The sequence below is a fragment of the Hydra vulgaris genome, chromosome 13, assembly GCF_038396675.1.
Source record: "Hydra vulgaris chromosome 13, alternate assembly HydraT2T_AEP".
In the NCBI taxonomy this organism is placed as follows: Eukaryota; Metazoa; Cnidaria; class Hydrozoa; order Anthoathecata; family Hydridae; genus Hydra; species Hydra vulgaris.
This window is the reverse complement of record NC_088932.1, coordinates 32,185,179-32,257,267: the sequence shown is the minus strand read 5'-3', so window position 1 is coordinate 32,257,267 and position 72,089 is coordinate 32,185,179. Positions and strand designations below refer to the sequence as shown.

The following is a 72,089-nucleotide window of genomic DNA, read 5'->3' as shown; positions in this document are numbered from 1 at the left end:
ATTGACCTGGATGTAGCAAAATATTCATATACATAAAAAAATTACAAGAGAGTGACATTTCTGACATTTCTTTGACGTGAAATTTTGATGTTGGTGTTATGTGGCAGTTGTACATTGAACATATATGCATAACTCTCCTTTATAGGATGGCATCGATGTAGTCCATGTATAGCTATAAAGCATTAAAACCACACTAAACTGAAAAGAACGCTACTCTATATTCGTATCCATAAGTTTCAAGTGCATAAATTACATCTTTTTAATCTTTTTTCATCTTTTATTTGGCAAGTGTTTTTTATTTTTAACAATGTTATAAAAGTATTAAGCAATTAAAAAATTTAAAATTATCTTTTAATGAAGCATTAATATGGTTTAAATTGTTGGCATCTACATAAGTTTTTCATATAACTTTAAGTGTGAGCTGAAAAACTTTTTTCATTGTAAAGTGGAATAACCCTCATAGCTTTAAAGGTACAAGTTAAGTTATCTATTTTACTACATGTTTGCATAAGCCTGGAAAATGCTTAATTTGTTCCCCTCTGAAGGTGATTTTCAAGTTATAGTTATTTTTTGAGGAACATAGTGGGCTGGTCAGGTATTTGAGACATTTTAGTCGAGTGAACTTTAGCTTTGTGGAGCTTTAAATTTAATGTTTATATCTTTAATTATTTATATGTTCATACTTATGTCAAATAAGGATGCTTTGCAAAAAATTTCGACGATTGAAACGTCAAATGGTTAAATAATATCTAGTTTCAGACTGCGCAAACAAGCAACGTCGAACGGCTGAGTAATATAGATGCTATTACGGAATTTTGTGTAAATTTTGTGTAGTTTACCACACTTAAAAGCCAAATTAAAATATTGACATGCTGTATTATCATCTGTTTATTTGTAGTTATTCATTTTATATTAATATAGGTGCTTCTTTTATACTTATAAACAGGTCCAAGAAACTTTTTTGGGTGTTTACTAACTGATAACTTCTAAAAAAGATTAGGGGAAAGGCGCCCATGATGGCATACCGGTCATATTTCCATTAAAATTGGTTTTGGTAAAAAAATGATTAGACCTACATGACTATACTGACTTTACATTAGTTTTAGTGAAAAAACGTCCCTTGTGCACAAATATTGTTTTTATAATCAACAAAAATCGATTTTGGGATGTGCTGTTGTAGTTTTATTTCCTTCATATATTTAAGATTGTGATTTTACTATTAACTGTGCAGAAATGAAATTTTCATGCATTTTATATTCAAGTTTTGTGCATTTAGTGGAAGAGTTACTTTAATTTTATCTTTTGAACAAAGCAGACACAGCTTGTTTTAATGAAAATGATGACTTTTACCCATGATAGGATACTGACGAGTCGGGGGTGTTGAAATATTGACGAGTTGGGAAAACCTTTTTTTTTAATAAGAAAAACTTATTTTTAAGTAAAGTTAAAAGAAAGCGATGCTCCAACATTTTTTTTTTGGTCAAAAAAATACGTAAAACGCAATATATCCAATGCGCATGCGCAAAATTTTACAATGCTGGTGTGTAGCATGAAATGGTAAATTAGGATGGTTTCGAGTAATTTCTGACTTTTCTGAGGGAAGACTCTAAGGTTAAATGAAATTATTAAGTTACCCTCGATCCTAACTAGCCCCATCCTCCCCTAAAAAAAAAGCACAAGTATGCCATCATAGGCAACCACTGCTCCTATGATGGCATACTTGTGCTTTTTTTTACAATAAGAATAACTTATAAAAAAAATAAAACTGATGAAAACTCCCAGGGTAATTATTGTTCTAGATGTAACAAGGAATGTATCCATATCAAAACTTTTATTATTGGTCTTCAGGATACTGAATAATGAAGCTTCAAAGTTAAGTATGCCATCATAGGCGCCTTTCCCCTACAGTTCTTGTGTTCTTTTATATCAAAAAGATGTATTTAGCGGCAAAATTTGATTTTGATTGGTTGAAAAAATTATCCGTTTATTTAAAAAAAAAGTGTTCAAAAGAAGAAATGCAAACATCTTGCATTTTTTTAAATAAAAATCTTAGAACATGTGGAATTCCTAGCTAAACGAATATTTTTTGGGCCCAATCAAGAATTGCCCAAAAAAATGTTCGTTTAGCTGGGAATTCCACATGTTATAAAATGTAAAATGATAACAAAACTACTAAAAGAAAATCTGAAAACGGTTGAAAAAAAGAAATAGTATCAACAAAATTGGTATTAAAAGTAAAGGAAGCACTCAAAAGAAATCCAGAACAATCACTACAAAATTTAGCTAAAAATCTCAACACAAGTAACACTAGGAGGAAAAAAACTATAAAACCGCAAGGTTATCGATAAAAAAGCCATAAAAAAAAAAAATCCCAAGACTCTTCAAAAATCAAAAAACAAAAGCAGTTTTTCGTTCAAAGCTGCTTTATAAAATTGTTGGCAAAAAATAAATATGCGTTGTAATGGACCATGAAACTTACTACGCTAGTTTTCTAAAAGCATTTCCAAGACAACAGTTCCTTTCTGCATTTAATTGAGCTAATATTCACTCAAAATTTATAACATTAGGTCAAGAAAAATTTGTTAAAAAGTACTTTATTTGGCAAGCTATTTATAGCTGTGGTCAAACAAGTAAACATTTTTTTACAACAGTCACTGCAAATACAAAAATTTACATAGAATAGTGCCTACAAAAGAGACTTTTGTCTTTTTTTAAAATCTACAAAAAACTCTATTTTTGTCTAGCAACTTCCCATTATTACAATACAATACATTACAATTTATACGACACAATTTTATAGTACCAACAATACGATGCAACAATTTTATATACAATTTTATACAATTTTATGGTACCAACAGAATGGGGTCAATTTTGGAGCCAAGGATATAAATCCACCAAATTATTCAAAGCAAGTTACACCTTAACAAACGATTGGGTAATTTTCAAAGGGATTGTGAAAAAAACATTGCAAGAAGGTAATAGCATTAATGATTTCTAAAAAAAAGCGTTGATGGCAAAACTCACTTGTTTTAACTTCAACATATATATTCATATATATATATATATATATATATATATATATATATATATATATATATATATATATATATATATATATATATATATATATATATATCACGTTTGTGTGCTTTGCTTAGCTAATTTTGAATAAATAGCTTAATCTCATCAGGCGTGGTAATAATAGAACTCCATTATTACTAGCATCTGGTGAAGTTTCGCCTCATGACGAGCAAATTTAGTTTAATTTGTTTTAATTGTTTTGGTTATTATAACTTTTGGACAAGAGTATAGTTCAAAGCAGATAGTAAATACATTAGAAAAGAGCACCTTAACCATAATGTGTCTATATTTAGGTCACAGCTTTGTTCTACTGATTCTGTTTACAAGCTTCTACAAAGTTACTGATGTTTAGGGTAGTAGTGCGGAACACATTTTAATAATATTTGATTGATAACACTTATCAAAAACTGAAGCTGTCTGTAAACATTATTAACTTATTGCAGGAAAACTTAGTAACTTATTTATTTCATCAGCAAGCAAAGACAGCAGTCTCGAATTTAACTATACTTGGTCAAAAAAAGACTGATGTTTTTTGTCTGATATATTTAGCATATTAACATCCCATCGAACAACTACTGTTGCGGACGATATGCAATTTGATGTTTTCTGCAATCGTAACGGGATTCAGCCGTTTTTTTTGATGAATTGATAATAAAGATAAAACAGGTTTTAATTGTGTTTGATAAGAAAGATAAAACGGGTTTTAATTAATATACTATACAAGACGTGATGCAGTTGCGTAACTGTACATTCCATCATAAAAGACCTCAATTAAAAAATTTAATTAGCGTTATAGTTTTGAAGTTTGCAGAACTAACTGATTATTTCGGTATCTAAACGCATGGTTTATGTATGAGCTAAATATTTTAAGGCTATTTACTTGCATACGGTGTGATGTTCAAACTTTTTTATGAATCGTTTTACGATAAGGTTAGAGTAATATTTCGCCGTCTTAACTTTTCTCAGCCCTTGTAAGTTTATTATTCATATATTTGAACTTAAATTTCATTTTATTTAAGAACTGAAATTATTCCTTTAAAAAGCACAAGCGGTTTTCGACTTTTTCTTGAAAAATCAATTGCATCTAGCGGGAGCACCTTAGTCAGACTATAATGTGCAAAATACAAAAGTCTTCCCGAATCTTATTTTGATTTGAACTTTTTACATATAATTCCTTATGCAACATAAACATTTAAACATAAAAAGGATGGGTTATAAGTAGGGGAGGATGGATAGGAGGGAGCCATTTTTTTTTAAATCGATTATATTAAGAAAACCAAAAGTGGAAAAAGTATAGGATAAGGAGCCTAAGGTAGCCTAATGTATTAGGTTTCTAATAGTAATACATAAAATATCAAAATATCTTCAGATTTTCAATAACTTGAACAATAACGCATGTGTTGCTACTGGTTCACTCCTACCGATGAGTGGGTAGGAGTGAACCAAGCAAATGGTAGGAGTGAGCTATAATCTTTGATTACTAGAAAACTAAAATTAGATATTTTCTTTAATTAATTTATTGAAAATTAACAATACTTTATGATTAAACATAACATAATTGAGTAATTATGTAACATAAATAACAATAAATTCTGCCATGATAAATGATTATTTCCAAATATTAAGATATAATAAAAATATCTATATGTAATGAAAGTAGTATATTAGCATATAGTATCTTAAAAATCACCTTTTTTTCGAAGAAAACTAATTGTAACTTCTTCTTTTAGAGTTTATACGTAATACCTTTCCAACATAAAACAATTTTTTTTTTGCTGTTCCAAATTTAACCAATACAAAGTTATCTTCTTTAGGATATTTATCACAAGTACCCAAATCATCTTCTAGGATTATTAAACCTTCCTCATTTGTGATTGTCAAATGTTCCAATACAGAATCGTCTTTTTTAAGTAATTTTTTGTTTATATTCTTAAAATTTGGTTTTAATTAAAAGAATCTAATGATGTAGACAGATCAACCATTGTTTAATTGGTAACTAGTTTGTTTGTACCAACAGTTAGTGGAGGTGGCATTATCATTATATCTATAGTAGTAGAGGTAGTGGGGTCTGCATTTGATGAAACATGAGGGTTAAAAAAATTATCATAAGTAATGCTTACGTGATTTTTTATGCAAGTATTGTTGACATCAAAAGTTCTGTTTGTCACCGAGCTGCACATAAAATCGATATCTGTAAACACGTTTCTGCCATAAGAAAATATACCTTTCTTTTTAAAAGCAGCTACAATGTAAGAAGGTGTTATGGCTTTCAGAAAAGCAAGCCCTATAGATGCAGCCACTTAGTAAACTGTAAATGTCTTTCCAGGATAGTGGAGCATCCATAAATCAATTGCTGCATTATATGCAGTTTTAAATGGTCTCATAACTCCTACATCAAGTGGTTGTAACTTGTGTGTGGAATGAGGCGTTAATGTCAAAATGGTCACTCTATGCTTCTTTGCTAAATTTAACACTGCTATAGATAAGTGTGCTTCGAAATTGTCATATATTAATAATGATGGATTTTCTTTCATACTAGAGCTTGATAAAGTACTTGATAAAGTGATTCGAGAACTTGATAAAGTAATTCATAACATCTAAAAAAAGTTCACCGTTCATCCAGCCTGTTTTACATGCGAGTCCGAGAGATCCAGAAGGTTCTGACAACATATGCTCCTTGAAATGCACTCTTAGAAAAACAATTACTGGTGGAAGATATTGTCCAGAAGCACTGATTATTATACAAGTTGTGACAAGGTTTTCTCTTTCAGCACTTCTGACTTTGCAGATACTCTTCACGCCTTTCTTTGCAAGAACCTAAATATTTAGATGTTTTATGTAAGAAATAAATATGTCATGAAAAATATACTTAGTATTGAAGATTAACATACCTTTTGTGGGTTCTGCACGGTAATAGTTTCAGTTTCATCAAGGTTAAAAATCCGAGTTCCATTTGCAAATGCTGGTGATCTAGCAAAAAGTTCTTTTAGTTTATCAAAAAATATATTTACATTATTGGCATTAAATGATGTTGCCCTAGAGAGAGAACATCCCTCAGGTGTTCTAAGAAACAAATCTGGATGTTGCTTTCTAAAATTATTTATCCAATCAATACCTGCCATTGAGTCTTTGTGCCACCTCTGCGGAATTTATTTTATCCCTTCTCAAGCCATCTCAAAAGCTACACACCGACATTCTTTAATTGGAAGGCCATAGAACATTCTTAAACAAGTCAAAATATATTCCTTTAATTCTAATTCCTGCTTGTCTGTAAATATTCTTTTAACATAATAATTCGGGGTAAGTCTTGTATTTTCATCAAGCAAAAATTTTTCCAATAACGACAAAGCGTTGGATAGGGTATTTTGGAAGTTATTGCAGTTTCTCTAATACTTTTTTCTTTTTGGATTAAATTTAATGCATCTTTCATATCTTTACTGGAAGTTTTTGCTTTCGAAGTGGTTCTTTTATAGACTCGAGGCATTATAACATATGGTAAAAATAAATGTAATGTTGCGCACGAGTTTTCTAATGATATACTAAGATATAAAAGTCTAACGTAAATATGTTCTTACGCTGAAACTTTTTTAACGTGAAGTATTAGTGACCCGCGGTTCAATCCTAACCGTGAAGGAATAGCTTATTCCTCCCCAAGCTGTGCAGCTGGATTAAAACATTAAATGTGCAATAAGTACGTGGTTTATGCATGTAAAATACTTTGTTCTAAAAACTGCATTGTTTATTATTAAATTTTCAACCACTATCTAATGTATCAAAACAGCCGGTATGCTCATTAAAGAAGTTTCAAAAATACAAAAAATTTACTTTTGCACAAAAAAGAGTGGATGACAACGTTAACGGAACACCCGCACCAAGAAGCGGTAAAAAAAAATTGGATGGTGTTAACAACAATTTGTATGTAAGTACTTGGTGAAAATTTTAAACCTTTTTAACTTCCCTTTTTAGCTGTAGGATCAACGATTCACTCCTACCCTTGGCTCACTCCTACCCATCCTCCCTTAATAGACTTTTAAAATAAGTACTTGAGTAAGGCATTTCTCAACGTATTTTCATATAAAATGAAACGTAAATACTTTATTTTTTAATTTAAATTGTTTTTTAAACATATTTGGGTCATTTAAAAAAGGATCGTTCTACCTAAAATCCATGTAACTATACGAACTCATATAAACAAAAAATTTATTAAAAAAACCATAGTTTTAAATGCATTTTATTTGGCTTTAGATAGACAGTTAACAAAGCAAATTATATGCTATTTTTCTTTTTAAGTTAAAAAAAATCTAATTTTTTTATCTAACATTTTTAACATTATTTTTTAACATTATCTAATATTTATCTAACATTTTTAATCTAACAATTTTAATCTAACAATTTTATCTAACAATTTTATGTAACAATTTTATCTAACAATTTTGTTTAACAACTTTATCTAACAATTTTATCAATCTTCTTACTTAACATGGAAACTTTAAATTTATGCAGAAAGAATAATTTATGCTTACAATTTCAACTATTAGCTATAATTGCAGCTAGCTTTGTTTGCTTTTACTCGTTATTTAATGGCGTATTTCTTTATGAATCAACAAAAATGGCGTCTTGAAAACAATTTATATAAGTTTTAAAATTTCAAAAATTAAAATTTTAAAAATTATTTAAGTTTTTTTAACTTTTTTTATAAATAAAAGTCGTCAAATTAATTCTAGTTACTTTTTTCCAAACAAAAAAACTTTTTTTATCTAACTGCTGAAACACTAAAACATCAGAAACTGCTGAAACACTAAAACATCAGAAACTGCTGAGACACTAAAACATCAGAAACTGCTGAAACACTAAAACATCAGAAACTGCTGAAACACTAAAACATCAGAAACTGCTGAAACACTAAAACATCAGAAACTGCTAAAACACTAAAACATCAGAAACTGCTGAAACACTAAAACATCAGAAACTGCTGGTGCTTAATGCATAAACACCAAAGTATAATAACGGTGCCGTTTTTAATTCATTTTAATAATATTAAAAATATAAATAACTAGTTATTTGGAAGCTAGCTAGACAAAATCTATCGTATACTTTTGAGTTTGTTTAATTGAATTTAATTTTACTTTTGAAGCCATTGCAAGTTGCAAATTTAAACGGTTTCCAGTTTTTTTAAAGACCAATTTTTTTAAAATTTAAAACGTTCAAAAAGTCAAAAAATTGTTTGAGTTGTTTATGCATTTTTTTTCAAAAAATTAATTCCATTACACTCTTTGTAGGGTAACAGGCATCTTTTGATTTTTATTCCAGTTTTTAGGTCAGGTTTTATTTAACTCTGGTGCTGTTTCAACTTGGAGTTTTATTGCAATATGTTCAAACTATACCAAAGTCTGCCAAAACCAAAACCCTCTGTCGTTGTGTGTACATTTGCTGCCATTATCACAACAAAAATCAGTTAATGTATACATGTTCCACTGCGTCTATCCATGACAATCAGTTAGCATATGTACATTTGTTCTTACCATAAAAAGGTTTATCATTAAAAGATCATTTTAGTTAAAAGTTCCTCAAAATAATGACAGAAACCGGGAACGATTTACAACGTAGACTTTTGGTCTATGGTGTCGCTAATCACGAACTATTCTCATTTATTACGTTATTTGTGTAATAACTTAATTTTTCTCCGTACTTAAGAGAATTTGTCAAAGCATTGATTTAAAAACTTAAAATCATCTAACATGGAAAATAATAAACTAAAAATTTCTGTTTTAAAGTGAGCCAGTCAAGAGCAAATATTTATTTTAAAAATTGGAGATGGATCTGTTTCTTTTGCTGAGTGGATAATACCGACATAGAAATCGATCTATTGACAACATTGAGGGTGTTGACCAAAAATATTTATACTTGGATAAAAAAAGTTCAATGGTTCAACTGAGAAAAGAAGTTATGGAATCAAAGTTCATTTTTAATCTAAATTTTTCTCCGATTGGAACTTGTGAAAAAGGCAAGATACACTAATACTTTAAACAAAAAATATAAGGATATAATAATGGTAACCATTGCGAATTTCTAGTTGAATGGTTGTCATCAAGTTTAAAAATGGTAAAAATTAAACATAATTATGTTTATCTTAAAAAATAACTACTAACTTTGTTATTTTTCTTCTTAAAGCCGCAAACTTAATCTCTCCAAAAAAATTAAAATCGAAAACTTCATTTTGTTTGATCTAACATGAAAAAGATTTGACGAGCCGTGTATTCGTTTATTTGTAAAATTATCAAACAACTGACGTATTATAAAAAAACTAATTTACAATTAGCAATTAATTAAATAGAACAAAAGTACGCCTAAGTTCCGGTTTCCTTTTGAGTGTACTTTTTTTAATTGAAGTTTTTAGTTTTTAGATTTTAACGGCTTTATGTTTAATGTTTACCATTTTCAAACTTGATGTCAACCATTCAATTAGAAATTCACAACGATTACCTATATAATATCCTTATATTTTTTGTTTAAAGTATTAGTATATCTTGCGGTAGTGGTGTAATAGTAGAGCGCTCGCCTCAAAAGCGAGAAGTTCGTAGTTCGATCCCCACCATTCTTATATTTAATTTCATTAAAAGATTTTAAGTGGTTTGCATACCAAACTTTAAAAGGTGTTTTGCTGAGTCCAAAATACACTTTTTCTTTATATTCCTGATTGTTTGAATAGATGGTGGCCTGATAAACAATTTTGTTGGAAAGGCAATGGTTGTTCATTGGACATTTGGATTTTTCAATGCAGTTGCATTTCATTTCATTAGTTTTTGCCTCCTTATGTAAAATGCTTTTATTGTGTGAGTTGATAATGGATTTTATGTTTGGCATGCAGGAATAACTTATTTTGATTGTGTTTCTATTAAATATTTTACGAAGTCTGTGGTTAACTGGAAAGTGGAGGTCGATGAGGTTAAAAAAATATTTACCTATTTTTGTTACAACATTTTCACTGAAAGGAGAATTATACCAAATTATCTTGCGTTTATGGTTGCCGTTTGTTGATTTTATACTTCGATGGTATGCAAGTTCGCAATTATACCCTGATTTTTTCAACGCTTCTTGAAAAGGAGGAATACTTTCTTTAAAAATTGATTCACTTGACGATGCTGCTGATAATCTTAATTCAATAATCTTGGGAATACTTTTTATTACACTCGGTAGATGATTAGAACTAATATGTTTATAATTCAGCATATTATCTGCGGTATGGCTGGAAAGAACCATCGCTAAGGCTTAGCGTTAAATCGAGATAGTTAACTTTTTTCAAATTACATTTAATAGAGATAAGAAGATTATTCTTAAACATAGCTAATCCATCATCTCGATATATACCGAAATTGCTTTTATCATAAAACTGCGAGATTTGATGCAAAATAAAAATCCCAACTAATTCGCAAATCTCCGCGCCGTTAAAGGCCCCCATAGTGACATCGAATAATCCTCCCTTATCCTTAATCCAAGCAGTTCCACAGCTAAATAATAATGATTTTCTTGCATGGTGTATAAAACTCTTTTGTTCACTATTTATTGTTAGATGTTGCTGAGCAAAAGTTTTTGCATTTTTTGGTAGGTTTTCATTAATCGATGGATAAAAATCCTTAATATCAAAGACTAAGAACTTACAGAATCGCTTTTCTTTTATGGTTTGAAACCAATGTATAACATTTTGAGTGTTTTGCCATTGGCTCAAAAGTAGTTTCTTTCTAAGCTCAAAATTAATGTTGGATAAAATAGATTTTGAAATTCTTCTAATTTCATTTTTAGCAGGATTAATAAGTCTAACAGTTGGTTTATCTTGGAAGTTCTCTTTATGGTCTTTTTGAGTTATGAAACAATCTGCAGTACCGTTAATTTCATTATTTTTTCATACCGTTAATTTCATTCGTTAATTATATATATATATATATATATATATATATATATATATATATATATATATATATATATATATATATATATATATATATATATATATATATATATATATATATATATATATATATATATATATATATATATATATATATATATAATTTTAAATGTAGTATGTAGCAGGACTTTAAAGTACTTTTAGACAGCAACTTTTTTACACCTTATTTTTTAGTTCAGTTTATAGGGAACAAAATAAATATCTTTATGGTATTGCTATTTCTTATTAATTTTCTTGTATGCTTCAACAATACGTATATTTAGGCTCATCCATTAATAAATTATTTGTGGCATGCAATATCTGCTAAGTATATGTGCATACTTTACGGAAATACTCCACGAAAGGAAGTAATTTATGTCCCATTTGTTAAATTTCAATTTATACGGGTCTACCCCACTAACAAGCTGTAAATTTGTAACAGACTGAATTGCATTAGCAGCCTTTAATGTTTTAGCATATTCCTCCATTTTCACAACAATATATATAGCTAAACACCTATCGTTGAAATAAAAAAATATATCATTACGGATTTGGAAATATAAATTTAACAACTTGCTGAAAATCCTTTTTTTTAGAGGATTTTATTGACATTTACTTCTAATTTTAAGTTTTTGGGGTTTATTCTCTCTAACCTTGATATCTTATAGATTTATTATTATTATAATGATTCCTATAGAAAGAAAAAAAACTACACTTTTGTTGAGTTTTTGAAACAGGTTTTTTAAATTAATAATGAAAAAAAAAAACAGTTCACAATTAAAAAATCCTAAAAAAAGTTGATTATATAAAATTTTAAATATGCTGATTTGGCATTTTTGTGTAATTGGCCTCCCAAGATGGCGGCGTATCAAATTACAAAAGAAATAATTAAATGAGACTAATAAATTTGTAAAAGATAAAAAACAAATGAACTTTTTAAATATTAGAGAAAAAAAATTATCATTTTGAGTAATTGAATTTATAATTAAATGGCATAAGTGAAATTAACAATTTTAGTTTTATGTATAATTTTAGTTCCTTGTTACCCTATGCTGTATGCTAGAAGGTTAATAACATAACAGCATTGTAAGCAGCAATCATGTATTCCTCAATTTTAAAATCTCAATTTTTTGTAGCGAAATACCATTTTTTACAAATGCAGCATGAACTAATAACTGAGTGCTGTGAGTACGCAAAACTCAGAGGTTCCTTCTAAAATGATATTTTTTTAAAAAAAAACTGTTATTTTATAGTTTATTGCATAAAAAATGACCTTTTAAACTAAAAATGATTATTTCTAGTAAAAAAGTTTATTTTTTTGATAATAATTTCAAAAAAATAACAATTTTTTTATAAAATATTTGTTATTATTGAAATTTTTATAAAATTTTGCTTCTTTTGAGACCCAACATGACATACTAGGGACCCATTAAAACTTTAAAGGTCTTGGGGCACCTCAAGATAATTTCCTAGAGCATTGATATTTTTTCAGAGTATTTCTGAAATGAATATACAACTTTTGCACACCCAGGCTAAATAAATTGTACAAAAAACTAAAATTCACTGCACCCTATTAGAGATGAATATTTAAATCATTTAAAGATGTTTTTATATATGTGTAAAATTTAGAATCAAAATCTTATTATAATTATAAAACTATAGTGTGAACCAGTATGTTTTTGTTTGTACAGTCAAAAGGCATTGTTGTTTATGTGAATGAAAACCATCAAGTTGAATAAAGAATGGTTTTGTCCATTGTCCGAATCGAATTGTGAAATTTATAGTAAAAAATTAAAATATAACACAGCAGGTGGTTGGTATAAGTTTAAACTAAATTGTGATAAATTTACAGGTATTATAATCTATTATATATAAATGATTATAACTATATTTATAACTATATTTATAACTATATTTATAACTATATTTACAGGTATTATAATCTATTATATATAAATGATTATATCTATATTTATAAGATTAGTATTAAAGACCATTAAATCTTATGTAAAGTATTTATTGTATTCTTTTTGTTAGATATTGGTATAATAACATCAGGTAAAATAAGAAAATATATTAACTGGATTGCAGGCGTTAACATAACTCCAAAGTAGGTTGATATTTTCGTTTTACCGTTTTTATTTTGTTTTTTTTTTGTGTATATTTTGCTGCATTATTAAAATAAAATAAAGATGGCTAGCACAATAGAACAAAAAGAAAATTTAAAGCTTTGGTTAAAAAAGCAAAAAAATAGACTAGTTAACGTAGGCTTTGATAATATAGGAGCTAAAGTATACAATAAAGTCATTTTTAAATATATCCACTTTGTTTTGTCATGTGCACATAATTTTAAATATATCCACTTTGTTTTGTCATGTGCACATAATGCTCAGCCAGAGAGAGGAGCTAGTTTGTTTTTTTAACTGTATTGTTTATGTTGAGCTGTTCAACTATAATGGAGTTTAAATTAAAATAAATAAAACACATTCTGGTTATAAAATGCATATGCCATTAGATAAACATTATGAAAGTAACAAAGAGTGTAAATTAATTTAAATTAACTTTTATCTGCCATCGTACATAACTTTCTTGATAATGTCAATATTGTACCACTCATGACAACTTTCTGCTAATAATTTCTTTTACACAATATAATCTAAATCATCAAGTTGCGTAGATGACAAATAGTTAAACAAATTTATTACTTCATAAATAGTTAGTATTTATAAAAACGTTAGTATTTATAAAAAAGAAAAAGTTATTAATAATTGCTAACAGTATTCTCAAATTTGAGCAAAAATATCTTATAAACAGACTTGCGTTGATGTATGATGTTGATGTATAATGTATCTTTATCCAATAATCTTGGTCAATAATGAAGTAAATTAAGCACGGATCAGTAATGAGTTGTTGTTTTTTTTCCCACTATTGATCACTTTATGTTCACATTCCCTTGTGAACAATGTGAAGTATAACAATACTTGTAAAATGTACAAATGTACCTTACTTTAAAGATATTTTTATTTAGAGGCAGTTACCCAATGTTCTTAAATAAAAAGACACAATGCATAAAGATTTAATTTAGACTGTTTGAAGATTGCGCCATATTGATTGGATCGTGGTAAACGTGCATCAAATCAAAACGAGTCTGATGACAGAAGGCGATAAAAGTACATATGAATTTGATACTGATGATGAAGATATCATGATTTTATCAAGATCGTTTTAAAAATAGTTTTAATTTTGTATAAGTTTTTGTTCAAAAAATGTAATAATAATAAGTGAAAGCTGTAACAATTAAGAACAAGATGTGCAGTACATTAGCGTAAGATGTTGTACTATGACAGCAACTATAAGTTTATGAAAAATTGTCGTTTCTTCTCTTACTCACACAACAAAATATTGTACAAAATATAAATGTTTTTTTGGATTAAAAAAGTCACGGCGCAAAAAGCCGTATTTTTAAGGTTTATAACGCTGATTAATCTAACGTTGATTTTTGGTTTGTTTTCAACTTTTTTGATTGTTGATTTGCGTTTCCATTTTAACCAAAAATCAACCATTTTTCATCCATAAATTTCAACGTTGTTTCAACGTTGATTGTGGTTGCTGGGATGTAAACTGTAGTAAAATGTAAATCTAATGTAAACTTTGGTAACAAGTCCATGAAGTAAAATCAATATTTTAAGTGATAATCAATATTTTTATCTGCATTCCACAATTTTACACAATTCGCAGTTCTCTGACAATACCTGAATACTATTAAATACTGCTATGAGGTTTTAGAACTCTATTCAATGATGAATAACCTTTATTCCAATTTTTTTCATTTATCTAAGCAGCAGAAGCCATAAATAATACTGCAATAGCTTCGTATGCTTTTAGAAGCGTTTATTTGGTGGCACGAGATCAAAATACACTTTTACTATGCATAAAAGTCCTTGAAATGTTACAACTTGAAATGTTACAACTTAAATGTTACAACAAATTTTTTGATTTGATTTGTATCTTTTACTTCTTACATATCTCTAAACCAGAGGTCGGCAAATTGCGGGCCGCGGCCCTATTGTGGGCCTTTGCTAGATAATTTGTGGGTCCCAAGCCACCTAACTGCATAATATACAAAGTAGTGTAGTTGTGGGCCTTTTAGTTGTTTTCCAGGCTGTAAAAATTATAAAGCCTCCTTATAAAATACTCCCTAACACCAGATCTTGTCATTTTAGACATAGTAAAAAAATAATTTTAATGCACTCTAACACTGTAGCACTTTAAGACTTCAAATGAGATCCTTATACTTAAAAGTTAAATCATGCTAAAAAATTACTCTACAAAAATAAAAACATTCGAAAAGCCCGTCAAAAATAATTAGAACATTCGAATTTGTTCAGATGAAGTAACTCAAACAACAATTTAATTAATTTAACGCTGTAAAAACTTTCATAAAAAATTTCATATCAAATATACCAGTGGTAAAAGTTATCGTCTTTAGAATGTTTTTCGTACTTTTCTTGAATAAAAATACTACATTGTTTAGATTTTTTACGAAATAAGTATTATAAAAGAAATAGTCGGCAAATCTTTAATGTTTTAAATAACCGGTTTTTTAAGACGCAATATTTGGAAATTGAATAACCAAAAATTACTCGAGTATAACCAGTTATCGAGTGACCGGTTATCGAGTTTGAATGCTTTACTCAGAAGTTGCAACTCTGATAAATACACACATTAACTTGCAAAGATATGCCAGGTAAACATGAAGCGAAGCGTTAATATGCACGTCAAAGGAATGAAAAATGGGAGCTGATTTATTTCTTCACTGAGGGACCAAGTAACAATACTCTATGTTTAATATGTAATGAGACTGTTAGTGAACTCAAAGGAACCAAGCTTGAACGTCATTTCGTATCATAACATGAATTGTACAATACTAAATATCCTCTTAATTCAACAACCAGAAAAATAAAATACGACTCATTGAAAAGCTGTTTAGAAAAACAGAAAAATTTGTTTCAACAAATGTCTAGCAATGTTGATTGTGAAACTTGTGCCTCTAATATGGTGTCATGGATATTAGCAAAAAACCTGAAACCATTTACTGATGGTGAAATAATCAAAGAATGCATGATTGAAGCATCAAAATTTCTTTTCCCAAATGATAAAAAATTCATGACAAATTTCAAAGTATGTACTTGTTCGCACGTACAGTCACTCGAAAAATTGAGAAAATGGTTGTTAATGTTTATGAACAATTGTCAAACAATCTGTCAGAAGCTGAATTTGTGAGTATCGCTCTCGATGAATCTATTGACCTTGTCGGTAAAGCACAACTCTGTGTTTATGCACGTTTTATCACTACGAATTGTTGTTTATTTGAAGAACTGCTTGGAATTGAACCAATGGAAACAACTACAACTGGACAAGACATTTATGACAAATTGTTCAAAATATTAAAAAATAGGAAAGTGCCTCTTCAAAAAATATCATCAGTTGTCACAGATGGCGCTCCTGCTATGATTGGAAGAATTCGAGGAGTTGTTACTTTGCTGAGAAATAGTGGTGAGTTTCCTAACAAATTTATGTCATATCACTGTGTGATACACCAGGAAGCACTGTGCGCTAAAGTTGCGACAATTGATGATGTAATGACAGCTGTAGTAAAAACAATCAATCATATACGTTCCAATGCACTCAAACGGCGTCAATTTCGTGCGCTAATGGAACAAAATGAAGATGAACATGGTGATCTTCTTCTTCATTCAGAGATATATAGACAAAAAATAAATAATTTACCATTACAATCAAAAATAAATGTTTGTCTATTTTTTGCAGGTTAGGTGGCTATCAAGAGGAAATATTCTTAACAGGTTTTGTGAGTGCTTGCCAAGTGTACTGCAGTTCATGGTAACTCAAAAATTTTCATTCAATACAATGTCTATTGAAGAGTTTAGGTGTAAACTGGCTTTCCTTTGCGACATCACAGCACAATTCAATGTTCTGAATAAGAGATTACAAGGCCGCCGTGTGCTGGTTTGTGATTTAATCAATCACATCACTGTGATGAAAATAAAACTTAATTTGTACAAAACTCAATTTGCATCTGGTAGTTGTACTCATTTTCCTACTTTAAATGATGTCAACCATCAAGGGAAATGTTATCGTCATTTTCATTAATAGTGACTGCTCTGTATGATCAATTTGAAAACAGATTTAATGAATTTGAAGACTTAAAAAAGCATATGGTTTTTTTGTGTTATCCATTTGACTTTGATATGAATGATATTAGGGTTATTTACATGTCAAATCATCCAGGTCATGTCACCCCATGTTTGGGATTTTGCTAATTTTTTTATATGTTATATGGTTTATGAAAATTAAGAAAATTTGAAATTTGGAACCTCCAACCCCTTACGGTTCTTGAGATATTCAGGTTTCAATTTTCTTATTTATGCTGACTCAGCATTTTTTGCAAAATGTATTTTTGTCATTAAATAGCAATAATTAATGGACGAAATAAGGTATCATTCTGAAATTTGGTACATAGACAATCTTCCATATGGCGGATACAAATATTAAATTAAAAAAAATTTTAGACCACGTTAAGTACATGTAAATTGAATAATAATGGCATTTATTTTGGGGTATTTTGACGGTCAAATTTGTGATGTCACCTTGATAATTTTTTTTTAGGCATTACTATAACTTACAATATAGGTATCAAACTTCACTATTAATTAAAAATATATTATTGCATTTTTTGACTTTTCTAAATTCAGCCTTTCAAGTAAAGCTTATATAAATGCTGAGTCAGCGTAAAATTTATTGCTAACTTATTAATGAAAAAATTAGCTATATCTTAATTTCTGGTTGTAAAAAGTCATTTTCAAAGTCATTTTGAAGGCAATAATAGATGTATATAAATATAAATTCTAAATTTTTCGTACCTGGGGTAGGCCCCTCCGCCCTCCCAAAAAAAATGAAAATTTTCCTAATTTTGTAAAAAGTTTTTTTTGAGTCATTTTGGGGGCAATGATAAATGTATACGTATTTATAAATATTTGGTACCTGAGGGAGGCTTCCCTTCCCCCTCCCCCATTTTTATTTTATTGCTTCTGTTTAGACTTCATTCTGTAAATATTAGTTTACTGTTACTTTGCAGGAATTTTATATTTGCTTAACTAATTAAAGAATGTTATGAATGATACTATATGATTGGTAAATAAAATAAAATTTAATTACCTTTTAATCATATATATAAGGAAGTCATATAATATGACACATCCTAACAAATAATTTGTAATAAGAGTTTTCTATAAACCAAATAATGTTCATGGTATTTCTAAATAAATTTATTTAGTAAAATATATAAAAATCAGATTTTTCGAATAGATTAAAAACTTTAATGATGGAAAAGTGTTCTATTGGATTAGAATGTAATGTTGACTGCCACAAGCAAGGTTAAACAAAAATTTCGTGTTGTAAATATTAGTTTCCTATTACTTTGCAGCAATTTTATATTTACTTAACTAATTAATGAATGTTATAAATTATACTAAATGATTGGTAAATAAAATAAAATTTAGTTACCTTTTAATCATATATATATAAGGAAGTCATATAACTTAGACACATCCTAACAAATAATTTGTATAAATAAGTCATAGGAATAAGGAATATTTGTATAAATAATTTGTATAAATAAGTCATAGTATAAGGAAGTCATAGACACATCCTAACAAATAATTTGTATAAATAGTTTTCCATAAACTAAATAATGTGAATGGTATTTCTAAAAAAATTTATTTAGTAAAATTTTTCAAAATCAGATTTTTATAGATGAATAGATTAAAAAGTTTAAATTATGGAAAAGTGTTCTATAGGATTACAATGTAATGTTGATTGCCACAAGCAAGGTTTAACAAGAAGACAAGGTCTTTTAGATCTATCAGCGTTTTCAAGTGTTGAAAAACAAGAGTTATTATGGAGAGCTGGTTTATTTGATTGTGAAAAATTGTTTACAACAGTTTGCTATTATCATAGAGAATACTTTGGAGCTGCATTTGAAAGAAAATTTCAGAAATGCTGTAATCTATATAAAAAACATGGAAATCGAAAGAAAAATGTGAAAGGTAATTTTTATACTATTTTGATGAAACAGTTTATTATTTTGATTAAAATAGTAATTAAATAAATTTAAAAAAAATTAGGTACATTTATAAAGTAACAATTACACTCATTTGTTCTTTACAATGATGGTGAGTTGATATTAGTTTTTAGAAATGATTGTTTCCTTTTTTTCATAGGAAATGTGAAGATATCGCTATCAATGGCAATAACTCTAAAAACACAAGACATTGCTGCTGTACCTGGGTGGAAATTATGCAGTAGTTGTTACAAAAGGGTACATTGTATAAATAAAGAATTAAAATCAATTGATCAATGCTATAGTAGGATTGAGCCTGAACAAGAACAACGTTCATCTCTCAATGAAAGTCTTGGATCTATAGGTGTGTCACCTATTAAGCTTAAATCAATTCCAAAACACCAACGATTACCAGCTGCCAAAAGAAAATTTGATCAAATAACTGGAGCAACAGCAAACAAAATAAAAAAAGTTTATGATATTGATCCTATGATTACATTGACACCATCTTGTACACCATTAAGTTCTTCAAGTGATAACCAAATTGACGATCTATACTCACTTTTAAATGAATTGAAAGATAAGATAAAAAATGTGACATCATACTCCGCAAAAATTCAGACATTAACACTAACTCCAGAATCATGGTCACTCGCAAAGTCTGCAGAATTTTTTAATGTATCTAATTACCTAGTACGAGAAGCTAGAAAAGCTAAAAAAAAACATGGAATTTTGCATAAACCATCATCAAAAAAAGGAAAGTCGCTTTCCCACGCAACCATTGATCTTGTTCATAGCTTTTATCAAAGTGACGAGTACACACGAATGCTGCCTGGAAAAAAAGATTTTGTGAGTATAGGGTACAGGCAACACATGCAAAAAAGACTAATATTGATTAATTTAAAGGAACTATATGTAGCATTTAAATTTCAACATTCTAACTTAAACGTCGGATTTTCTAAGTTTTGCAGCCTTCGCCCTAGATGGTGTATAACCACAAACTCGTCTGGCACCCACTGTGTTTGTGTCTGTACCTATCATCAGAATGTTAAGTTGTTAACTGATGCTCTTAAAATTGACAAAGACTATAGAGATTTGATGGAAATGATTGTTTGCAATAGGGATAATGTAGAGTGCATGTTACATCGATGTCCGTTATGCCCTCGTATTGCTGCTTTAAAAGAATTCTTAACAGCAAAGTTTGACAACAGCGATAAAGAAATAACAATTAACCAATGGCAGCATACAGATAGAACTACGCTGATCAATCAAAAAATTAATATTGAAGATGTTATCGACCTTATATGCAATAAAATAGATAAATTAACATCTCATTCACTTATAGCTAAAAGTCAAGCCAAGTACCTCAAAGACTGTAAAGAGTTATTAAATCAAAATGAGTGTATAGTATTGGGTGACTTTACAGAGAACTTCCAATTTATTGTTCAGGATGAGGTGCAAAGTTACCATTGGAATAAACCAAAATGTACACTTCACCCTATTATTATTTACTATAAATCAAATGATAAACTACTATTAAAGTCATTTTGCATCCTTTCTGATGACGCTGAGCATGATGTATACTTTGTATATAAAATACAACAGCTCATTACCAATTACATTAAGGCAAACATTCTACAGATTAGTAATATTAAATACTTCACTGATGGATGTGCAGCACAATATAAAAACTTTAAAAACTTTATTAATCTTTGTCATCACAAAGAAGACTTTGATATTGATGCTGAATGGGTTTTTTTTGCTACTAGCCATGGTAAGTCTGCTTGTGATGGCATTGGCGGCACAGTAAAACGATTAACTGCACAAGCTAGTTTAAAAAGAACAGTGACTGGACAGATTTTGGAGGTAGATAAGATGTTTGAATTTTGTGTAACCAATATAAAAAACATTCAATTTATTTTAGTTTATAAAATAGAAATAAATGAAGTACGATCATCATTGCAACCAAGGTTTACTATGGGAAGAACCTTGCCAGGAACAAGATCATTTCACCATTTTATACCAATTGATAAATATACAATTTCTTTTAAAAGGATGAGTCAACAAACTGATGTTCAGACATTTAAGCTTGTGCAGATACCAAATGAGCTGGTTGTGCAGCAAGTTATTTATAATCATATGGACTATGTAGCTTGCATGTATGACAGCTTTTGGTGGATTGGAATTATAAACAAAAAAGATGAAGGAGAAGGAGATTATAAAATTCAATTTATGCACCCACATGGTCCCAGTCCAAGTTTTTCTTGGCCTGCACGAGAAGATATGTGTTGGGTCCCATCAAATCATATTTTATGTACCATTGATCCGCCATCTACAACAAATGGTCGTGTATACAAAATTTCAGAAATTGAGTTGGCAAAAATTATTGAACAAAATAATCAAGATTTTTAGAAAAAGTTTCTATTGCGTCATTATTTTTATACTTGTATATAATTTTTTTAAATATAGTTACAATATAATTGTATGTGTAATTAGCACAATTTGGCCACACAAATAAAAATCTCTTGGTAACTTGTCTTTATATATTTTCATTAAAACATTTTTGGAAAGATTTGGTAATATGCCTAATTGCGACCCCCAACCTAGCTGGCATCCAAAAGCTTGATGGAAAAATTTTAAGAAAGCAATCCTTATTTTATTGGTATAACAAAATTAGCAAAATATATATTTTTCGTGGTAGGGCGGGTGAGGGGGAAGCCTACCCCACTAAATATTTATAAATACCTAAAAATTTATCATTGCTCTCAAAATGACTTTAAAAATAACTTTTTACAAAATTAGGAAAATTTTCGTTTTTTTTGGGAGAGCGGGGGGGGGCCTACCCCAGGTACAAAAAATTTAGAATTTATATTTATATACATCTATTATTGCCTTCAAAATGACTTTGAAAATGACTTTTTACAACCAGAAATTAAGATATAGCTAATTTTTTCATTAATAAGTAAATATTAAAAAATATTTTCAAAAATATTTTTTTGAAAATATTTTCAAAAAATATTTTCAAAAAAAATTATCAAGGTGACATCACAAATTTGACCGTCAAAATACCCCAAAATAAATGCCATTATTATTCAATTTACATGTACTTAACGTGGTCTAAAATTTTTTTTAATTTAATATTTGTATCCGCCATATGGAAGATTGTCTATGTACCAAATTTCAGAATGATACCTTATTTCGTCCATTAATTATTGCTATTTAATGACAAAAATACATTTTGCAAAAAATGCTGAGTCAGCATAAATAAGAAAATTGAAACCTAAATATCTTAAGAACCGTAAGGGGTTGGAGGTTCCAAATTTCAAATTTTCTTAATTTTCATAAACCATATAACATATAAAAAAATTAGCAAAATCCCAAACATAGGGTGACATTTTTTGATTTTTTTGGATGATTTGACATGGAATTACCCATTAGTATTCTAAAGGACTTTGAAGAAGCTGATATTTTAAAAGCAGAGGATGAACTAATTAACTTTCAATGTGACGACGAGTTGAGAAGAAAGGCACCAAAAAAAGATGAAGATGGCACTTTTGGTGAAAACTTAATTATTTTCTGGCATGCTGTCATGAAGGAACGTTCTCCAGTTCTTAAAAAACATGCAAATAGACTTATCTGTATGTATGGCACTAGTTACCAATGCGAACATTCTCAGCCATGAAAATAATAAAAAATGTTTACAGAACAAGACTGACTGACACTCATTTGAATGACCTTGTGCTAGCTGCAACAACAAAATACTCACCAAATTTTTAATTGTGTTTTATGTGTTTTTTTTCTTAAGTATGTATTTTGTATTGATACAATTATTAGTTCTATAATCTAATTCTATACTATATTCTGTTATATAGGTAATATAACCTATTTTATATATAATTTATTTATTGCTGTGGGCCGCAACTAAAACAAGAATTTTGCAAGTGGGTCCCTTTGGAAATATGGTGCCGACCACTGCTCTAAACCAATGAAGACCTTTTTATCAAACTTTCATCTAATGCGTATACTTTTCTTAACTACAGGGTTCAATGTAAAGAGCAGCTATTTTTAAACACACAGCTTTTAATTTTAAAGTTTAATTTATAAACATCAATCATGCGAGGAGTTAAATTATAAATAAAAAGTCTATGTTTTATGAAAAACATTCTAGAATTTCAGCTAAAGTTAAACATAAATTTTCAACAATTTGAAGTTTATAGTATTTTAGGTTATAGTAAAATCGTAATCATTTGAATCTTTTACAACTTTTTTGTACGAGTGTTCATTGCTTCTAAAACCACACATTTTTCTAAGTTGGTGGTTTCGCTTGTTTGTATTGTATTATTGTTCAAATTATTTACAGTTTACTTAGTTGCTAAGGTTAATTACCTTGATTGACAGTGTTTAGAAAATAAGTTATTTAATATTGAGTTTTAGTTTGAACAAAAAAAAAATCATGAGAAAGAGAATTAAATTCTAAATAAATTTATTCAAAATAATAAACTTTTTAACTGTTTTTTCGATAGAAACCCCATTAACACGTTCGCTGCCAACTACGCGTATACTCCTAGTAAGTTGGCATGATTTATTTGCCAACTACGAGTATACTCGTAGTTAGTGGGACTCTGATATTTGCCAACTACGAGGATACTCGTAGTAAGACGGCGTCATGAGTTTGCCAACTACGAGTAAACTCGTAGTTATACTAACTTATTTCAAATAATATTTGTGCATGACTGGCTTTGTCTATTCACTTTTTTTTTATCTTAGCTTCACATTTGATTTCAGAAAATATTACATTCAAGTTTATATTTTAAAAATCCAAGGAACCTAATTTAAATGCGGATAAAGATAGAAATAGCTTAAAACACATAAAAGTAAAATAAAGATAATGCTTTAATTTTATTTCATGAAAATTAAAGGGTAAACCTATTCTTTTGAATGATACATCGCCAATACATAACAGAGGTCTATTTTCACAAACAGCACATTCATATCGTGTTTCTTTACGTTTTATTTTAGAGCAGACTCGACATGGTTTTGTTGGGAATTTTTTCTTTTCATTTGGTGGTATTGAAGACAAGTATTGGAAGCTATTATTGGTGATTCGAGGCACAATTTCATTCAAACGTTCACCCAATAAATCCGTAACAATTAATTCTCTAAACTTAAGCAAGGAAATTGTTTTATTTAGTCCATACTTGCTGTTTAGACAGTAAGCATTAAACAAAAAAGTATCAAAGAGATAAAGTGCTACTTTTTTATACCATCTAATTGTCTTTCTTAGGCAATCATAATATGATACCATTTGTTCCGTCCTATCTACTCCTGACATACATTGATTGTAATCTTTAACAATATTGAGTTTTATTTTCTTCTCTCCTCTCCTGTTTGTCACTTCAATCATTTACAACGAATGCAAGTTGCTAATCATTAGCACGTCTCTTTTGTCTTTCCATTTAGCAACCACTACACCCTCTCTGTTTCTGCTTATAACGTCTCCCTGTTTCAGTTTTGCTTTTGTATATTCTTTTGGATTTGACTTTCGGTCAGTTTTTAAAGTACCACAAATGTATGTTTTTTGATTTATCTTGTGCTTTGTTAACTCAAAGGAATTGTAAAAGTTATCGGTGTACAGGTGATAACCTTTTCCCAGAAATTTTTCCAGTAAATCTAAAACAATAGCTCCCATTTAACCAAACAAATTTTTACCGAAAGTTGTCTCTCCAGAGTAGATTTTTACTTTTAGTACAATACCATATGATTCGCAAAGCTCATAGAACTTGATACCATACTAATGTCTTTTATTTTTCACATACTGTCTAAATACAAGACGTCCCTTCCAGAGCATCATTGACTTATCGATTGATATATTTTTATTAGGACAGTAGATGTTATCCATTGCATTATTTAAGTGATCGAGAAGTCCAATAATTTTACACAAGCGTCCACTACCTGAATCTTCATTGTTAATAAAATGCCAAAACCGTAACATTAGTTGGAATTTATTTCGTGTCATTATTCTAGAAAATAAAGTAACTCTATAGAGACTGTTCTTAGACCAATATTGTTCTAAAGATGGAATTTTGACACACCCCATATGAAGAAGTACTCCAAGAAATTACCGCATATCTTCTGAATTTATTGATTTCCAATCTTTAAAATGTGTGCTTCTTCTGAGGAAACGCTGCTTATTTATTTCTTGCGTTGCGTAACGATTAGTTTTAACTACCATAGTATTAATAAGCTCTTCTGTAACAAAAAGTCTAAAGAAATCTAATGGCTTCTTACTCTTCATGTTTATCTTCAAACCAGTATCGAAAGTAAATTGAAATTGTTTTACAATATTCGGCTCATTTTTACATTGATTTGAATTTCTTGATGGATTTGTTTCAGAAGTTGTTTTGTCAGGCAAAATATTACTTATAAGATCTACCTGTTGAGCTTTGTTTTGATTTTGTCTATAAGCAAGACCACCCGTTGTTCTAGCTCTTTTCGGCGGCATTAAAAAATCTTCTGCATTGGCTGCTAGATGAATGTCTGTAAACTGATTGCCACCACTTTTTTCAGTATTATTATCTTCAGAACCTGATTCTGATACAGTCAAGCTCGAAGACGTAGTAGTATAAGCGAAAAATGAATCTGAATCTTCAATATCATCATCTTCACTATCCTCGCAATCTTCCATAATCATATGTGCTGATCCAATTGTGGAATATCTGTGTTGAGCTAATATGAGATAGATAAATTTATAAATTATCTATTTATAAAAAAGAAATTACTTATCTATAAAACACATTAACTATTATACTGTGGAAAAAAATTCGAAGCACACTAAAATGTTTTTTAAATATATTAAAAAACATTTTGTAAACGTTGTGTAAATTTTTTTCACATATTTTATAACATGCAGTATAATGTAGTTACCAAATATATTTTCGCTTCTAGCCTAAAAAACACATCAATTTAAAATTAAGAAAACAAAATTTAAACTACCTTTTTAACTCGTGATAACTCCAAATGTGCATGTGCATGTGCAAAAAAATTGAAACACTATTTATAATAATATTGCATCAAATAAGCTACATTACTATGTCTTTTCAAGACTTAATTGAGAACTTGAACGTTGTAATTAAGAAAAGTAAGATGCAATTGAGAAATACAACATGTAATTTAGAAGTCACAATATGTAATTAAGAAACACTCAATGTATTTAAGAAATTTTAAAATGTAATTGAGAAACCCAACATGTAAATAAGAAATCGCAATATGCAATTGGAAAAACAAAAGTTCTAATTAAGAAATCGTAATATGGAAATGAGAATACATTACTTGTAATTGCTAATTTACAATTTAAGCTTAAAGGTCATTATAAAAAATCTTCTTGTACATGCATTTTAATAAGTTAATAATATCAAGTTTATCATTTGTATGCACCAGCAATCCAGTAATACAGTAATGGAATTGAAAGATCATTGTGTGATTTGTCAATACACTAATAGCTTGGCGAAAAAGTTCTCACATATTTTTGTTCATAAGACTAACTTATTAATTTATGCTTAAAATTTATTCAAACAAAAAACAAGCTTGGCGATTGACTTTGTTTCGACGCCCAGACCTCGGCATGTCGGTTAATCGGTCTCCTTCTTCACGGAATATCTTGAACCAGTCTTGTGCTGCACGAATTGGCATTATTCCGTCTTCATAGGCCTCACAAATGTTTTGAGCAGCTTCAGAAGCGTTCAAATTCAACTTGAATTTAAAATTGAGCAGCAAACGTTTTCTTCTCGACTAAGTTTCATCTTGAGACAACTAAAGACAAATTATATATCAATAGATGTGCAAGAAATAGGGCTATCAGATGGTTGAAAAAAAATTAAAAAATATGTCAAGAAAAAAGTTACAGGCCAATACGCGAGAACTTTTCCGTCTTTATCTATTTATAATAGATTAACAATGTATTATAAATAGAAAGTCTATTATTAAATTGAATCCGTGCATTTATTTCACTAAATTTCCTTGAAAGATATGGAGTTACTACCAACCACAAATCCCTTTTTCATCACTTTTTTATTATATTGATAATATATTATTATTTATTGAAAACCAACCCATATGGCCACCTTGGCCAAATTAGGATCAAACATAATATTACAAGGTAAACTAAAGCAACAAAACTAAAAATGCAAATAACTTCTTTCTGATAATCTATATTATAAACATTTCTCAATTACAATTTTTATCTTCTCAATTACATCTTACAATTTCTTATTTACAACTTTCATGTTCTAAGTTACATCTTACGTTTCTCAATTACAACTTTCATCTTCTAAATTACATCTAACGTTTCTTAATTACATCTTCCATGTTCTAAATTACATCTTAAGTTTCTTAATTAGAACTTTTAAGTTCTCAATTACATTTTGATAAGGTGTAGTTACCGCAATGAGTTATGCTCATTACGGTGTTACGAGTAAACTCATACTTCGGCACTGGAGAAATAAATTTCTTCTCCATTACCAAAGTACGAGTATACTCGTAGTGCTTATTTTTTATCTGTTATATACAGAATAAAAAATGCTATAGAATTATTTTCAGATTCTGCCTTTGAACTTTGGAGGCCCTGGGCAAGATCAAAATGTGAGGCTCCCCTGATTTTTAATTATTTTTATTAAATTGTTATTATAGTCATGACTTCATTGAAACTTGACTTTACGAGCTTTAATATTAGCAAATGTTTCAACTAATGCACTAATATCTATGTTCTTTAACTCGTCAATTTCAATTGATATCTTAGCTAAGCCTGTAAGTCTACACTGTGACATATTTGACCTTAAGTAGGTTTTAATTAATTTAAGTTTTGAGAAACTTCTTTCTGCGGAAGCAACAGTGAGTGACAATGTCAATAAAATTCGCAATGCTATAACTAAATTTGGAAAAGATTGTTCGTAGTGATTTTCTAAAATAAACTTGATCAGTGCCTTAGGGAGCAATTTTCCTGGAACCATGCTGGATAATGCTTTGATTTCACCAATAATTGATTTGAAATCACATCTGAATGTCCATCTTCAGTTAAGACAACCTCTAAATCCTTGCTATGTTTCTTAAGTGCTTCAGTATTTTGGGTGACTTCTGGAATTTTATATAAGAATCCAAAAAGCTCAGAAAGTTCTTTCAGTTGATTAAATCAACTTGTTAAAGGTGATAGCACTTGATCTACCAGTACATTGAAAACTTCCACCATATACTGTGTTTCTGGATTTAAAATTGGTTCATCTGCGGATTCATACGAAAAAAGAGTTTTTTTCTTTCGGGGACAAACTGTGTTTTAGCTTCAAACTGAGGACTTACTTCTAATTCTTCTGCAATTTCCATAGCAAAAAGTTTGGCATCTTAAATTCCTTTATTACGAAAGTCATTAAAATACTTGAGTAGTTGGTAAATTTCGGTTTGTGCTGTTGATAGATCATAGTCTGGAGACTGCATTTTTTTGCTGACCAAATTTACTTGAAATAATATGTCATACCATACACTCAAGCTTACCATAAATGTAAATTTGGACATTTTCTTGGCAAGATTATTTGCCTGAAATTTGGCAGATGCACCATACTCTGAACTGTTAGCAATTTCAACTAGAGCATCATAAACTTTGGAATATTCATATTTTAATGTCTTTAAGCTTTCCACTCGAGACTCCCATCGAGTATCAGACAGTGACTTCAAAGTCTAAGTTTGCACTGATTTCATTAAAATGGCCCATCTGATATTAGAACTTGAGAAAAAGTCATAAGCTTCTTGTACCAAACCAAAAAATTACAATGCTTTTGAAGAAGATTTTGCAGCATCACATACCATCAAATTCAAATTGTGGGCACTACATGGCACAAAAAACGCTTTAGGGTTAATGTCTATTATTCTTTTTTTCACTCCAGAATCAATCCTTTTCATGTTTGCTTCATTATTATATGATTGAACTCGACAATTTAATATATCTAGACCTGCTTCTGTCAGATGTTTCAGGAAAGTTTCTGTTAAAACATCACCGGTTGTCCTATTTACATCAACAAATCCAATAAAATGCTCTTCAACAGCAAATAACTTGCAGTTGTAAAATCTAAGAACTAGGGTTAATTGTTCTTGGTGAGTTACGTCTGTAGTGCAATCCATAATTACTGAATAATATTTTGCATTCTGACAATTTAAGATTATAGATTTCTTTATCTCTGAACCCAAAAGTTGAATAATTTGGTTTTGAATGTTTTTGCCAAGATAGTGATCACTTACTTCGTGTGATTTAATTTTTCTTAGATGCTCTTGAAGTATTGGATCAAATTCTGAAATCATTTCAATCAAGCCCAAAAAATTTCCATTGCCTTTAGAAAATATTTTATTAGTGTGTCCTAGGAATGCTAAAATGTGAGATGTAAGAAATTTTATAACTGAAATTATTCTCTTCAAAATGTTTTGCAAATACTCCACTTCTAATTTGATTTTTTTTAAGTTGCATGCATTGACAATCTTATTTTTCTTCATTCTTGCAGCCAAATCCGTCCACTTTATAAAGGATTCCTTGTGGTTTACGGACTTCTCATGGTCCTTGAGATCTGATGTTATAAGCTTCCAATCAGAATATCCATTTTCAGTAAATTTTGTGCTCTTTTTTCCGATAGAAAATATTTTGCAAGGAAATATGCTGTTTGAATGCTTGGAATAAACTAACCATTTTCTTTCATAGGTTTCCCCATTTGGAAAATCCCCTTTATAATACATCACAGAGAATTTTTGTCCATGGTCATCTTTTGGAAAATCTCCCTCCTTCAGTTTTATAGGACCTTGTTGAACCAGAATTTCTCTAAATGAATTCATTAAGATTTTGGGCCAAAGAGCAGGATCCTCAATTCTGAAATGCAACAATTAAGGAAATTAGAATTTGATCTTTATAAGAGAAGAATTATTAATTGGTCCTGTATTAGTCGACACCCCTTGGTCCCGACTAATACGGGACCAAGGGTTGTCGGATAAGAGAAAAAATTGTCGGATAACAAGGATATAGAGAATGAAAAAAAAAATTTATATGCATTAGTAGGTTACAGTTCTTAATGTGATTATGCGTATTTATATTATTTAATTAACGAAAAACAAGCAAAAATATGCAAAATATCAATAGAAACTATGAAAAGGAAAGGTAAATTAACAAATAAATAAAAAAAGATGGGAAAAAAAAATTCCTTTCGGATAACCGAGTGACGGATAACAGGGACTGTACTGTTTTCATACAAAAATAATTTCCTACTTACTGTGATGTTGATGGAAACGTAATATTTTCTTCAACAAGATTGTTTTCTGGAACATAGAGGGGCTGTTGATCAGCTTTGGGTTGAGGGCCATAAATCCCATTATCATCTTTTTCAAGATGTATTGGACCTGGATTGTCTTCTCCATGATGATGAGGTAGGGTATCTGGATCATCTTCAAGCGCAGGAAGATTGTCAAGATCATCTTGAGGTTGTGGATCTTCAAGATGAGGGGTATCATCAGGATGAGGACGATGTTCAACTTTAGAAGTAGCGGTCTCTTGTGTATTTGCATCACGTGGCTTAAGGTGACGCAAAATTGGATTCTTCTGAGTGGCGAGGTATTTTTCTTACTCGAGTTTTCTTTTTCTCTTATTATGACTAGATTCAAACTTTTTCCCAGTCATAATTACTGTCTGATGAGTTTTGATGTAGCAAGCAATTTCCTTCTGCGCCAACAAGAATGGAGAAACAAAATAGAACTGACTGAGTAAAAGTAAAAAAGCCAAAGTAATTTGGAAAAACAAGTATATCCATAGTTATAGTATATTTATTCCGGTTGGTATGCTTTTCTCATTCAAATTGTTCAAATGTTCAAAGTTCGCAAATCCAAAAAAAAAGATTTGACAGACATGTAAAAATATTAATATTTTTATTAAAAAATATATATTCAAATTTTAAAATTATGAAGCCCTAAAAATCCTGAGGCCCCGGCAAAATCCAGAATGCCCCCCTCCCTCAAAGGCAGCCTCTGATTATTTTAGATTAAAAATATTTTATTTATTGAAATAATGAGAATAAAAGCGCGAAAAATAGCCTCAGCAAAAATTAATCATTGCAGATATTATGGCTCGGCAAAGAAACAAAGCATAGTTTAAAATAGCGCGGCAGCGAACGTGTTAACAGATAATAGTAATTAGCCTCGCGTTAAACTAATGCGCGTTTGTTTGACCTACAAGATGGTGTCAGAGTAACAATGTTTACACCGTGACGTTAATCGGACACCCTCTATAATATCATATTATAATCTAATATCATATAAGTCATATTATAAATATAAATTTTCAGAACACATGTTTTGTTATATCTTTTATCAATGCAATGGAAACTCAATCAACCAATATATTTCACACATAAAAAATACTGTTTACAATATAGTAAAAAAAATTCTACTTTTGTGAAGAAACAATGCAAATAGTAAAAAACAAATTCAAAGCCTCAGTAACCAAAAATACAATAAACGTATCCTAATAAACAGTTTTAATATAAAACTATTATTGCTTATAAAAAAATATCGTAAATGAATAGCACAATTTGCAAAAAATCCCGCTTTTCTACAAATATTTTAATGATGCCATACCCTAACCTACGTAATTAAACGAACATAACGGTAAATATAATGCTAAATTTTCACTAACCGTTTTGGTAATGTTATATTTTTAACAGTGTATATAGTATATACAGTGGTGGGAAAAGTAATAAATACACGACTTAAAATTTAGAAAAATAAATTTTAACTAATTGTACGTGAGGTTACATTTAACTCTAAATTTCTTTCAATAGTGTTGCTGGAGATAAAAGAATCCTTTATTAGCTTCACAAATATTTAATTTATCTCCTCAATAAGTTGCTTTTCTTTTTTGACCTCTAGTTTCCACATTTTTTTGTGGTTAAGGAGCGTTTTGAACTATTCCAACAGAACCCTCAGTTATTCTTGAAATCTCTCTATATGATTTTCAACTGTTTTTAAGTCTTTGAATTACTAAAAACTCAGCTGAAGTGCAATGCGATATTCAATTCGTCGTATCCTAAGTTGAAACTGTAAAAAATTGTTTTACTGATTTACATATTATTATCACAATCTCATATTTTTAAATATTAAAAATAATTGCAGGTTTAAAAAAAGTAAGGTAATACTTTCAACTTTAACAATATTTTTTACTTTAATTGTAAATAATTAGATGAAATATTAACAATATAGTAGGGGAAGTGGGGCACAGTGGATCGGATTTCTTCACTTTTTAAATTGAGCAAAAGTTAAAATATATATTTCATTTTTTTCAACGCAAAATGATTGAGATATAAGTCCTTCATGATAAGAAATCACTAAAACCAAAATATTTATTATCTAACGGCTCACAGAAAGGTTTAAAGTGAGATGTGTTACGTGATTCACTGTGTTCAAGCACTAGGGCACAGTGAACAAATGAACACAGCCGTGATTTAATGATCGTGAAAAGGGGCATAGCCAAATAACTTTGAGGCTGAGGGAGTAAAGACACTGTACACTATACTTTTGACATACTTTTATTAATTACCTTAGTATAAAATCGAAATAATAGGCATTTTGAAAATTGAGAATAAAAAAAAAGAACTTTATTGATTACAAATCTTATGAAAACATTAAAAAGTTAAAAACTTATTCAAATATTATTATCTATAACTTAAAACTAATAAATTCATTTTCATGTATTTGTGTATTAAAAAAGCATGAACTTAATCTTTAAGATCATTAATGGGCAATTGTGAATCAACCTGTTCACTGTGTCCAACTATAATAAATTAAGTTTAAGTCTTGGGATCTTGGACATATATCTTGGGACATGAGTGTTGTTAAAAGAAAAGTTAAACTAATTAAAGCATAAATATCAATAATCCAAATGAAAAACTTTAATTTTTATATTTATTTTAACCATGATCTCCATAACAAACATAAAGAAGTTAAAAAAAATTTACTTTAGTTAGCTAAAACAAAAATTGCCTACCAAAAACCGGTAGTCAAAAGTCATGTGGTAACAACTATAAATAAAGATGGCTGATATATGAGCAGATAAAATGATTACATTATCAAGATGAACAAAATTCTAATCTTTGATAAAATGCCTCTTATTCAGTGTGCCCCTCGATCCACTGTACACCAACTTCCCCTATATTAGAAAACTGTAAATAATTAATTGAACATGTATAGAACAATTATTAAACATACCATGATTCAAAATATACAGTAAAACAACTATAGGTGTAAAGCAACTGAGCTGCGTTCCTTCTTACATTATATATCGATAATTGTGTGGAATGGAATATTAAGTGCTCCTATGTATGCACTTTTTCGGTTTTGCGTTAACTATTAGAATTAATGAAAATGATTACAGAGACTCAAAAATAGACAAAGCCTCTAAAAAACTTCTTTTTAATTCAAATAAACATTTTTGTGTTTACAATGTACGTAATCTTTTACGATAATGTGCAGTTTTTTATTTTTATCAGCATTTGAGAGATTTAATTGCAACTAATAAGATTGGTACATTCAAAACGTAACACTGTTGCGCAAGTATTTAAAAGAGTTAATAAAATGAGCAATAATATGAAAATTATACAGTTATTAATAAAAGTAAAATATTATTGTTTTTTAATCAATTATGAGGAGGAAAATTTGGTTGCGATTTTTACTGACAAAAAGATTTGAATAATTTGATATTTTTTAAATTCAAAATTCTTTAACGTTTATTTCTTGAGAATTAATTTAAAGAGTGTTGTTTCTACCAAAGATATAACCACTTTAGTGACCTAGTATATATATATAGTATATTAGGATACAGCGAGAATTTCTGTTCATTCTTAAAGCTTAGGAAAAGATGTAATCTTATGTAAAATATTTTTTTTGATCTGACGAAGTTTTGATACCCAAATTTGCACTTATAGAAATTGAAAAAAAAATAAAATTTCATTTAAAAAAAATATGCCCTTCATTGTATTTTACAAAAATTAAATGCAAATAATATTTGCAGACAATTGCAAGTTTGTTTGATACTTGTTTAATAGTTATTATTTTGGATAGATCCTAAATGCAATGCAGATTTTGCACTTTTCAAGGGAACGAAGAGGGGCATTAAATTATTTTTTATAAAGTTTTAATGAATAAAAAGTTCTTTAGACTTTCTAGTTCTTCAGACTTTCTTATTTTGTTTTAGAAATTAAAAAGAAGTGGTGTTAGTGATGCGGTTTCAACAAAAAAAAGATTGTTTATTCCTATCTTACCCAAATGATATTTTGATAACACTATTAAAACACTATTAAAAAAATAATAAATAAGTCTATTGATAATAAAATTTAATAAAATTTATTTCTATGTTGAGCTCTAGCTCTAATATACCACCATCTTCTGCATCTGGTCCAACTACCGACATATATGCTACTGTCGCTTGTTTTACAGCACGCTCAGTACTTTGGGTATGAATTTTGAAAGAAGGAGTTATTAAAGGTGTCAATCTTAGCAATAACAACTTATTTTTAGTAAGCAAACAAGAAAAAACAGGTTCTTGAACTTCTTTTTTCTAATTAACTAGCTCTTGAAGAGCCGTTGCTGCAAAGTTCAGTTTTGGTATTATTCTTGGTCAAATTCGCATATCTCCAAAGATATCATTACCCCTTTGTTTCAAAGTATGGTCAACTGCAAAGTTGCGATCTTCTACATTATTACTGGATAACAAAAAGATTAAAATACTTTCATGGTTTGCATACCACGCTCCCAACTGGTAGAATGGAGTCGCAATTTCTTTTACCCTATCAGGCTGATTTAAAAGAATTCTCAATTGAAAAAGAATGTGGTTGGGAGCATCTTCAAGATCGTCTTTTACTTTTATGTCAAAAAAAAGTTTGAAGTAAAATTGTAAACAGAATTAAACAAGTAATTCTAGATTCTTCAAATTATGCTCAGTTAAGTCATGTTTCCTTGTCCACACAAAGACTATTCCATACCATTAATGAGCCTTTTGGCATTACTTAAGGAATCACATTGAATTTCTCTTAAATTAGGTGGTAGCACACCAATCCTAACTGCTTTACATAGCTGGTAGGATTATTTTTGATCTTTTGAAATATTTTTTAGTATTATTCCTAGAATGTTGACAAAGCTCTCTCTGTCTGGAAGGACCTTGAATTGAGGATTATACTCCATTTTATTAACACTAGAAAGAAATTTTCCCACAGGACCTACAAATCTAGTACTAAATGATGTTGCTCCATCAATTTCTTTTATTAGGTGACGCAAAAATAACTCATTTGAATAAAGCCTGCATATGGCCCAGTGACCTAACAGCTTTTTAAGATGCACCGCCTTTCGAGCCGCTGTTATAGCACCACCTTTCCAGCCGGTGTTAACTGAAGTACTACCTGCTCCAAGTACTAAACATGATTCAGTAAGATTATGTTGTTTTAGAAAAAATAAATACCTTCAAGTAATTTTTTAGCTTGCTTATCCGGATGAATAGGTACATCCGGGGTAAAATGAACAAGATATCAACCACCAGGTTCTAAATTCACGGTAATGTGTTGCTCTTTGATTATAATAGGATGTAACTGTGCGTTTGAATCATTTATCATTTCTCTTGTTGAATCTTTCCTTCCATCAAAGTAAACACCAATATTATCTGCATTTGGAAGTTTTAAATTATCATTTTCTATGCATTCACCATGGCTTTTTTCCTCGCTCTTATCAACTTAGAAGGATCGTAAGCAAGGTAAGAGGATTCAGGGGTGAGAAACCCTGCTTCAATTAGATCTTGTAGATAACTTGTAGCAATTGCTGTAGTTGCGGTAGCTGAAATTACAAACCTATGAAATAAAACTAGTTTATATTCATTTTTATTAACTCATCATCCAAGTATTTGCTGTTCAATAAAACAATAATATATATAATCACCTTATACTAGCCATGGCTGAGTTTTTTATTGACATGGTGTTTTTTCTTGACTTCTTATCTAAAAATCTTGTAACAAAGAAAGCATAGATGCCTAAATTTTCTTTTAGAAGTCTTTCAACCGACAATTTTATTTTATTATTTTGTTTTAAAGTAAAGTAAACATTAACTGGATCATATTTTTTATTGAGAAGAGAGCTAGGAGAAATACTTTTTAGATATTCTTTGCCTAATTCTACATCGTCTTTTTCTGTGACATAAAACCAAACACTTACAACTATTAATATTATTATTAATAATAATGTGCAATGATATTGACGAGTTTAGTAATTTGCTGAAAAAAAAACTAACTAGGGATAAAGATAGTGAGTGTACATATATATACTGATTTAGGGATAGGTGCAGTAGAGTATACATACAACGACTGATTTAGGGATAGGCACAGTGAAGTAAACACACATCAACTGAGGGTTTTAGTTTGGAGAGGCAGCATTCCAGTCCACTATTTCATTGTTCGGCAAAATACTAATACCATAAAATTTTTGCGAGTGGGATTTGATCTAGACAAAACCACTACAATCTTATAATGATTTTAAACGGTAGAGAGCTAAGTCAAAATCTATTTCAAAATCGATTCAGCGCTGCGTTCTTTATGAGAGTGTAATACATAAAAACAGGTTATGCTTATTTTATACTAATTTGATTTAATTTAATTTTAATAATGTCTAAATGTGAAAATTTGGGTATCAAGACATTTTCTAATCAAAAAGTGGTCTATAGCAAATCTACCGAAAGCTTAAATTTTATTTTTCTTCAAAAACATAAGAATCTCATTGTACCCTAGTGTGTATGTTTACCTGGTAATAAAGTATAAGTTATTTAACAATTACTTTATAATATATCTTAAATGATCAGAAACAAAAAGCTTCAAAAGTTTTTTTTTTGGCATACCCAATGTTTTGACCAATAAATTTTATTTATTTCAAAATAAATTTTGTTAAAAATGTTTATCTTATTATAAAAGCTTTATTATTAGTCTTGTCTAATGGCAAGATAGGTAAATGTTAAATGTTTATGTAAGTACAAGTGATGTATGGTATTAATTTTTTGTTTAGTTTTGTTAAAATACTATGATCTGTCGTCAATATTTCTTAAGACAATGTTTTGAAAAGAGTGACTGTTCCATTACACTAATTTAGGCAAGGTTTTTTATTGACCATCTTTTTTATTTTAGTTTGTTTTAATTCTGCTTTATTGTTGTTGATTTTTAGATTCGACTGGAACAGGTTGCTGGCAATACACCAGCGTCAATTATAAGCAAGACTTTAGTGAGATAATATCAAAAAAAGTTCAAGTTTATTTCGGTTTCAAATTTTTTTTTGACAGCTAAAAAAAAGTTTAAATGTATAAATATTGTGGTTAATTTGTTGTTTAATGGTAATTTCTGTCTTGCCTTTAATGTTATAATGCATGCAGTATACAATTGATTACAATATGTTTTAAAATTATTTATAATAACGTCAAGTAGATCTAAATCTTAACTTGAATGAACTTAGTTTGGGCTTATTTTCTTTGTGGTTTTGCACTGGCGACGGAAAGACTTCCGAAAAAAAATGTTGATCGACTAATAGGAGACCATTTATTCAAACCATTTATTATTAAGCATTTATTTCTTATTTACTTTTTTACTACTAATTATAATGAGTTGTAAAAAAGAAATAATGTGTTGAAAGCAAGTATTTTGATACTGTCAAACCATTCAGGCGAAAAAAGTTCCTAAAATAGACGCATCCAATACACGTTAAAAAACTGTTTTTTGATCGTTTATTAAAACCATGTTATCATTATTTCCTTTTGACAAAAAAAGCACCTAAAAGAAAAGGTTTCAAATGCACGTGTAAAAAAGTTTTCTGAACGTTCATATAAACCGATCATCGCCGTTTTATTTAGACTGAAAAAATACCAAAAATAAACGTTTCCTATGCATGACTAAAAAACGTTTTCTGAACGCTACCATGTCAACTATGGTAGTTCAAATCATTATGCTTGCACTTTCATTATTATTTTTTTAAAACATAAAACAAGACATTTTTAAAGTTTTGTGAATACTATATACATAACATATATAAAGATATTGATGTGTTCGGGTTATTGATGTGTTCGGGTATTTAGTAAAGTCTTCGCGTTTAAATACACATTAAAGAGACAACCTAACTTTTTTTTTATTTTCTTTAAAGTTAATTTACGGGGTGAGGGTCTAATAAGCTTTGGATGCATAGTGGGCCAGAATTTTTTTTCCGTGGCCAAAAGTCCCAAAAAAGTCAACTCTTCGAAACTTTTTTTTCTTTTAGTTTTGAAACAAAGGTCCTTTACTTTACTAAAAATGTATCCGTTTAATTACTTAATATAAAGGCAAGCACGCAAGAACCATTTATAACCCAGTGAAAAAGCGCGCATGGGATACGCGTGAATTTTTTCCATATGTAACCCATGTGGGTTTCATATGGTAATTCCCACATGGATTCCATATGGTAAATTCTATACGCGTGGGTTTTTACCATATGTAACTCATATGGGGATTATTATTTTGTCCCACATGGGTTTTATATGGTAAATCCTAAATGGGATATAGGTGGAAAATACTACATGTTATAGATCTTAAATGCCACATATTTAATCCAAATGGTATATAAGTAGTCAATACCAGATAAATGAAAGTCCGAATGCTTCTATGATAATTTTTAAAAATCATTTAATTTAAAAACTACTTAAAACGTAATTTAAAATTAATTAATCGAAGCTTTCAGAGAGGCTAAACTTAATCTGGTATTTGCTACTTTATCCCATTTGGGATTCAAAATGTGTAGCATTATTGATCTTTTACGTGTGATGTTTTCCACCTATAACCTATGTGGGATTTACCACAAACTATTATAACGAAATTTTGTAAAATTAAAAAACGCGTTGCAAAGTGAATTTACTTTAAAATAAATGCTATTAATAAGTACATTCAAAATAAATATTGATAGTATTATTTTTTCTTTTGCGATTTACACGCCGTCTTTAGTCGATTGAATTAATTAAGTAAATCGCTTCGGTTTGCACAATACCAAGATTTTTAGTATCTTCTAACTTTCTTCAAACATTTTCTTAAAAGAGAGTAAAAGAGAGAGAGTGAATGAGAGAGAGAGAGAGAGAGAGAGAGAGCAATTTTAATAAGGAACCTTATTGGTCGAGCAGTTTTAATTATTAGCCAGGTTTAAGTAATTAATGACTACAATTTGGTCTTTATTTCACAAATAATTATTTCCTAATTTATTACTTACAATGACTAATGTATTATGGGTAATTGAACCCATGTTATGGGTAATGAGCTTGAACCCATGAAGAGAATCCTGAAAAAAAATGATCAATTAGGATATGCCGTTAAACAAAAAAACAAAAAAAACAAAAAAAATGTAAAAACCTACTTTACAATGATGTAGACATTGGGTGCAATTGATACTGGATGCAAAAGTATCTTTACTTTTTCGTCACACATAATATAATATTCTAAAACTAATAAAAAAACATCTAAATTTCTATAAGTAAATATATTCTTTGATCATTGCCTTCATATCCTTTCTTATTTTTAACATTAAAAAATAAAATTGTTACAAAATTTCACTTTAAAACAAGTACTATTAACATTGTGATGATAATAGCATTAGGAAACTAGTATTTATGTATTATTATTATTATACTATAAATAAATAGTTCTTTAATTCATTTTATAAAATAGAGTCTTACAACTGATAATTAATGAAAATAAATAAAACTATAAAAATCATGTAAGCTTCATTTATTATTTCTAAATACTATATTAATGTTAGTCTACAAAGTTAAAACCAATTTAGAGCATCGTTATTAATTCTTTTCGCACGTCAACCTCTGTCTCTCGAATTTATAAAGTAGGTGGTCAAAGCTTGCTCAATAAATAGGTTCTCGGCATTACAATGATTTTTCTTACACTTTCTAAAGAGAAATATGACACATTGATTACTTTTTATACCTAAATCATAGAGTCATCTATGCATAATGATGTCAGATGATGACCCGGTTTATTGAACACCATTCCCTTTTATCAAGCTTGGTCAATTTTTTGCCACCTCCCATCGAAAATGATGTCAGCTTTTATTATCATATTATGATGGTATATAAGAATTTTTAATATAATATTAAAAATGCATACACCATTAATTTTTTTCTGGTTTAATTATACATTTATTCTCAAAAGCACTCAAATAAAGTAAAAAAAAAAAAAAATTGTTCTTTCAGATAAGCAAGCTTATTTCTGAATTTAAATTGTTTTTCCAATGATCCTTTACAGTTTTAAGCAGCAAAAGCAAGAAGTTTTTATACCACATTATTGGTGTAAATACTTTTAAAACCTGCTCATAGATAGCATAAATTTAAATATTTTACTTTTTTTTTAACTCAATTTTTTAATTGACATTGTTTTGGTCTCAACATCCCCTCCCCATTGTTAATTATTGTCAAACTTTTAAGCTCACACTGCCCCTCTACCTACTGGCATCATTTATATATATATATATTATTTTTACTTTATTTACGACAACTTTTGATATACAACAAAACCTTGCAAAGCTTACAATAATTCAGTTAAGATTCAATCTGAGTTATTGAAACGAAATAAATTTAACATCAATAGAAAAGTAAAGCTGTCGTCATTTAAAATAAAAAGGGTGTTGACAAAATATGTTGAAATTAAAATTAAGTTACTAATAAAATCACGTTCAACAATGACAAACATTCTTACTGTAGTAAGAATTAGTACTAATTAACAATTTTGAACAAATAAATATAAAATAGTGAAAAAACAATGAACAAATATGAAATTTAACTTGAACTTTAACTAAAACTTGAATTTGAATTAATTGGTACTAATTTGTTCAAGCATAACCTTAAAAAATAAGTTTATATAATAAATTATATGTATAACTAGTTACACATATAGTTAACTATCAGGAGTTATATGTATAACTATATGGATTTTAAATCATATTATTTTATTTATATATTACTTTAGATCATATTACTTTGAAAACTGGACCTAGAGGCTTTATTCCCATTAACACTGTGGTACTCCAGATTAAAAATTGAAAAGTTTCTGTAAATATCCTGTTTTTGTTCCTCAATGTAGTTCGTAAGTCCCTTAAGTCTTAAGGGCCCTAATATATCTAAAGTTAAAAGTTTAAGAGCCTGAAAAAAGTTACAGAAACCCATCTCCCCCCTATTTTTTTCTTTTTTAATAAAGAAAATAAGGAAATTCTTTGACTTTCAAATCTGCATTTATATATATATATATATATATATATATATATATATATATATATATATATATATATATATATATATATATATATATATATATATATATATATATATATATATATATATATATATATATATATATATATATATATATATATATATATATATATATATATATATATATATATATATATAGTATGCAGCAAGTAGTGGAACTTGCAAAAAAAATGTACAGCGAGTAGTGGAACTTGCAAAAAAAATTACAGTACAAAAATATAAAGTGAGTAGTGGAACTTGCAACTTCTTTGATAGACGGGTCTCGCTTACATTCACGTCGTGTCTATTGTTAACAGTGATTATTATATAGTTTCATTAATGGAATTTAATATCTTAATCATTAACTAAAAGCCAAGATGTAAACTAATTAAAATAATATTATAAAACATTTTTTGTTTTTAAAACTTTTTTCAGGTCAGAGGGGGAACCATCTATAACTATCACTAAGCATTATGTGATGTATTTTGAATTTTGGTAAAAGATGTTTTTATATTAAAGTTTATTATTTCAATTACATTTAAATATTTTTTGGAATCTTATTAAAAGTATAATTTTTTTTAGGTTGTAAAAGAGGGGGGGAGGGCAATGTCACGCCTCCTTTCCCATCTACACCCCTTGAAACAAAGGGTGCGCTGCAAGTGATGTTGTAAAGTAGTAAAACATAATTTTTGATTTGATACTAAATTTATTTTCAATTATGAATATAAATATTTATAAAAAAAAAGAGTCATTTTTGACAAAAGGGTGTTTGAAACCATCACCCTTACATCCACCCAAGGACAATGATAAGACTTCTATATTTGACTGTGGTCTGATAGCTAATTACAAAACATCTTGTATATAAAAATTTACATTTTCATTAAAAAAAAAAACACTTTTTTATAAATATTGTTAATCTTTATTGCCGGTATGGATGGTGATTTTGTGCCCCCTCTTCCCCCAGATGCGCCCGTAATCTAAAAACCTTTATAAATTTGTAGATAACTCTTGTATCAATCTTTTGATACCAAGATGTAAACTTTTGGATAAGAATTGATTAAGATTGATTATAATAGTTTTAGTTAATAAAAACTTTATTTTGACCACAGTTTCTTCAACAAATCCTAATATCAAAAAATCGGTACTTAAAACGTCATAACTTTTTGTAGGGTGGTTCAATTTTGAAAATTTTTTCTCTTTTAGAATATTGAAATGAAGCTCTTTTTAATGATATATAACAACCTAGAATTTGATGAATTTAAAAATTTCATGTAACATACCTACATTCGCTTCATCACTTTAAAAGTTATTTTCTATAAAACTTTTTACGAATAAGTATAAAGTGTTATACATTTTTGAAAGCATCATGTTATGTAGATTTTAGAACAAACTCATATCTTTAATTATATGGTTTTGTTTATTAATAACTAATTAAACTACAAAATGAGCTAGAAAATAAAAAATCTTAAAGTTTACCAATTTTTTTAGTAGTCACCCACGCTTCCCCACGCTTTATTTTTGTAATTGATTTGTAGCTTAGATGTCTATAAAATTGTTTTATTAAAAATCAGGTGCGGATACGTGCGGTTTCTAAAATTATAGATAAAAAAGTCAGAAAACAGAAAACCGCTTTTTATCGTGGTTTCAGACTATATCTGTTTATAACAGGGATGGCCAAATAGCGGCTCGCGAGTCGCGTGCGGCTCTTTTCAAAAGTTTAATTCGTTTACTTATAATAAAACTTGAATTATACATAGCCGGAAGACATATTGTTTGAAAAATGGATATAGCAAAAGGTGACAATAAAGCACTTTACAATAAAAGTAAGAAAAGAAAAATTGAAGATGAGAACAGATCATTTCATGGTCATTGGACAGAAAAATACGCATTTATTGAAAAAGAAAATAAACCTATGTGTTTATTTTGCAATATAATTTGCAATATAAAGCTATGTGTTTAACTTGCTCATAATGAGACATGTAATGTTAAACGTCACTATGAATATTATAGCTTCGAACATTGCAAAAAGTAAACATCTTTACATCGACGCAGAGTTTTTAAAAACAAAATCTTTTTGATGTGATCTCAGCTTTAGATCCTAATAATAGCAAAATTTAAAGGTTAATTTCAAATATTTCTGTTTCTCGATATACAACTGAAAGAAGAATATCTGAGATTTGTGTCGAAGTTGAACAGCATTTGTTAAATGACTTAAAAATTGTGAAGAATTCAGTTTAGCATTGAATGAATCAACAGATATTCAAGACAAGCCTCAAATGGCAGTATTTGTTAGATATGTAACATCAGATGTACTTGTGAAAGAAGAGTTGCTAGATTTAGTAGAGCTAAAAGACAACTCGTAGAATTGATTTAAAGGAAATGTCAAGTAGTGACGTTCTTTATAGGTTTGCAAAACTATTAGAACCAATTTTGATTCACATCGTCAAAGATTAAAATCTTTGACGATGTAAATTTTTTGCAAGATCTTTTATTTTTAACTGATGTAATGCAATATTTACAAAATCTGAATTTGTCGCTTCAGGGAAAAGAAAAAAATATATCTGATCTTGCTCAGATTATATTTAAATTCAAAAAAAATTGCTCTATATCAGTAAGATCTTACCTTGAAAACTTTTAATCATTCTCCTCAAATGAAGATGATTAATAATCTTAATCCTGCGATTCAGTATGATGATTATAAGGTTGAATCATGCCGGGAAAAACTACAGAGTTTGTTTAAAGACTTTCGAAACAGATTTAAAGATTTATATGCTCTTAAATCATCATTAGCATTTTTAGTAAATCCTTTTTTAATTGATATTATTAGTGATTGTTCTCCAATACCAGAAAATAAACTTGAAGAAACATCTCGGTTTGAAATGGAATTACTAGATCTCCAAGAAGATCAAAATTTTCAAATGCTGCATAAAACACTTACTTTATTGGATTTTTAGAAAATAGTTCCTGAAGTTAAGTATCCTAAACTAAAAAGAATTAGTATAAAACTTATTTCAATTTTTGGTTCAACATATACATGTGAATCTTTATTTTTGTCTATGAAATTTGTTAAATCAAAGTATCGTGCCATCTAACTAGTGAACATTTGTTACAGTTGCTTAGAATATCAACTACAAGCTTGAAACCAGATTTTTTTAAACTTACCAGTAGCGTTGAAAATCTTAGTGCCGAATAAAATTATAGTAAATTATGCAAGTTATTATACAAGAAGAATTTTCTAATGGTCTTTTACAAAAAATAATTGATGTTATAAAAAGAATCACTCTGTTATGTCTAATTTTTTGCTGAATGAAAAAAAGATATTTTTCAATTGTAAAAATAAAAGTAGTTTGAACTTAATTGAAGTTGATTGAATTTTTTTTTATTGTGTAGTCGTTTATTTATTTGATATTTTTCATTTTTTAGTAACTTATGTTATTAAGTGGTTATAAGCAAGTTTAATTTGAATAAAAGCAAGTTTAATTCAAATACATTAAAATATTTTTTTATCTAAAAGAAACCTTTTTATCTTTAGATTTTTATATCTTGCTTACAATTATTTTTATAAGGAAATTTATGGTTGTTGTAATTGTGTTAATTTATAAAAAAAATTATGATCTAGAGATGCTTTTTTAAGTTTTTTCTACAAATGGTTTTTTAGTGTGAATTAAAAGGAATCAGATTTTATGGAGCCGAGTTTATATTTAAAGAAAAGCTTTTACTTTATTTATTGTAAAAAAAACTAAATACTAAACATAAATTATGTACACACTAAGTTTATTTATAAAAGTACAATTTCCATTTAAAAAATCAATATATTGATGTATAAAAAATCTAAATTTACATACGCCAATTATTTTTTTTAAAGATGAAGTTGGCATAGCAACATGTTTATTGCGGCTTTTCAGCATACGTCATTATTTAAATGCGGCTCTCGCGTCTAAAATTCTGGCCAGCTGCTGTTATTATAGGTTGTTGTAGTTGAAATTAAAATCTAAATATACTCTTTACGGCCATCTATATTTAACAAATGTTGTAATGGAATACTAGTAAAACATGAACTTTTCTTAACAATGATAGATGGAAAAGTGGCTCAAGTATTAACAGATACGCCTTCTGCGTCTACGTGTAAAAAAGGTGAAGCTACACGACAAATAAACGATTTGACTAAAGTGTCTGCTAGGCTTGAAAATGTAAGTTTGTATTAATACGGTCCGTCCTCACTACATGCCGGATTTGGTGTATGGAAAAATACTACATATTTTCTACAACAAGTCTTTCCAAAACATGGTCAGCTAAAAGTAAAGAAAAATTTCATGAGCAGCTAGGGTTAACCGTCAACAAACCGAAACAAGTAAGTGGTTATACCAATGATGGCAATACTTCTAGGAAATTTTTTTACAATGCAAGCTGCTCTTCTGAAATCACTGGAGTAAATAAAAATTTGATTAAGCGCCTTTACATAATTCTACATGCTCTCTTCATAAATGCTGAAAGTTTTGGTGCATATACTACAGAAACTGCCCACATTTATGTGAGTAATTATACCTTGAACTATATGCCGCCTTCAGTACACAAAATTTTGTTTCATGGAGAAAATATCATAAAACATTTTATAGTACTGCCTATTGGTCAACTTTCAGAAGACGCGCAAAAAAAAAAGGAAAATTATTTTTAAAAAGTTCAAAAAGTACGTGTTTGTTTTTAGTTTTGAGTTTAGCTAAAAGCTCGTACAAATGTTTTTTCTATATATTTTTTAATATGAATACATTTTCCAATTAAATAAGCATTTTATGTATTTTTCGCTGTTTCGAATACTTTCAAATTTTCTACATGTAACTAAAAAGAACATGTTTATTTAAAAATAAGATGAATAATGAAAATTTTGAATTTTTTGATTATTATTTACAAATTTTAAACTGAAATTTTTTTTTATAAAATATATTTCTTTAGAAGCGTCATATATTACTTTACATTTATGCAACATTTCAACACTTAATCTTTAATAACAAAAAAGTAATTGATTTTTGATCCAAAACAGACCTTTATTTTCCACTGTGCCTCGCCGCAATCCAATGTCAATTTTAAAATTAAAGATTTTTTAAGTTTCCAACCATCAAATAAATTCCCATGTAAATTCCACAAGAAACCCATGTGGGATTTTCCATGTAAGTAAATGCCATATGGTTCCCACATGTAACCTATCTGAAATTACCCACATGAGTTTGAAGTGACAAATTTCCATACGGATACCACATGGGAAAATCCGTCCCACCCCAAGTAGCAAACAATATTGGCGCAATATTGGCGCGATATTGTTTACAATATTGGCGCAATATTGTAAACTATATCGCGCCAATATTGTAATGTCAACATTTTGCCAATATTGGCCAATATTGGCGATACAATATTGCGCCAATATTGTTAAATCAATATTGGCCAATATTGGCGGTACAATATTGCGCCAATATTGTTAAATCAATATTGGCCAATATTGGCAAAATGTTGACATTGCAATATTGGCGCGATATAGTTTACAATATTGGCACAATATTGTAAATAATATTACGCCAATATTGGGGATTTAATACTGACCAATATTGGCGTAATATAGTTTACAATATTATGCCAATATTGTAAACTATTGTATTGTCTGTTATAAATTTTTATTTTATATGTATATTTTAATAAAATACAATATTGTATTTTATTAAAATACTGTACTATAGTACCAATTTGCGTTATTCTTTTGGGTTAAGCAATTAATTGTTTAGCCCAAAAGAATAACGAATACTATTAGATTGTAAACTTGAGTTAATGTCAAGGAGGCAACAATATAGGAACCCTTCTAAAAAACAAGATTTTTAAAATCTAATAATAAATTTATTAATGGTTATATCCAACTGATACAAATGAAAAAAAGAAAGAAAATCAAAATATAACAAAATATAACAATCAACGCTATTTAAAAACACTTTTCTTTATATATATATATATATATATATATATATATATATATATATATATATATATATATATATATATATATATATATATATATATATATATATATATATATATATATATATATATATATATATATACATACATATATATATACACACTATTGCATTATAGTCTCACTATCAAATAGTGGACATTGAACTTCAATATCTTGTCGAAAATCATTTTCATCGCTCAATAGTGGACGTGGCTCAGTTGTGGTTCTATTCTTTCTTCCACCGTCTCTATCAATGGCCGTGGCCAGAAAGCTACCAATTCTTTCTTTAATGTTTTTGTCATTAGCATTTTCAAACTTTTTTTTTATGGCAGCTGTAAACAAATTTAAATTTAATAATGGTAAATAAAACATAAATAAAATGTAATTTTACATATTATTAAATTTGTAAATTAAAGGAATAAGAGGATAAATAATTATTTAAATTACCTATAACCACCTTGCATGACGTAAGTGCCGAAAATGATTTCTTTTGTTTTCTGCCATACAATGAATATAGCAAACATACTTCTTTGGCCATTAGCTGTTTTAAGATAGCCGTAGTGAGTTGCTTATAATCGTCTCCTCCAACCGATGCAAGGAAGTTCATCTTAAATAATAAAAAAAAAAACCACATAATATTTAAGAAAAAATAAAAAATAAATGTAATTGATTTTGAAAAAGATGAATGGTTACATAAATGTGTGTGTTTCATACAGGTTTCCAAATGTGACAATATGATTATATATAATGTGATATTTAAATATGATATAGAAGAAAAAAAGCAATTTGTTACTAATAGACCCATGAGGTCAACCTGATTTGCAGATCAAGATGGCAAATTTTCATAAATGTTTTATTAAGTGATAATAACACTAGGAAAAAAACCGTACAAAATTCCTTTCAGGTTTATGAGCTTCTCATACCCTTACCCACAGTTATACAATATTAACAGATTTTTCATTCACCAGCATTGGTTGTCTTTGCTACACACAAAAGCGGGCCCTAAAGTTGCTAAAGTGGGGCTCCATATGACTCTAAGATTAGTAGACTCATTGCTCTACTAAATGAGCTAATTGTGCATAAAAGTTAAAAATCACAACACAATTTAGTAAGTATACTTTATATAAAGCATTTTATTCCATATCTAAAATAAATGTATCGTATATATAAATGTAAGGTAATTTTAAATGCACATGGAACTGTTTCTAAAAACTATTGAATTCTTTGATACATACCAAAGATTCATAGGTGTCTTTATTCCTTAATTTTTCATCCAGGTCTAGAAGATCTTTTTCCTCTCTAACCGGCAAATAATTCCATTGCATTGATGGGGATGGTCCTGCTATGCTATGATTGCAAACTGTAGGAGGCAACACTAAACCTTTTTCTAAATTGATTAGACGAGTGTTTATTTTTTTCAAATCATATTGAATGCCCACAAGCAGATCTAAACTTTTCTTCTCAAACGCTGCAATAAAATATGTAAAATGACATAAATAAGAATGATTGATTATGACTTAAATAAAAAGCAAATAGATTAGATCTAAGAACACACGAAAAAAAAAGGAAAAAAAAAGGTATAAACAGTACATTCAATTAAACATTCAAATAAATAACCCAACTATGTAATTCTTTACCAGCAAATCGGGTGCCTAAAGCAGCCACAACAGTAGCCAAGCTCTGGTCAGGAGAGGGAGATATTGGTTGATAATGGTTCGATATAGATGGTTCAATATATTGAACAGCATTACAACTTGCTAACTTTTTAGCTGGAGGCACGGGATATTCGTCGTCACTTTCAACGGCCGTTTCAGCACTTGATGTAAATTCTAATGTTTCCATCTGTTCTAAAGCAGTTTCATAACTGTCTAAAAATATATAAAGTAAAGATGAATATAGCTGTTCACATCATTAGCATCTTGCACAAATGTAACCTAAAAGACAAAGCAAGACTAAACACTAAAACAAGCAAAAATGACATAGTAAACAACGACAATTACCAGAATAATAAAGAATTCTTATTTTCAGATGTTTCCAGTTACTTTCAGGAGTAAGTGTGGCTTCCCGAATTGCAGCTGAAAGGCGAGATGATCGTAAGTGATTTGGCCAACACACCAAACTTTCACTGATCAGCCATGACGAACAGATAACGTCCATGGCACACATACCTTTTTTTTTTTCATCAAGAAATTCAGCAACAGCAAATTTTTTAAACTTGGTTGCCATCCTTAATTTAACCGTACAATATGTGTATATAAATAAAAAAAATTCAAAAAATTCAAAAAGTAATATAATTAAATAAGTAATTTTTTAAGTTTAGTGGTTCCACACTTGTGTGATCAGCGTAATTAAGGAAAGAGCCGAAAAAAATAAAACTGTTTAGGTTCTATCTTTTTTGGGTGCATTCTTATTGGTTCATTTTTTTTAATCATGAAACTCAGTTTTATTTTGTTTTAAAATGTTTGGTGATTTTAATTTCTACGAGTTTCAAGTTTTAGCTAATTACAATGGGGCAAGAGTTTTAAATGTTTTCACGGTATATGGAAAGGTAAATCATGAGGTGATTTATCAAATATTTTAATGCTGGAAACAAGGAGACTATATACTCTTCAATAAAAGAGACATTTTCAGATTGAAAATATTTAAAACATTTGTTTGAACTGTTTTATGCTGCCCTTCCGTGTTATATATTTCAGTGATTTTATTTTGTTTGATTCTTGGATTGAAAAAAGATTTACAAAAAATAATAAATTATATATGAAAAGCCTATCTACTTTTAAAAAATATATAACATTAAGAGTTTAAGAAACGCTATTCGTTAGGATCTCTCCTTAACTACGCTGAGATGCAACACTAAAAAAAATAAAAATTAATCGGTACTATTTAATTTCATATTCATTTTTAAATAAAAAAAAAGAGTTTGTTAACTTGCATATTGCAGTAAATGTACAGTGAATTGTATAAATTTGCTTTTTAAGATAAAAAAAACTACTGTAAACTTAAACTCAATCTGAAAGCAAAATCTACTTTAGTGAATAAATTATTATCTCTTTCTATAAAATAATGAAATATATAACATTAGAATAGCGTCCTAACATTTCAAGTACGTCTAGTGGCCCCAATGAAGTAAAGCAAAACTAACAAAATAATTTTCTCTAGGTAATAATAGGCATTTTTTCAGTATAGAAGTTATTGGAAAAGCAAAAAATTGATCAGATAGTTGACTAACTCTAAAAACATTGAGCAAAGAAGATTCACAAGGATAGGTGTAGAAATTTTCTTTTAGTCCAAAAACACGTGTAATTATCATAACATCGTCAGCATCAATAACATTTTCAATAAGGACAACTTTTCCATTATCAAGTAAAGCACAGTTGTTGGAATTTGCAGAAAAATATGAGAAACCAGCATATTCAACCTTTAGATATTGCTTTCCATAGTATCCTAACGTAGGGCCGTTGCTGTGTATCCTTTTCAAACTTGCTATCAGGTTCATGTTGCGACTAACATATGTGTTGCTATCAACTCTTTCTGACAAACGTCGACACAACTGCTGCAGTGGCATGTGACCACTTCTTAACAATTGTTTCATAATGCCTAAAGCATTTTCAAAAGGAAATGCACTGTACTCATCAAGTGAACCATACTGTCTTACGTCATCACAAATGTGACAAAGGCTATGCATTGTATAGGTTATGGAACTGCTGCCATATAATTCTGGCATTTGCATGACAAATATGTTTAACAACTTTTCTGCATAATCAACATGCGTCCAACACATATTTGGATTAGCTAAAATACTAATTGCAACATGCAATAACATAAAATGCTGGTACAGATTATTGGTAAGATGGCTTCGTAATACAAGAGGCCCAAGGTAGCACAAAAATAACCGAAACTCTGTGGCTTTCCATCGATCAATGTCCTTTAGTGATCTTGGCTTACGTGCAAATTCAACAGTAACATTAGCTGCAAAATTTTTCAAGCCATTTGAAATTATATCTGCAATTAGCGTGCTTATTTTTACAGCACGTTTTCCACGAATCCAATGCAGAAGTAATCTTCGTGTGGCACCAAGACAAACTAGATGCATATATTCTAGTGGGAATTGAGAGATGTGACCAATATTAAGCTCTAACAATGGGGATACTGCATCTGGTTTGTGATGCTGAACTTGTTGGAATAAAGCAAATGAAGCATCTGTTCTCTTCAATGCATTTATATCAGGAAATACAGTTCTATTATCTACCCTAGTTCCCTTTTGAATGCATCGCTCACAACCATAAAACCCATTATGTCCTTTAATACATTTAACAAAAGCACGTGCCGGTGCATCACACACAAAGCCTTTAGCATGCACGGTAAAGTGATTTTCACCTATAAATAAACCTTGTTCCTTCAAAACATTGAATTCAGCTACAAAACTAGCTAGAAAAATAGCTGAACTTTTTGGTTTGCTGTTGCCACAAAATATGCTAACTACAAACGGTTTATAAATATTGTCGCCAAGTGTAACACTGCAAAGTATTGGCCAAAACTGTTTTCCCGAGCTCTTATACAAAGGCAATCCATCAATGCTAAACAATAAATTGACTTTGCAGCTTTTAATGCCGTTAAACACTAGTAAATTAGTTAACTGATGTTTCAAACCAAAATAAACAAACTCTGCTTTTTGCCCATACATGTCTTGCATGATAATAATGTCAGAACTGCTTTTTGTTTTTAATAACGTTCTACTATCTTTGGGCAAATCTGGATGTTGTTTTGACAAGATCTTTAGTAAGTCTGATAGAGCACTATGTGTTACGTTGTGTTTGACTGACCAGCAAACAAGCAGTTCTTTCAAAGTAACCTCATCCTCAGCCTCTTCATTGTCACTGGAACAAGAAGGATAATAGCCTTGCTCATCATCAGTTACATTACAGTCATCATCGGCTTTGATAGTCAAATTTGAGGATTGGTTTTCATCAAAATGTGATATGTCACCAAACTCAACATTTAAGGATTTTAATGTATCTTCAACCATACAATTGTTATAAGAGTTTTGAGATAACATATTATGATTAATAGATTCATCACTAAAGTTTTTTGCTTTTTCAAAGTCACAGTTAAGTAATTCATTCCTATTATCAGCATTACTTGCTGAGTGAATTTCACTTAAATGTTGCTTAACTACTCTTTTAATATAATGTGATTTAGCAGATCGAGTTGAACTTATTGATTTTTTCATTACCTATAAAATTGCATGACACTATAGCATTAAAAAAAAGTAAAATAAAATAATGTATATATATATATATATATATATATATATATATATATATATATATATATATATATATATATATATATATATATATATATATTCAATATATTATACCAAAAAAACAAATATAGGCAGTATTACAAAATTGTAATTGGTTATACATAAATTGAAAACCTTATAATAGTTAGCAAATAAAGAAATTAGATTAGAAATGAAGAGTAGATTAACCTAAATCTAAATTTAATAATACTTTATTTAAAATTTATTAATTTAAGAACTTAGTAATGTGTAAATAATTTACTAAATTATATGACGTATTTATTACTTAATTGAATATCTTTAACAGTAAATAGAATGCAAAAACTATATCTTACAAATGTAACCAACTCAAAGTATTTTCATATAAAAGTAAACTTACTATTTCAATTTTGATACTTATATTATAGCAATATTTATCCACTTCTTCTCGTGATGCAATCCGTTTTAAATTGATTACAACCACGTCTTCTCGTGATACAATCCGTAAATTTTCAACTAAAAGGATTTCTTTACTTTTACCACTTCTTCTCGTGATACAATCTGTTTCAAAATAAGTTACAACCACTTCTTCTCGTGATTCAATCTGTAAATGTTTAATTAAGAGTACTGTGGACATGAAGGGACAAAACCAAAGGACTTTATGAATATCAGATAATGTTACGCATGCGTACCAATATGTAAATTGGCAATATTGGCCAATATTGGAATAATAATAACGAAACAATATTGGGCCAATATTGGCAAACAATATTGCACCAATATTCGCGTAGCAATATTAGCCAATATTGGCATGCCAATATTGCGCCAATATTGGCATTCCAATATTAGTAAAACAATATTGGCGTAATATTGGTATGCTAATATTGGCCAATATTGATATGCCAATATTGGCGCAATATTGTTTGCCAATATTGGCGCAATATTGTATATCTTGGCCAAGATTGGCCAAGATACCCAATATCGCGCCAATATCGCGCCAATATTGTTTGCTACTTGGGACGTATATCCCATCAATCCCACACCCATGTGGGAAGCGGTTTTATTTTTCACTAGCTTAATAAGGTTATAAGGTAGCTTAATAAGGTAAAAAATTAATGAGCCCAACCCCGTTTTTCTTATAAATGCTTACAACTTTACAATGAGAAGTTATAAAGAATTGAACATTAATTGTAACTAAAAACAAAGGTTTTGAAAATTTTTATATTTTTACCATTTACTAAAACATATTGGTTTAAAACGACCATATAAAGAATAAGTATAGAGATGGTCAAGGCCAGATTAAAGAGCCTTGAGGCTGAGAGTCAAAAAATATTTGGGGCCCCATTCCTAAAAAAGTGTATTTAAAAATGAATGCAAAATATATATAATTACTTTTTTATTTAAATAGAAACTTTTCTTGCTTTCACATTTGCAAAATCAATTATAACATCTTGAAAATTTATATTTTTTAACAGTGTTTTTTCAATTGTCATTAAACAAAGAGCACTTAAACGATCATTTAGTATTGAGGAACGGAGATCATTCTTAACTATTGCCATTTTTGAAAATGCTCTCTTTGCACTACAATTAGTAATGGGAAGAATAAGAAAAATCTGATAGCGATGTCAACATTGGGAAAAACCGATTCTAATTTATTCCTACGAATTGTTTGTAAACATTCAAGCGCTGATATATTTTTCTCATTTGCCATGAACTTGGAAAACTGAATAATTTCATCAGGGAATTGCGTATCTAAGTCTGGAGGATAAATCGTACACAAGGATTTGGCAGCAGCAACAATGACAGGAATGGTCATAATCTGAAAACTAGTTAGAAAACCAAACTTTCTCTCAGCAGACTCGTAAGCAAAAAGCCTTTTTTTAAGCACATTTTCAACTTGTCTATGATTGGAAAAAAATACTTGATTTTAAATTTTTCATTGCCACTAAGAACCGCTTCATTCTTGCTATTTTCACCAAACCCTAATTTGCGCGTCTTCTTTCTTTTATTTTCATGGTTGTACTTATTAGGAATAATGCTTGAGAACCTTTTAGCGCTTTCTTGAATGTCGAGAAAATTATCACGAACTGACGTCACATATTCCAAAAGAGATTTAAGCAATCGAACACCAAGATCCAGATTTGCAGTTTTGTCCTGAAGTTTCATACTAGTAGCATCAAATTGTAACATTATTCTGTGCCATAGCTCCGTCATAAAAGCAACAAAGTTTTCATTTTTTTTAAAAGTGCAGTGGTTTCGTTTTGTGTCTGACGTTTTTCATCTTTATCCAGAATAATTGATTCTAATGTCTTAAGGATATGATTGTAATTTGAATGTAAAACTTTAGTAGAAATGGCTCTTGATGACCACCTTGTCCCACTCAGGCTTTTAATGGTAACTTTCCTGTACTTTCCAGCACCACCTACAAGACCTGAACAAACTATCTGCCATTTGTGAGTTGAAGAAGCACAAAAGTTATACAGCGACTGGAGAAACCCAAAGAAATCGGATGCAGCCTCACAGCTGTTAACAGCATTTACGCCAACTAAATTTAGAGAATGTTCTGCACATGCAATAAATTCAATGTTTGGGTTACTCATTTTTCAGTTGTGCTTGCAGGCCTTTGTATTTTCCTGACATGTTAGATGCATTGTCGTATGACTGACCACAAGCATCTTTAATATTTAAGCCAAGCTTATCTAATGTTTTCTTGACAGCATCTGCCATAGCCTTTCCGCTATGTCCGAATAAAGATTCAAACCCAATAAATCTTTCTTCCACAACAGCTTCCTCGCTCACATATCGAAGGATTATTGCAAGTTGGTCACAGTGTGAAGTGTCAGTTGATGAGTCAACAATCAGTGAAAAGTATTTAGCACTGGCAATTTCACTGCTAATGGAATTTAGAACTTTTTTTTTCATTATTGAAAATTTTCATTACTGAAGTCACCTATTTCTTCTTAATCACCTCTAAGAGCTAGATCTCGACTGCACAAAAACTTTAAGCATTCAACAACTCTTCTCAGAACTTCCCTCCAGTAACGCTTTTCATCCTCCAACTGCTGTTTTAAATGAACATCAATTTTTCCTTTTAGTGTAACTTTTCCAAAATAGCACTGGACTGCATCAGAATGCTGCGTGCTTTGTTCGTGTCTATGTATAGAACGCAGTCCATGTGCCCAGTCGTTGAATCCAAAACTGAAATTGTCGCCTGAATCTTGAAAAAGCAAGCAGAAGAAACAAAATATTTTTCCTGTGAATGGTGAATAAATAAGCCAGTCTCCCAAACATTGATTCTCCACTAATGCTTTATCAGGAGATCGGAAAAAATTAGTCAAATTAGGGATTTTTTTTTTAATGTTGTTAGCTGTCTGTCACATTTTTTTTCAGTTTGCGTTTTAAATTTCCGCTTAGATATTTTCTGTACATTATTGTCCAATTATTGCAAAAATAACTGTAATCTTAATTTATAATTCTTTAGTGGTAAAAAAAAAAAAGGTGAAAAACTAATATTTCAAAAAATATATAAAGTATTTAATACATATTTACCAATAAATATAAAAAATAAAAAAACAAACAACTGTTAATTTAAGTGATATTATTTGTTCTCAAATAAAATAAAATTTAACTTGCATCCGTTTATTTCACTTTTTCAAGTGACTAAAAAAAGATAAAAATTGTTCGAACTTTTTTCCAATACAGTTCGAACGTGTTCAAGTTCAAGCTTTTTTTTAAAGTTTAAAGTTTTTATTTTTAATTACATAAGAAATTAATGGAATTAATTTGATTAGAAATTATCAAAATTAATTTCCTTAGAAATTAATAAAATTAATTTAGAATGTCAAGTCATATATAATAAAAAAATAATACAAACGTTAAAAATCGGGGGCCCCACTGATATCTAAATTTTTGGGGGCCGGGCGCCTAGGCTCCCAGGAACCCGGGTTATTCCGGCATTCTGGAGATGCTTCAAGGTGGAATAGACTAGTGGAATAAAGTTACCAAGACCAGTATTCACGGGTCCGGGCATCTAGTATGCATAATATTTATATAATTTATAATATGAAAATGTCCCTATCCAATTGTATAAAATACATTTATATGATATATATTTATACAAATAAAGTGGTGATAATATGATATTATATACAAATTGAAATAGTTAAAAAACTTTGCCTTTTTTTTCCACGTCAAACATCTACGTAAAACGCTACGAGTGAGTATTCCTGTAAAACAAAATCCCAGTATATCATTCCATTTTGAATATCTTTTGCTTACTCATGGTCTTTGCCATCAAATTTGCGCCTAATTAAGTTCCAGTAAAAAAATAACTCTGTAACCTGCATTAATATTGTCACGCTGAAGGCGAAAATAAAATTGAGCACCATCTGCAATACACCTCGTAGTTTTTTTTAGATGCCCCAATAGTTTGGCTAAACTTTAAACTCCTTTTAGTTTGCTTTGATTTTCAAAATTTGGTTGAATCTGAAAAAATAAAACATCTTTTGAAAAAGTATTTCTTTATTTATTTAAAAAGAAAATTGCAGGAGCAGGTGTTTCTATAGTAAAGAAGTCACAAGCATTTCAAAAAATCACTCGGAACTGAATTTTTAAAATCATTATGCAGAATCAACATTGAACTGCATTGAAACTTTAAAAAAAAAAGAACAAAAAAATCTCTTTTTATATTTACAAAATAAGTTATATGGTTTAAATATTATTTTACTTACTAACTTTGATGAGCTTTTTTATCAGATTAAACTGGCTCAACCAACGATTAGCCTGATCTAAAATAGGAATTAAGTTTGATCTCTGAAATTGTCAATACACTTTGAATTTTTCTTCAAGTGTCGAGTATTTCTTTAACTTTCTTTTTTTGCAGTTTTTCTCGTGTAATACTAATTAAATATTTTCATTGAGATTTCTTTAAAGCTTTATTGAGCACAAGCTGTAGAGTGTCGACAGTATAACTTTGAAATTAAATTATGCTCATACTTTTAGCAACTTCAGCTGCCAAGACTGCTTTCGAACTGTACCCTGTAGAGAAGCCATCCTTGTCTTGAATATTTTGTTAACGGGAAACAATTCAAAATGATTTTAAAATGTCTTGCTGCAATAGTGGTCTATTCTCTTAACAATAGCGACCTGTTCATTAATTGGTCAGTGTTACTATATTACAGTAATATTAAATGGTCTATACTACTATATACAGTAATACTAAATGGCCTACTCTGTAATAATCCTATTTAGTACTCTAAGAATTTAGTGCTCCAATAATTTGGTTCTCCAATAATTTGCAGTTCTTTGTACAATTGGAAATACCTGTTCCCTATTTGGTAAAACCCATGGAAAATGGCGCGTCAAAAGATATCCGATCACTAACCAGAACTCAAATTTCTATTGATGTATTAAGCAAGTGTATTGGCAATTACATAGATTTGAATATAGGAATAGAGAGTTTATTTGCTAACAAAAATATTGCTCCGATAAATTTCAGTTGTATCCAATTTTTTCTTTAATAGTAAATACAGTGTCTCAAAAAATTATCCGACCAAACACTTTTTTAAATATTTTTCCTAAAAAAAGTGCTGTATTTTCGTAAATTTAGACTTTTTTGGTTAACTCAAGATTAATAAAAATAAAAGAACATGTTTTTAAATAGATTTTCTTTATTTCATTGTAAAATATGAATCACAAAGTTTTCAGTCTTTAAATAAATGAACTTAGGTCGTTTTTTTATTGTCAAAAAAATATTCGACCAAACGCATTATTTGTTCCATAATAAATTATTATATAACAAAACAATTATTTTAATACTTTGTTGGGCCTCCCTTTGCTTGGATTACAGCTTCTAGACGTCTAGGCATTGATTCAACTAAAGATTTTGTTTCTTCTGATTGAATCTTTTCCCAGGCTTCTTCAATTGCCACTTTGAGGTTTTCTTTTTTGGAAAATGACCGATCTCCAATTTTTCGGTCTACAATTTCCCACAAATGTTCAATGGGATTAAGGTCCGGTGATTGTGCAGGCCATTCCAAGACCTCAACATTATTTTCAGCAAACCACTCCTTTGTTTTAGTGGCACAATGCTTGGGATCGTTATCTTGCTGAAATGTAAAATCAGATCCCAGCCGAAGTTTTCGAGCAGATGACTTCAAATTTTGCTTTAATATGTTTCTGTATTGCACCTGATCCATTATAGTATCAATAAATTGGAGTTTTCCAACACCCTTCCAAGCCATTGAACCCCATACCATCACGTTACCGCCACCATACTTGACAGTTCCTCTCACGCAGCCCAAGCATTGTGCCACTAAAACAAAGGAGTGGTTTGCTGAAAATAATGTTGAGGTCTTGGAATGGCCTGCACAATCACCGGACCTTAATCCCATTGAACATTTGTGGGAAATTGTAAACCGAAAAATTGGAGATCGGTCATTTTCCAAAAAAGAAAACCTCAAAGTGGCAATTGAAGAAGCCTGGGAAAAGATTCAATCAGAAGAAACAAAATCTTTAGTCGAATCAATGCCTAGACGTCTAGAAGCTGTAATCCAAGCAAAGGGAGGCCCAACAAAGTATTAAAATAATTGTTTTGTTATATAATAATTTATTATGGAACAAATAATGCGTTTGGTCGAATATTTTTTTGACAATAAAAAAACAACCTAAGTTCATTTATTTAAAGACTGAAAACTTTGTGATTCATATTTTACATTGAAATAAAGAAAATCTATTTAAAAACATGTTCTTTTATTTTTATTAATCTTGAGTTAACCAAAAAAGTCTAAATTTACGAAAATACAGCACTTTTTTTAGGAAAAATATTTAAAAAAGTGTTTGGTCGGATAATTTTTTGAGACACTGTATAATATCTTTTCATTTGTTGCTAAAATCTTTGGTTGCAAACAGTTTTAATACGGTTCGTTCATTTGCCATTGAGTCTACACTTTCTTTTTTTTTGCGCGTGTGAAATTCAAATAAAAAATCATATCAGATCAGCAATAACTGATTTCAAACCAAATGCTAGAAATAGCCCAGTCCACTTCTACAAACTTTGTTAGACGCTCAAATGGTTTTTTGAACTAGAAAAAAAAATTACCGTGTTAGAGAAAGTTTTAGACAATAAAGTTTGTTGCATTTGTTGTAGATGCAAGAATTTTATACACAAAGAATGATGATGATAGAAATTAATTACTTTTTTTTTTTTTACTATTTTTTTGCAATTTTTATTCACGCAAGATTTGTGGTAAATCTTTAAACCTTAAATGTTTATAACTTGCTTCATATTCGGAATTGCAATTCTCTAACAACATCGATTATCTAATTAATAATAAACATTTTTAAATGTAAATCATTATTTTTTCTTAGTTATGTTGTAAATTTATTTGTTCCTACTAATTCGTAGATCAAGGTTTCACCAATTTATAATTGTTTTGAAACTTTAATAAATAAGAAAGCTCTTTTATAATAATTCAAGTATAAAATACAACACAATTTAAAAAAAATGATATATAAATAATATATAACTGATAAAAAATAATCATTAAAAATTATTGAAAGGTATGTAGCGTTTAAAAATATATTATATGCCCAATAATAAGCTCAAAATAAGCTGATTAACCTTAGAATAACCCTATTTGAATTTATGTTAAAGTTGTTGTTTGAATTTATGTATTTATTGTATTTATGTTTAAGTTGTTGCTGATATGATATTGATAAAAATTGTATTACAGAGTTTATGCAAAATATAATACATATTTAAAGAAAATTTAAAACATTATTTTAGTAAAATATAAAACATAATTTAAAGAAAAAAAACAACAAATTTTAAGAAAATATAAAACAAATTTTAAGAAAGCATAAGACAAATTTATATAATTATAAAACAATTTAAAAAAAAAAAATTAAACAAATTTTAAGAAAATATAAAACATTTAGTTTAATTACGTAAATACCTGATGAAACTTTGGAATTTATGAAGATTATTTGAGGAGTGGACTTGCAAAACCAGATAGTTCACTTTTTTTTCATTCTGATATAGTGGCAAAAAATGTTTTTAAAAAATTAAAAAAATTAAAAGCTAAGCAATAGATATTATTAAAAGAATGTTGAAGAAAAAAAATTGAAAATCGTGCTCTTTTGATCTTATTTTTATTACAAAATTAAAAACTGTTTTATCTGGTTTTGCATGCCAATTAATTTTTTTAATCTGGTTTTGATCGAAAATTTATTTCTAACTGGTTTTCAAAAAAGCTTTATGAAGTCAACTTGACTAGTGACGATTTTAATAATCAATATAAATGTGCAAAACTTCCCTCTGCCTTAGAAACTAAGTAATTTTAATGCTTGATATGTTTATAGGATTGATGAATTTAAAACTCAACTGTAACTGTTTAAATATGGCTTTTATAATTTTAGTGAGTTATTTTATATGTGATTTTTTTCTTAAATAACGTCCTCCAGTTTTTTAAAATGTTTTTAAAACAGAATGTTGATTAGATAAAATATTTGTCTTGTTTTACATCGACAATAAGATTTTTTTTAAACTGGTTTTGGCACGGACTAAATAATTTAAGGCAGGTAAATTGTTATTAAAATAGTGGCTTATAAATTTAATTTTTATTTGTAAAGATGTAGGAGTATTAGTACTACAAAAAAAAATTGTCTTTTTTTTTTAAAAGTGAATTTTCTGGTTGTGCAAGTCCACTCCTCATTTATAATACTTATAATATGGTGAATAACGTTCGTTATAATTTTAAGTTTATATAAGTAAAATGAAAAACAGAAAAAATTATTATATTAAATAAATATATTCAGAGAAAATTTTTTAAAAGCGATACAAATGAAAAAAAATCTAGAGTTTTCATTGTCTTCGTACTTCTTTATGATGTACTAACGTAAATAAATCGTACTTCTTTATGATGTACTAACGAAAGCGAATGTAGTCAAGTCTTTCAAAAAAATCGGTTGCAATTACTCTTCTATTAACATAAACGTTGAATATTACATCGTTTAGTGGGTTTCTAGTCGAATAAACAGTAAGAAATAGTTAGTAATAATACAATAATGTAATACAAGATAAAAAAACAACTTTTAGAAAGTCATAGTTTAATTCATATCTGAATTTTAATATAATATGCTAGTAGTAGTAGCTTGCCAGTAGCGCTATATATAAATAAATATATATATATATAAAAAATAGCGCTATATATAAAGGCTACTAAAATGTAATAGGTCTATTTGTAGATTTAATTAAATAAAATTAGAATTAAGCTAGAAACATTTTACGTGTAAAATTAATAGGGATAAATGTGGAAGAACCCTATTTTGCTCTATTGAAACTTCCTCATTATAGTGTGGCACATTAAAATGCATTATAATCAAAACTGGGTTGATTTTATAGTTAAATTAAGACCTTATTTGTTGAAAAATATTTCATTTGTTGATAAAAAGATACTATTCAGATACAAGGGAAGATTTAGTTCAAAACTTTTATTATTAAGTACTAGTTTCTTAAGTCGTAAGTTAAAAAAATTACATAAAAGAGATGCTAAAATTTGTATTTGCCACTTAATCTGCACTTTTGTGTAAAAATTTGTATTTTACAACTTGATTTGCTGACTGGAATTAGATAAGGGAATATCGCTTAAGAATAATCTATTTCATCCAGAGAGGTTTATTTTTCCGACATTAACGTCTAATTTATTGAAAGCATGCAAACTTTCACCAACAGGTTTACATATAGATGAAATTATACAAAGCGCTAAGAACGCTTTGCAAACTTTCCGTGAGACACTATATTATGCTATTTAACGTTATTTAATCAAAAATAAGTTACCATAAAAAAAAAAGTTACCTTTTTTAATAAATATGTAATAATTAAATTAACATAAATAACACTGATAATAAAATAGGAAATGCTCTTGTTGTAAACGATAAAATACTGTTTTAAAGCGTTCATGCTCCATTTGTGTGAACAAATTTCATTGGATTTTACAAATTACTGCTTTTAGACCAAAACCGTATACTATAATTAATATATAACTAACAGATTTTAAACCAATTTTTTTTAAAAAGTAACTTGAAAAACTAAAAGGTGGTTGGTTTTTAATTTTTTTTTTTTTGAAAGTTAATATTTATAATTTAAGAACCTCTCAAAAGGAACCCAATATTCGCTTAATAGGTGTGAAAAAACCACGTCATCACATATTAAGTGTAACTATTAGTAGAAATTTTGATTGTAAATATAAATAAATGATATGATTTTAGCAATGAAAATGTTGAACCATTTAACCTTTAAACCATTTTTTGATATGTCAAAACTGCCTAAATAAGTATATTTATTGTAAATATATAATAAACAAAATATAAAATAGGGGATGTTGGGACACAGTGGATCGGATTTCCTTATTTTTCAAATTGAGCAAAACTTAAAATATGTACTTTATTTTTTTCAACGCGAAATAATTGAGATCTACAACTTTCATGATAAGAAGTCACTAAAACCAAAGTATTCTTCACCTAACGGTTCACAGAAAGATTTAAAGTGAGTTGCGTTACGTGACTCACTGTGCCCCAGTACTGGGGCACACTGAATAAATGAACACAGTCGTGAATTAATGATCGTGAATAGGGCATAGCCAAATAAATTTGAGGCTGAAGGAGTAAAGACACTGTACACTATACTTTTGGCATACTTTTATTTATTAACTTAGTACAAAATCGAAATAATAGACATTTTGAAAATTGAGAATAAAAAAAAAAAACTTTATTGATAAAAAACTTGTTATCAATAAAATTCTTTTATGAATAAAACTTGTTATCAATAAAAACTTGTTATCAATAAAATTGATAACAAAACTGGTTATCAAAAGAATTCAAAAATGTTAAAAAATTAAAAACTTATTTAAATATTATTATTTATCACTTGAAACTAACAAATTCAGTTTCATGTAGTTTGTTTGTTAAAAGACATGATTTTAATATTTAAGATCATTAATAGGCTATGGTAAATCAACCAATATCACTGTACCTCGATTCACTGTGCCCTACCATAACAAATAAAGTTTAAGTTTAATTCTTGGGACATAAATGTTGTTAAAGGAAAAGCTAATCTACTAAAAGGAAGCATAAATATCAATAATCCGAATGAAAAACTTCAACTTTTAAAATTATTTCAACTATGATATCCATAACAAACATAAGGAAGGTAAGAATATTAACTTTAGTTAGCTAAAAACAAAAATTACCTACTAAAAACCGGTAGTTAAAAATTGTGGTAACAACTATGAATAAAGATTGCTGATATATGAGCACAAAAATGATTACATTATCAAGATGAACAAAATTCTAATCTTTGAGAAAATGCCGCTTAATAATATGCCCCTCGATCAATTGTACTCCAACTTCCCCTATATAAGTGTGTATAAAATACATAAGTATTGTCCGTGTCAGATAGTTAGATCTACAAAAACTTGAACCTACTGATTTGATTGACAAAAAAAACATCAACCAAAAAGTAAAAATCATTATCAGACGCCATACTGTGGTCTTTATTGTTTTCAACCGGTTATAGTCTTTTTTATTTTCGACCGATTTTAATTTCAACCGTTTTATTGGATTTTCATACTTAACCAATTTTGGATAAATTGTTTTTCAACCGATTATAGGTGATTTCTATTTCAACCAACAAGCTTTTCTTTTAAACCTTTATTTAAATACATTGCTCCTTCGGCGCAGCGGAGTGTATATACATTAACTGGTAAAACCGTGAGCGTAGTGAATGGAGTGTTTTGGCTTGGGCAGGCATTCTTTTATTTAAAAGAAAATTTTTTTTCCTAATGTTTTAGATAATTAAAAATTAGGATCAGTTGCATTTTCATGCCTGCCTTGGTCATTGTATTCTTATGCCGGTAAAAACGTATAACTTTTTTTTTGTACCTTGAATATGTTATTTTTTGTTGCGTTACACTTTAAAAATAAATCTATGCCTTAATAAAAACAAAAAAATACATCTTTTTTTTTATCTGGTTATTAAGATGCTCTAAGAAGATTGAACAGCTTTATCACGTTAAAATTGAGAAAATTAACAGACTTTTCCTTGATGTTTTTCCAAACTTTGATATAATTCAAATATAGTTCAAGAGTAAATCAAAATTGTGACAAATATTGATATAATTATAAATAAACTTAACTTAAACAAAAGAGAACTGCGTAATGCATTTAATAATGTCAGTATCTACCATCATGATGCTTTAGTAGAATGATATCTTCTGCTAAAGCATCATGACATATATACACATCTATAAAGTGGATAATTATCAAAAGATAAAATGATAGTCAAAATTATAAGAGAATATATTATGGTTGATTTTTCAATAATTTTGAATTTAGTGATACTGATTCTGAACCCAATACAGTGACTGTATTGGGAAATGCATAGCCATCATCAAAGTGTTCATGATACAAATGATTAAAAAAGAATGTGATTGGTGTACTTTGGCGGCAGAGTGTTTTTAAAAAGGAGAGTTATACAAATTAAAACGCAAATTTAAGAACTGGTGCTGAATTCAGGTAAAATGCTTACCCAATCCATTAGAATAGGTACTGCATATGCTTGCTAAAAAACAGTTTAGATATGGTTTGTTCATTTTCCATAAAGCCTATGTACAATTTGTTCCTTGAAACGTGTAATCGATTTCTTTATTTTATGCGAAATTCAAATTAAAAATTTATATGAGCTTTGCTGGAAAGAGACCGGTCCATTGCTTCCGACTTAATAGATGTCCAAGAAAAGAACTTTTAAACTAAGGATGAAATGTATTGTGAAATAATGGAAACATTATTTCACAATACATTTCTCCTTCTTAACGAGGAAGAATAAAAGTGTTTTTTTAGTGCTATTAGCAATATTTTTGCAATTTCTTAGTTACATCAATTTTCTAATTTATACAAATCTTTTTTAATTATTAATATTAGTTTTTCTTTTTTATGTTGTAAATTTATTTATTCCAATTGAATCGCAGATACAGATTTCATTAATTTATTAATGTTTTGTAACTTCTATAAATAAGAAAATTCTTTTTTTATAATTTAAATATGATGCACCTAACTCAATTAATAAAAAATTAATATATAAATAGTATATAGCTGATAAAAAATAATTATAAATAGATATTGATACTAGGGCCAACGACATGGGTTTCGAAGTGGGGAGGGGGTACAATTGTCCATTTTTAAAAAAAGTCTTCTATATCTAAAATTTTCTTAAAAAAAATAAAAAGGTCCTTTAGAAAAAAAGCGGGCTCCCCCCCCCCTTCTTGTTTCGTCAGCCCTGGATACGTATAATATTAAAACTGCTATTGATGAAAATTGTATTAAACAAACAAAAATTAGAAATACTTATATTGTTATTAATCTTTGTTTTTACATATCCAGTTAGTAAGTGTTATACAAAGTTTTAAGTTTTTTGTTGTTTGTATTATTAATATTGGCGGTGAAGACAAAATGGGCCACAAAGAAAGGTAAAACTAACCCAATTGAAAATTTTAGAGTTTATTTAGATATGGTATGTATCTTACTAATTGCATGCATTCAGCTTTAACTAATTGCAAGCTTTAACTAATTGCAACTCATCTTCAACTAATTGCATGCATTCAGCTTTAAGTAAGAGTTTTTCCTTTGCTTAAGTATTTTTTTTTTTTCTGATGTAGATTAGTTGAATTTTGAAGAACTATCGTAAAAACATCCAAAGTTTTGTTTGCCTTCGAAATCGTCCTTTTTTATAATATACCAAAGCGAATGTAATCCAATCTTTAAATACCTTGATTGCAATTGTTTGTCTATTAATGAATTTTTTAATTTTAACGTTGAAAAGTGTATTTTTAGTTGCATAAACACTTATAAATTATAAGAAATAATACATCTATATCATAAAAGGTAAATAATATATGAATATATTATGAGGATTATTGTGTAATTTTTTTTGTTATTATAAAATTAATATATATGTATTATTATTATATTATAAAAAATTTAATATATTGAACACTGTACAAATCAAGTTTAACAAATTTTTCATGTAATAAGTTTTTGCTATTATTAATAATGACTTTATTAAATTTTTATTTAAAATTGTGTATACACGTAATTTATGTGTATATACAATAAAATGGCAAACATGCAAACCATAACGATACGTATTCAAACAAGTTTCTAATGTGCTGGATTACAACTCAATGTGCTGGTTGGGTAACTTGAAAATCGTTTTCTTTGGAAAGATGGGGGAGAGGGGTGTATCAAACCCCCACGCCACCTGTAGATTTACTCCTAGTTTTCATAACTCATCTTAAAATAAGTCCTTACCAAATTAAATATCGTGAAAAAAATATTTCCTTTATTAGGAAATATTTTTTTCATACTTTGAATAAAAACAAAACTTTGTCTAAAACCATACTTTGTTGAGTTTTAAGTCTGAATTGAAACGGCATTTACATAAGGGGTCTTTTATAAAGTACGTACGCAGGTATGGGGGAGGGTGTTACCCAAAAAAGTATGAATGCGTACAAGGGATGGAGGGTTGAGACAGTGAGTAGGTACGCAGTTTGACTGATCCTTCGTCAAGTAGAGAGATTGAGATCTCTCTACTAAAACTTTATTTATTTTTTTATTAACAAAAGCATTAAATTTCCCAAGTCTAAAAGTCAGAATAACATTATTTAACAGAGTAAGCTTGATGTAGAATTAACTGAAGTTATTTGTTTTCAAGGCCTTGAAAATTTTTCTTGTTGTGAAAAGCGAGAGGGAAGGTCAATTTTGTAATAAAGGATGCGTATGGACGTTGAAGAAGGGGGAGAGGGTCGTTGAAAGCAGTTGCATACAATGGGAAGGTTTGTATGGTTTTACTGCGTTGGTACTTTGTGGGTGACCACCAACATAGACTTAATTATATCTTTTTCAAAAATATTTTAAAACTCTCAAAGTATACTATTTAAAATCATCATAAAACTATCTTTGCATTACTTTAGCACTTGCTACTAAAAAAAAATTATTTGTTGAAAAATCTTTAATACATATTTATACTTTCTTTTTTATAATAAAATTCAATTTTTTGTTGATTTATAACTTTTGTAGATGACACTACTTTGTTGTATTTTAGTTTTTATTATATTTCCTAATTTATTCCATGGAAATATTATTTGCTGAAGTATTTTGCTAGAGCTTTGTTTGAATTAGCCATTTTATCTTTTATTTATTATGTATTAACATTTTTTAATTGTTGAAAAAACCACATGTGTAACAAGGCTCGGTGATAAGACAACTTGTCTTCTCCTTGCACCCGCCAGGTTTTGTATTGCTGTAATTTTTTATTGTAAATTTTAAAAACGGCAATTAAATTAATATTAATAAAAAAAGTTATCTACAATATTATATTGTAGATCACTTTGGTCAATAATACACATATTTATTTTGTAAATATTGAACACATTCAAAATTAACATGTGTCTCTAAGGAGGCAACAATATAATCAAATATTTGAGAATATTTTAATTCAAGAAGCTTTGATATGATGATGCAACAACGATTCTTAAATTTAAAAGATTATTTAAGCAGCTTACCAAAACGATTTTGAAATGCTTATAAATGACAAGAGTCATATTTATAAGTCATGGTGATTATTGTGTAATTAATTATATATTATAATTAATACATAAAAAAAAAAACTTAAAAAAAATAAACTGATTTTAATGAAGACAATTTTTCAGACATTAAAAAGATAAAAAAAGAATGCTTTTTTTAAAAAAATAACAAAAAGTTATTTTTGTTTGTAACAACTATCTTTTATAGATATATACTTCTTGCACAAATCCGAAATCTCAATAATTGAGATTTCGGATTTGTGCAAGAATAAGGCCTCTGCAGATTTCAGTATGACGTTTTCAGTGACGTCTTTGTGTAGACAAAAATACAATGTTAGATATAATATTGCTTCAAGTTATAATAAGTTTTAAATTATCTTTACTCAACCCATCTTTTGAAAACAAATTGAAAAATAATGAAAAGCCATCAGAATAATCTTTTTGTTTTTTGATTTCTACCAGACAAAATAGATTTGAATTTTTTGTTTGTTTATTTTGACTTTGATGACGATGTGTCTTTTTTCTGCTTTAGAAAATAAAAATTTCGTTCGGTTCCGGGTTGCAGCCAAATTATAGCGCCAGTCGTAATTAATTATTTTAGATTGTCTTAGTTTATAGATGTTAAGTTTAAAGAAGTTGGCATTCTTGCTTATTAAAATAGTTTTTATGGCGAGGTTTTCTCTTTTATATTTTAAAACAATACTCATAATCAAAAAAATAAAATAAAAGTAGTATTATAATTAAAATAAAAGTAATATTAACTAAAAATTTTAATTTTTTATTTTTACAACTTCCCGCCGCTAGCGATAGCAGGTAAAAAATACATATCGGACATAGTTAGAGGCGATTCTATTAATGAAATGAAGGGGAGGGGTGTATCGTCAAAAAGTACCGACTGGCTTTTTTAAAAAAAAAAAAAAGCTCCCTAAATGATGTCAAATACCCAACTAGCCAACTAAATTTGTAAAAAAATCTATTAGAACTTGGAAATCACCTTCTTTGGGGGCGGGGGGAGGAGAGGTACACCCCCCACCCCTCGTAAAATCGCCTCTGGACATAGTACGAAACATTTTGAATGTCTTCATGATTGATGAATTACAGATGAATTGTTGTCGCTCTGGGAAACGGTAAAACGAATATTCTATTGAGGCATTTATAAAGTTTATTGCAAGTAAGGAGTCGTCCATAAAGTACGTACGCTTTTTTTTGTCTACACCCCCGCCCCCCGCATTTTGCAATACGCTTTTTTGAGTACCCTCCACTTCCCTATAAGTACCTACCCTTTTAACCTATTTATCTAACATTTTATGGTATTTTTTTTAATTTAGAGTCTCCTTTCATATATAATCAGCCTACTGCCCTCCCATCTCATGTACGCTTTTTGCAGACCCCCTCTTCCCCTCCGAGCGTATGTATTTTATGGACGATCCCTAAGTATAGTAGCTATCACATTAGAGTGCGTTATTTTTCAAAGTTCATACACTGTTATTATTAATTAAATTTACACTACCCCTTAATAGATGAACTTTTTCTTTGTATCAACTAAATAATAAATAATAATAAACTATTTTTAGTTGCTGTTCGAAGGCATTGCAAAACTGCAACAGAAAAAGATGTTAACAAAGCCATCGCTGCTTCACTGCATAACTCAGCAGATCGTGGTGGTAAACGTATGCATCGAGAGAAGAGCAAATAAATAAATTTAATGAAATGTTCTTGGATAAATATGTGTTAGTGAATAAAGTTTTAATGAAAGTATATTATTTTGCACCTAAAGCTCACACACAGAGAAACAAACACACTAAAAGAGAACGAAAGCCGCACTATACTTTTACAGGAAAATTTAACGTATATATATATATATATATATATATATATATATATATATATATATATATATATATATATATTATATATATATATATATATTATATACATATATATATACGTTAAATTTTTTTCTAAAGTATGTCAACCTGATAAAGAAGCGAAATTATATAAAAACTTTAAAAATAATAATCAAATTACATAAAAAACATTTCTAAAAAAAATTAAAAATGTTGACTTTTTTTATTTTCATCGTAAAAACAATAGTTTTTAGGCGATTATATCTTTAAAAAATATTTTTATGTAAATTGATTATTATTTTATAATAACTTTTTTTTCAAAATATTAGGGACCTGTCAAATTTTTAAGAGTCTTGAGGCACCCATAAAAAAAATTTTTATTCAAAAATATGTATATATATATATATATATATATATAAAATATATGTATATATAATATATATATATATATTATTATTATATATATATATCATTATTATATATCATTATATATTATATTATATATCATTATGGTGATATATATATTATTATTATTATATATATATCATTATATATTATATACCATTATGGTGATATATATATATATACATATATATATATATATATATATATATATATATATATATATATATATATATATATATATATATATATATATATATATATATATATATATATATATATATATATATTAACATAATGACTTTTTATATAAGTTTTTTTTCACACCGTGTCCACGTTAAATTTTCCTGTAAAGGTATTGTGTGGCTTTCGTTTTTTTTTAGTATGGTTGTGAACAATAAAAGCATAATAATTAAACGTGGGCCGCACCAACACCGCCACATAAAGAGGAGTGGTACATATATGGCTAACATATGCTTCCCACACGTAGACCACATGAAACTCACGCACAAATAAAGTGTGGCGTTTGCTCTTCGTATTATAGAGAACCCATTTTCTGAATAAGATGATGTAAAATTTGATAAATTAAAATATTTCCCTTTAAAAAAAATTATAGTCAAGTTTTTATCGGCGTTATAAATTTTCTTTCTTTTTTTGAAAAATGGGCATAAAACTCTCAGAAGTGAACTTTGCTAATAACTTGAATAAAATTTAAATAAATAAAAACTTATCTTTGTATAACACTTTGCGGCGGTCAAGAAACTTTTTTCCAAATTAGGCTTGCTATTTGCCGTAAAAAAGTATGCGTTAAAAACATAAGCGATAAACTATGTGGCTAAATAAAACACTTATTGTTAACTTGGTAAATGGAGCTTTTACTTATTAGTTATTTAATTAAATAAATCTTAGTTCTATTGTTAACTTGGTAAATCTTAGTATAGCTATAGAATTATTAGTATTCATATTTTATTCGTAGATCAACACTTGACATATGTTAAAAATTGGAACGTATTTATTTGCATCGAAACTTTTTAACTTACTTACCAACTCATTCGTCACACATTCCGCGGTCTTGAGATGTTGGCATTTATTTCTATATTAAAAGAGTTTGACGCAAATCACTTTAACAGATTTATTCCGAGACAGAGTTCAGCAGATTAACATAAGAACCTTTTTAGTCAATTGGAAATAAATTTTTTCTGCTTAGTCGAAATTTCAAATTGCTGATACATTTGAAACACTGTCATCTCAAACTAAGTTTCCTTTATCTCAATCACCAGAATCGGTGCCGGTAAATCAACCCTAAAGTCAACTAACCTGCAACAACTCATGAATATTGAATTAATTTCTATTATTTAAAAAGAAATTCAAAATGAAGTTAAAAACAATTGC

The 72,089-nt window shown here is 28.7% G+C and overlaps 2 protein-coding genes across 3 annotated transcripts; one reads left to right on the top strand and one right to left on the bottom strand.

Annotated features, from left to right (window-relative positions):
• Window positions 1–18,705: 18,705 nt before the first annotated feature.
• On the top strand, window positions 18,706–21,841 carry LOC136089477 (uncharacterized). The gene is made up of 2 exons (XM_065815493.1): window positions 18,706–19,155; window positions 19,330–21,841. The coding sequence occupies exons 1-2, from the start codon at window positions 18,888–18,890 to the stop codon at window positions 21,579–21,581; spliced, it is 2,520 nt and encodes an 839-aa protein (XP_065671565.1). The 5' UTR covers window positions 18,706–18,887; the 3' UTR covers window positions 21,582–21,841.
• A 25,784-nt stretch (window positions 21,842–47,625) lies between these two features.
• Window positions 47,626–53,609, bottom strand: LOC136089286 (uncharacterized). Of its 2 annotated transcripts, XM_065815194.1 has the most exons (6): window positions 53,211–53,351; window positions 49,527–49,753; window positions 49,164–49,394; window positions 48,762–48,994; window positions 47,974–48,133; window positions 47,626–47,858 (listed from the first exon to the last, which is right to left on the bottom strand). In XM_065815194.1, exons 2-6 carry the CDS (start codon window positions 49,750–49,752, stop codon window positions 47,650–47,652), a joined length of 1,059 nt encoding a protein of 352 aa, XP_065671266.1. In that variant the 5' UTR covers window position 49,753; window positions 53,211–53,351; the 3' UTR covers window positions 47,626–47,649. The 2 variants fall into 2 exon arrangements, with proteins under 2 accessions (XP_065671266.1, XP_065671265.1); XM_065815193.1 differs by lacking the exons at window positions 47,626–47,858; window positions 47,974–48,133; window positions 48,762–48,994; window positions 49,164–49,394 and having other exon boundaries at window positions 49,750–52,759; window positions 53,211–53,609.
• Window positions 53,610–72,089: the final 18,480 nt, after the last annotated feature.

What these genes read in the sequence shown, in the direction of transcription:
- LOC136089477 (XM_065815493.1), top strand. Translation starts at nt 18,888, where the DNA reads ATGGAAAAGTGTTCTATAGGATTACAATGTAATGTTGATTGCCACAAG. An exon ending in TCGAAAGAAAAATGTGAAAG is followed by an intron (nt 19,156 to 19,329) that starts GTAATTTTTATA and finishes TTTTTTTCATAG; the next exon opens with GAAATGTGAAGATATCGCTA.
- LOC136089286 (XM_065815193.1), bottom strand. Translation starts at nt 53,447, where the DNA reads ATGTCCACAGTACTCTTAATTAAACATTTACAGATTGAATCACGAGAA. An exon ending in TAAGTATCAAAATTGAAATA is followed by an intron (nt 52,760 to 53,210) that starts GTAAGTTTACTT and finishes GCAATTTTATAG; the next exon opens with GTAATGAAAAAATCAATAAG.